Source organism: Glycine soja, chromosome 20, assembly GCF_004193775.1.
Source record: "Glycine soja cultivar W05 chromosome 20, ASM419377v2, whole genome shotgun sequence".
Classification (NCBI taxonomy): domain Eukaryota; kingdom Viridiplantae; phylum Streptophyta; class Magnoliopsida; order Fabales; family Fabaceae; genus Glycine; species Glycine soja.
In genome coordinates, this window is record NC_041021.1 from 4,383,184 (window position 1) to 4,455,272 (window position 72,089).

A 72,089-nucleotide genomic window follows, 5' to 3' on the forward strand; every position below is an offset into this window, starting at 1 on the left:
TAACTTAATAATTCAATTAATTATAATGATTTATTAATAGTGTATTAGAAGGATCAAAATTCTCAATTTATAAGACTAGGAGGATCAAATATTACAATTAAAATATAAGAAAATCAAAATCATAAATTTTAAAAAATAAGGGACTAAAATCGTAATTTAACTTTATAATAATTCATACTTATTCATTAATTTTCTGATTCAGAAAAAAAATCCACTACTTTTCTCTTTTGATATAAGATTAGTATTAATTATATGTTAATTTTATATTAGTTTGATATACTGTATTATAATTGTATCATAATCTGTACCTTTTAATTTTTTTTTTTTTTATTTGTGTGTGCATGCATGTCGTATTATAACTGTATTCTTTAGTGTATATTTTGCACAATTGAAACCAAATTAGTATTTGTTCGCCAAGGATAATTTTCTGACATGTCCTTCCTAATTAATATTTTCTCAATTTAATTATATTTCCCCAGTCCCCACCCTTCAGACATACCCATACGAAGGTTTCTATCGGCATTCATACGTCCCTATCTAAATACCACGTAGTATTAAATTTACTGGTTTAGTATTGTCGGTTCCATTTAACTTGCTTTTTTTTTTTTTTTCATTTTTACTTGGGTGTTAGGTAAGCATAATCTCAAACCTTTGACTTGTTGTAATCGCCACATGTTTGTTTCTTATTTTTTTTAAAGAAAAAAAAAACGCTTGCTAAAAGTAATTTTAATATATTCTGGCACTATAGTTTTTCTTTTCATATCCCTATTAAAAAAATAATAATTAATTTTAATATATAAATATTTTTTAAATTAAAAAAATTGAAAACATCTCTAAACTATTCTATTATTTATTTCAAGTTATAAAATAAAATTTCAATGGAATTGATTAACTTTAAAGTGACATAATTTATATTTAAATATTTTTATTCTAAAAGTAAATTGGTGACAACACTTAGAATAAAAAAATATCCAACGCAAAATTTAATTCTAGTGTGTTTGGAAACTTGCTGAAATGGAGGAATCATGCACCTTACGTATATGGAGGACAAAGGTTTTCGGATATTGTTATTGCATTGTTGAGATGGAGGAATCGCGTTAGGGATGTGGAGGCTATATTATAACTATTAGTTTTTCTGTGTTTGCTTAGATGTTGGAGGAGAGTGACATGCTTCCACTTGATGCAAATATAACAAGCTTTTTAATCGGCGGTACAATTTGGACGTGAAACAACATTGATAAGTGTGTTGTGAATGCGTTTCCAAACACGTGCTTTGAAAATCACATCTAAAATGTAGAAAATTACATTCAAGACTGGAACCAAAGATGGTATTAAGGTTGTTTTAACTTAAAATTAATTTCTCCTCATAAAATCAAATATATTCATGTTTGGTTGTATATCAAATTCAACTTATCAATCCATGTTTGTGGAAAGCAACAATAAATGTGTTTTTAGTTTCACGTTACATTCTACAAAATTATGTTAAAATGTTAGTTAATGTGATATTAGATAAATTTTTATATATTTAATTTCATATTATTAAATTAATTTTATGTTTAAAATTGATTTTAACTTAAAACAATTTTAGACAACTTTTCCATAACTTTCTTTTATTAGCACGTGTTTGAGTGTGCATTTGAGATTCACATATAATCAAATTTTCACGTCAAAAACAGTGAAAGACGCATAACTTACTCTTTGTAATTTTCACATATAGTCCAAGGACACCAGACGTGTTACGTTATACAATAAAATCATCTAAACATAAATAAATAGCATAATTTCAAAATCAATTCTAACTAAAATTAATTTCATTGAAAGTTAATAATATCAACATACTTCATCTAAACAGGCACTATATATGAACTTATCCGTTCATTTTGGCCATTTGGACCATATATGGTAAGAGGGTATTGATCTGCATGATTTAATTTGTTCCAAACATGCACACATAAACATTAATATAAAATCACATTACCTTCTATTTTAAGATGATTTTGGACTTATGTAAGATAATTAATCCAAAGACAATATAACTAATTAGGGCACACGGTCTCTCATCCATCAGTTTTTGTTTTAATTGGTTTTCTGTCTAACATCATTATTTCTTCTGCTCTACTCTGTCCCTGCACCTTTTCTGGACACAAGTCAGCTAGAGCAGACCGTCTATTCAAGCAGTGGGGGTATGCTCGTGGGTGTACTAGCAAGATGCAGCAACTGACAGACAACGAGCATTCAAGGTTTGGAAACAAAGTCAGATTGATGATCAGTTTTTGTACAATCTTAATTTAAATAGAAAACCTCTCTCACTCGTAAAGATAAATTATTAGATGTTTCATGATCAGGTCGTTTAGGATCATAATCAATAATCATGTGATACCACTATCATTCATTATATCTATTTTTTTTTTCTTTTTTTACTAGAATTAATTATATAATTTAAGACTATTATATCATCCATGATCATAATCAATAATCATGTGACATTCATATTACCTTTATAACTATTTTTTTTTTGTTTTCCACTAGAATTAAACCTCAACAATTGTGCACCACTATTTTCTTTTGACTTGCATTACATAATTACTCCATTTGAATTAAGAATATGGTTCTTAAACATTTGTTAATTTCGGGCATGTCTGAATTTTAATATAAAAACCTCCAGTTGCCTGGCTTTAAGATCGGTTTCTAATTCCACAGAACACATATCTGGTAATAGGTTGAAGTGTGATGAAATCTCACAAAAAATTTAGTCTCATTACCGGTTCAAAGGCGTGAAGTCTGTGGAGATACTTTAATATTCCATAAAAAAAGACTCTAATATAGTTATTGAAAAAAGGGACAATGATATTTAGGTACTCTTAATTCTTAAATATTAAACACCTTGTCAACATTCTTAATTTCTTTATATTTTTTTTATCATATCATATCATCTGTTATATCTATATTTTTTCTCTTATCTTTTTTCTGGGTATCATATAGTATTTGAGTATTTATATTTTTTTTTTCTTAAAAAAACTAGGGTTTTTGGAGGAAGATATCATGAAACTATAATTTTCTTATATTAAATTGCTCTGAAGGAGAAGACATGTCGGAAAAAAAATTGCTCAGCTTCGTAAGGTTTTATTAGGCTTAACTATTAAGGATTTATTAATAATTGCATAAATTATTTTCTGACTATCTCCTTGTCTAAGGGATAACTTAATTAAGTTCTATACATACAATTAAGGTTACATTTATTTTGTAGAGATAATTAATTAAGAGGGATCTCTTCAATGTCTATATTTGCAGAATATGAAGAATCCCAAGCAGAAATTGGGTATCTAAATAATTTTTATTTTTATTTGACTTCGATAGAAATTGTTGAGCTAGAAGCATCTTAGCTGTCAAATTGTATTGGTTTTGCACAAACAAATATCCTAAAAACCTAGAAATGTCATCTATGAAGAGCAATAACGAGTTGGCGAGTAGAATAAAAAACAAGAGACCAATAATTAGAAATGTCACGCTCATGATGTCCCGAGATGGCTACATGACCTGCACATGCATTAGCTTCCCTGAATCTTTGGTCGAATAATAGAATAGGAACTTCCTAATGTCTCTAATTTTATCTTTTGCTACTGTAAAGTTTTTCCCCAGAAGTATGCATGTGAGTGTATTATAATTAACAATAACCCAGATGAAACAAATATTTAGCTCTTATAAAAAAAAACAGATACTTAGCTGATAAAGATCTTGGCAGCTTGATTGCAAAAGACCTCTGCATCTTGAACTATTACAAAGTAATGAACGGAAAAGAATAACTGATATACTGTTGGAATTATTAATAAACCTTATAAAATACCAAATGAGCATCAAATCACATTACGTCAGATTATCAAGAGGTTTTAAAGAATACTTGAATTCATAGAGCTTGATCAACACACAGTGAAATTTTACAGCGGTCACGAATAATTGGTTTAATAACCTTCCTCAACCAAATCACCTTCTTCCTTACGGGCCTTCATTTTCTCTTTTGATGGGGAGAGGAGAAACTGTTTCTTGATTTGGTGTCTTAGGGACCATAATCATTCCTTAGGTTTTAACCTATTAGGGTTTCCATTATCCCCTAATATGCCAAACTGGTTTCCGCTTATTAAGTCCATATCAATTTTCTGTTGGTAGTCTAATGGGCGCGCTCGTTGAACTAGATCACTTTATATTGAACCCATCTAAATGTAAATAATTAATATAAATGTTATAATATAATATGTAGCCCATATTAATTAATTAGGAATTATAAAATTCCTAACAATCTCCCACTTGGGCATCATATTAACCTTAGACATTTATATCACAAAATTCTTTAGGCGCGCAACCGTATGTTATTTACTTTTAGACTCCTTTTATACAATCTGATCCATCTCATATAGCAACAGGAAACCACTGCAGTTTTTCATCACAATTCTGCGTGACTAAATCACAATGATCACCATTGTTACTCATACTCGATGACATAGATCAAATATGGATAAGCGACATGAAAATTACATACAATGTGATCTTAATCATGTTTATTTCCAACTAGTCCAAACTTTATTCTTTATAGAGATCAATCCAAAGTGCAATACAAATATTGCACACAAACAAGCTCAAAATAGAATGATAAACATCAACTTTATTTTTGCAGAAAATCCAAACAATACAAATATATGGAAAACATAAGATATAAAACATAAATGGGACTCCCACTAAACTAAGGTACTATTAGGAACTACACCCATATGAGTAGTATGCTCATGAAAAACTCTAGGTAACAAACCTTTAGTAAGTGGGTCAGCTAGCATGGAATCAGTCCCTATATGTTCTATGGAAATCTGTCTATTCTAAACTCTTTCCTTCACAACCAAAAACTTGATGTCGATGAATTTTGACTTGGTTGTACTCCTATTATTGTTGGAGTAAAAAACTGCAGAGTTATTGTCACTATAAATTTTCAATGGTCTTTCAATGCCATCGACCACACGCGAACTAGTGACAAAGTTTCACAGCCATATCCAGTGATTAGATGCCTCAAAACAAGCAAAGAACTCCGTAGCCATGGTTGAAGAAGCTACAAGAGTCTGTTTAGCAGACTTCCAAGAGATAGCTCCTCCAGCCAACATATATATGTATCCAGAAGTGGAGCGTTTGCTGTCTTGACATCCAGCAAAATCAGAGTCTGAGTACCTGATGATCTCCAAATTTTCAGACTTATGATAAGTGAGCATGTAGTCTTTTATTCTCTTCAAGTAACGCATTACGCGTTTCACTGCCTTCCAATATTGCAATCAAGGATTACTCAAGTATCTGCCCAAAACTCCTACGACAAATGCTATGTCGGGACGAGTACAAACTTGAGCATACATCAGACTTCCTACTGTTGACGCATAGGGAATCTTCTGCATCTCAGTTCTTTCAAGGTCATTATTGGGGCATTGTTTGAGACTGAATTTGTCTCCTTTAGCTATTGGGGTATCTCCTGGTTTACTATTTTTCATGCCGAATCTATCAAGTACTTTATTGATATAGCTCTCTTGTGACAACCTTAGGATACCTTGAGAGCAATCTCGTAGTATCTTAATACCTAAGACAAAAGAAGTTTCCCCAAGATCTTTCATTTCAAAAATTTTCATTAGAAATCTCTTGGTCTCCTATAAGAAGCCTATATCTCTGCTAACAAGCAGTATATCATTGACATATAACACAAAGAATATGTATTTACTCCCACTGAACTTATGATATACACAATCATCAACTACATTTGCCTCGAAACTATATGAGGTAATGACTTGATGGAACTTGTAATACCATTGACAGGAAGCCTATTTGAGACCATAGATGTATTTCTTTAGTTTGCATACCATGGACTTTGAGTCACCTAACACAGTTTTCTGGTTGCACCATATAAATCGTTTCTTCAATGTCACCATTTAGAAACACAGTCTTGACATCCATCTGATGTAGCTCTAAGTCAAAATGAGCTACTAGTGCCATTATAGTTCTAAAAGAATCCTTTGAAGATACTGGAGAAAAGGTTTCTTTATAGTCAATGCCTTCCTTTTGAGTAAAGCCTTTAGCAACTAGACGAGCCTTATATCTTTCGATATTACCCTTTGAATCCTTCTTGGTTTTAAATATCCATTTACAACCAATAGGTTTCACACCTTCATGAAATTCGACTAGATCTCAAACTTCATTGTATTTCATAGACATTATCTCATCCTTCATGGTGTCAATCCATTTTTGAGACTTAGAACTACGCATAGCTTGACAAAAGTTGATTGGATCATCCTCTGTTAAACCAACGCCATCCTTATGTTCTTGGAGAAATATAATATAATCATTTGAGATTGCACTCTTCTTCTCTCTAATGGATCTCCTAAACGATACTTCTTGAGGTTGTTGAGGTTGCTCTAAAGGTATTTGAGGGAGAACCTCATTGTTGTCTTGTTCTAGAACAATGTCAATAGTTTGAACATTGTCTTCTATTACTGGAGTTGTGTCTTGAATAGTAATAGGGACGAGGACTTGATCACTGTAAATAACAGGTTCTTCCTCAAAGACAACATTCCTTATGTTCTCTTCCTTCCCAAACTTAACTTCCTCAAGAAATCTCGCATTTCCCGTCTCGAAAAAAGATCTTAAGGTGGGATTGTAAAATTTATAGCCCTGAGAACATTCAACATAGCCAACAAAAAAAAAGACAAATTTTTCTTGAGTCTAGCTTTCTTTCATGTGGCCTATAAGGCCGTGCCTCAGCCGGACAACCCCAAATGTGCAAATGTTTAATGCTTGGCCTTTTACCAGTCCAAAGTTCATAAGGGGTTTTGTTAAATTCTTTACTTGGCACCCTATTAAGGATGTAAACTGCGGTCTTTAAGGCTTCTCCCTAAAGTGACTCTGGCAAAGAAGAATGACTAATCATACTTCTCACCATATCCTTAAGAGTTCGGTTTCTTCGTTCTACTACACCATTCATGCTAGGTTTGCCCGGCATAGTGTATTGCGGAACAATTCCACATTCTTTGAGGAAAAGCGCAAAAGGTCATGGATGTTGTTCTCCTAATCCATCATATCTGCCATAGTACTGACCACCACGGTCAGATTTGACAACCTTAATTTTCTTCCGAAGTTGAAGTTCAACCTCAGCCTTGAAAGTCTTAAAAATGTCTAGGGATTGAGACTTCTCATGTATCAAATATAGGTAACCGTATCTAGAGTAGTCATCTATGAACGTAATGAAATATTGTTGTCCATTCCAAGAAGTTGTAGGAACATGACCACAAATGTCTATATGCACTAGTTCTAAGACGTCTTTAGCTCTTTCGGCACCTAATTTCCTTATATTTGTTCGTTTTCCCTTTATGCATTCAACACAGACCTCAAAGTCCAATTAAATCCAAAGGGTCAAGAATTTCATCCAACAGAAGTCTCTGAATTCTCTGTTTAGAGATATGGCCTAAACATGTATGCCATAAGGTGGCTAAATTCTCATTCAACTTTCATTTTGTACCACGTGAACTTATTTGTAGTATTTCATTATAGGAACTAACAACATCAAGCATGTAAAGATTATCAATTAAAGAACCAGAACCAACCATATTTGAATTTTGGTAGAGACTAACTTTATTATCTCCAAATTTGTCCAAACTAGAAATAGAAATCAAATTTCATCTAAAAGACGATACAACAAAAGTCTCAAATAAATTCAAATAAAATCCAAATTTTAACTATAATCTAAAAGTTCCAATAGCTTCCATTGCAACCTTCTTGCCATCACCCACAAAGATGAATCTTTCGTCATCACTTGGTAGTCGACTCCATAGGCAACCCTGCATTGTCATACTTATGTGAGTAGTAGTACCAAAAGCTATCCATCAAGTATCTTTAGGTACAAAATCCAAATTAACTTCTGAACAAACTAGAGTAAGAAATTTAGCTTTCTTCACACACCATGCATCATACTTGGGACATTCTTTCTTCATGTGTCCCGACTTCTTGCAGAAGTAACAGGTAAATTCCTCATCCTCCTTTTCTTTCTTTTGCTGAGAAGTCCCTTCCGCAACACCCTTAGTCTTCTTCCTTTTCTTATTCTGAGAGGTCGAAGTCAAGTGAGCACTTTCAGTCCTATCTCTCTGCAGCCTCTCCTCCTCTTGCACACAGTGAGATATAAGCTCATTGAGGGACCATTTGTCCTTTTGAGTGTTATAGCTCACTTTGAATTGCCCAAAGTGTGTAGGAAGCAAGATCAAAACCAAGTGCACGAGCAGGTCTTCACCAAGCTCTAACTTAAGTGACTTGAGTTTTGATGCGAGATTGGACATCTCTATAATGTACTCCTTTATGTTCCCTTTGCCTTTATACATCAAGGAGATGATTTTAGCCAAAAGGTTACTTGTCTCCACTTTTTCATTTCTGGCAAAGTATTGCTCAATTTCCTTAAGGAATTTCTTTGCACTTTGACCCTCAGAAATAGAGCCCTGAAACACCTCTGGAATAGAGCGCTTCATGATCATAAGGCACATTCGGTTGGACCGATCTCACTTCTCAATTTTTACCTCATTAGAGGTTTTTGGAGTGGAAATGGGTCGTCTCGTCCTCAGTGCCAAGTCCAAATCCATACAGCCAAGAACAATTTCTACGGCTTCCTTCCAGATCTTAAAATTTGTCCCATTTGGCATTGGGATAGAATTCACTTGGGCAGTAACATTTGCAGCACTGACAATATTAACTAAAGAGAGAACATAAATTAATAACATGTTCACAAATAATCAAGCAAGTCATATAAAGTATATATAACAAGACATGCAAATATTTCCCATAACAGATCCATCACAAGATACCCAACACAACATTAATTCTAGTCTTTGGACAAAGAAATTAATTTGTAATTGGTACTTTCAACGCAACGATCAAATATTAGCAATTAGTTATGTCAAATAATAGCCTTTCTTTGGACCGACTATTATTCACATGAAAAAACTTTATAATTGTCACATATTTATCATCGTAGGTATGTTATTATTTGGCCAAATTGTGTCTTCCTTTGGGTCGAGCACAATTTGCATAAATAATTTCATACTAACATCCATGCAATTTAATTAAATCAATTTACACAATAGAGGTTACTTTGGAAACATAATGGTTCAATCAATTTAATTAAAATTACCAGACACGCAAATATATGGAAAGGATCCGTAAGGGTTAAATTTGCACCCAATTATGATAGCAGTAAATATTTGAAAACAACATCATGGTAAACTAATTACGCATCCAAAACGAACATACCACGATACTATCACAAATTTATACTAACCACATGAATATCATAAACTATTAGCCTATCACTGATTCATGAAGGAAAAATAGTTGGCAAAAAAACAATAAATTATTCATATAAGACAAAAGACCATTGTCTTATTACTGATTCATATAAACAGTATATATAAAGAGTTTTCGAAAAACTTATATGTATAAAACAAAAATACTTTTTTGCTGACAAAATATATATTGTTCAAGAAAACCAACACTGGATACGTAGAACCTTTATCCCAAATAGAATAATACGTAAGTACACGCGACACAAACAAAAACTGTGTACAAACCCATAAATCAAATGCAAAGGCCTTTTATTCATTTGAAAAAAAAAACTTTACGACCATAACACAAAAATTTACGGGATTTAAAATTTTATTGATTGAAATGGTTTCTCCCCAAAATAAAATTAGGGTTCATATAACTAAAATGATCCAGGTATAATACATATCAAACAACTTTAAATCTCAATAATCTAACAGTCATGGTGGCTTTGATACCACTTGTTGGGATTTTTAATAAACCTTATAAAATACCAAATGAGCACCCAATCACATTACGTCAGATTATCAAGAGGTTTTAAGGAATACCTGCATCCATAGAGCTTGATCAACACGCAACGGAATCTTACAGCGGTCACGAACAATTGGTTTAATGACCTTCCTCAACCAAATCACATTCTTTCTTATGGGACATTCGTTTTCTCTTCAGATGGGGAGAGGAGAAACTGCTTCTTGATTTGGTGTCTAGGGAACCATAACCATTCCTTAGGTTTTAACCTATTAGGGTTTCCATTATCCCCTAATGGGTCAAACTGGTTTCCGCTTATTAAGCCCATATCAATTTTCTGTTGGCAGTCTAATGGGCTCGTTGAATTAGATCACTTTATATTGAACCCATCTAAATGTAAATAGCTAATATAAATATTATAATATAATATGTAGCCCATATTAATTAATTAGGAATTATAAAATTCCTAACATATACTAGTAGAAATGGAAAATAATAAACAAAAGATAAATTTCTAAGAGAATATGAGAATTATAATTTATTTGTTTTTGTTTAAATTTTTTAGTGATAATATTTAACTTAATATTGTGAATTTTTAATTTTCATTTATAATAAATAATTTAACTATTTAATTTTTAAATGCCCAGATGGGTGAGTGGTAAAAACAGGTTTAACTAATTAATGATATATTTATAAGAGACTAAATAATACTTGTGTTGAAAGTGAAATTTTTTTACATTGTCATCCCATTGTAGATTATTAAATATGATAAAATAATTTGTTTTTGCAATAATTATTAAAAATATCATATTTACAATGATTTTTATTTGATTGAAAGTATACAAATCTTTACACTAATAGTATATGGCAAAATAGTTTATGCATAGATAGTATAAGAGTTTTTGTATTATTATCCAATAAATATTGTCACATATAGTAATTTTATTAATTTTCACAAAATTTACTTAAAAATTATGTCTATCATAATTTTTTATTGATTGATAATATATATAAAAAAATTTAAACAATGTGTGCATAAAAATTAAACTCGTAATATATATGAAAATTAAACTCTTATATAAGACTTTTTTTAACAATGAATATTGAATGGTTTTAATAAACAGTCAAAGCTAAACAAAAAGAGGTGTGAAAAGTAGTTTTGTCTAGTTTAGAAAATATTAAAGATAAACAATTAAGAATTTTTTAGGTAGTTCCTCATTTTATTTCTAATGTTGTTAAACTAACTACTGCATTTTCAAGTGGATTAATTTTGATGTTCAATTCCGGAGTTTCTTCCTATATTTTTAAAAAAATACCTTACTTAAATAGACCAGGTACCAATCTTCTTGCAACACTTCGAATGAGTTTTTGTTGTCTTATGGATGGAAAAGAAATATTTGTAAGAGACACTTTAAGACTTAAGTAAGATTTAAGCCTAAAGTAATAAATGAGATAATAAATGTGAATGAACAATGACCTACTTCAAAGTTCTAGTACTTATTTATAATACTTTTATGGACCTTAAACCTTATGAGTCTTTGAACATGATTACCTTTTTAGGTAATGCTGCTTTTAGCATAACCATGCTCCTTAATCATGTCTTTTTGTTACTTTGTTATATGAGTTGATGTGACATTATCCTTATTGATTAACCGAATACGTATTCGAATGGTCGAGTACCTCAGTTGAATACATATTCAGTATATATAGAAAAGAAAATGGAATATATTTTCCCCTCATTTAACTAAAAACTATGAGGAATGAGCTCAAGCTATGAAGACTTCTTTGAGAGCAAGAAGAAAATGGGGTTTCGTTATGGTTCCGTCAATGAAACCCCATTTTCTTCTTGCTCTCAAAGAAAGAGTAAATAAGCATTTTGGTCTTTGACTTTTGACCCATTTTGCAAATTAGTCCCTATCTTTTTGAAATGTAAATAAATAGTCTCTACCTTTGCATAAGTTTTGCAAAATAGTCATTGCTATTAAATTTAAAAGTAACGCCGTTAGTGAGGTGCATTGTTAACAGGCAATTTTAGTGCCACATAGACTATCCAACGTGGCAAATTGTCCCAGATTGTGACACGTAGACTAGACTTTGATGCAAAATTTATATAAGCTAGTTAGTCAGGCTTATATAAAGTTGTAAAATATTTTCTTCTTCACTTGCTTCTTCTTCCTCAAATTAGGGTTTCTAAAGCTTCTCTCCTTTCAATTCCAACATGGTGGAGTCTTAAGTGTGTGTGTTTCTCCCTAGTCTTATTTTTCCCCCTCGCTCCATCTTTTTCCTCCCCTCACTCCATCTTCTTCCTAGTGGGCTTGGATTTCTCCATGTCTGCAAGTGGCAGTTCTTCTGCATTTTCTGGTAGAACCATTCGCCAATGCCACCATGGAAGACGTGCAACTATTCAAACTGCAAGAACAAGGAGGAACCCAGGAAGGTTATTCTATACTTGTGCATTGCCCCAAACAGACCCAGATAACTGTTAATTTTTTCAATGGGTTGAAGAAGAAAACCTAGTTTCTAATCCTTCTTCTACGACAAGAGAATCAATGATAGTGGCTGATTTGAACCTACAAATTGAAGCATTGCAGAAGAAAATAATAAATTTAACAAACATTGTGTTGTTAGGTTTTTCAATTTTAATTATAATGTTAGTTTTAGGGGGGATATATTTTAGGAAAAATTTGTAGTAGCATCTTCTGATATTATAAGTGTTGTTTTGCTGAAGAAATATTGTGAATGAAGTTCCTTAAGTTTTTGTTGCTACTGTCAAAGTATTGACAGAAAAATTTGTAAGAAGAAATTTTTGTTGCTGAAGAAATTTGTAGTAGAATCTTCTGATATTATATGTGCGTCTCATTGGCCTGCTATGCATTGACAGAAAAATATAAAGATTAAGTTAGGATTAAGACCAATGATATTGTATTAAACTGTTAATTGTTGGTGTCTACTGCTGTCAGATGTGGTGCAACAGAGTAATTGCCATATTTTCTGCTTATAATGCTTCTTGGCATTTTTTATTGACAACCAGTAGAAATTTGAGTTAATTTGGCCTCTTCAGCATTTTTCTTGTTGTTGTTCCCTAGTCCTTTGGCTATCCATTAACCCAATTTATCATAAGTGTTCCAGTAATAAAACACATAATTCCAGCTGTATAGCTTCTTGAAGTTAGTGAAGTAGCAAATGTTTGAGAAATTGAAAAACCAATCAGGGGGAAAAAAGCACTAAAAGTAATGGTCATTTCTTGTTCTCTCTCTAATTCGAAGTTCAAATACATGAAGCTCCAGCTCCAAAACAATGTGTAAATTATAAGAGAAAGAGAAGAAATAGGACATTAAATCATGTGATTATTTTTCAAACTCTACAAGCTGCTGTAAGGTTTAGCAGTGGTCCTAGTCCATATCAATAGTTCCTTACTATCATGGAAATTGTATAGATGCAGAGGAAATTGCTAGTAGAAATTGCTCCAAAGCCTGCATAAAAGCTCCAACACCTGAGCAGAAAACTGCTAGCAAATTTTATCCATAGATAAACCTTCACTTTTTTCATTCATTCCTACCCCATACTTGCCCTTTATTTAGGCACTTAGCTTTCATTCATTATTTTGCAGCATACACACTTATTAATTTCATTTGTACGTACAGTTTTTTAACACAAAACATTATATACATAAATAGTGTGTGTATACTATTTTCTTTGACCATTTCAATCCTTACCCAGTGCCTCCCCCGAATTTGGGACAAATTTACCTTGATAATAACTCCCCCAAATTTGGGACAAATTTTCTTTGAACCCAGCTTCTGTGGATGATGCTCTCTTACAACCTAAGATAAGGTAGCAGAAGATATAACTGAATAGGCTCCAGGTTCAACCAATCAATAAATTCATTCAGCTCAAACTGGGTGCAAGAGATAATTCATTCAAACATATGGTCAGCTTTTTGGCTAAGTGGCTATTCATAATCAAACATGGCCTTTATCATCCTCAAATTCATGCATCCAGTCCATACTTTAAAGATTCACGCAAAAATCAGTACTAAATGATAGTCGTTTCTCTCAAAATTTAAGGATCACACTCTCACCGGGATATGGTTAATGCATTCCTTCACAATCAATCTGACAACCAACTAAATTTTCAAACATACTTCCAATCACATGCTCATTCTCTTCTAAAGTGTTTAGAATGCAAAAATTTAAACGTCTTGCTCCTCTTGTGGCTGGTCTTCATTAAGATCCTGTGTTGGAGCTGTTGATGAATCTTGTATAAGCTGCTCAGGCTCCGCAATTGGTGTAGATGGTTGGGTCTCCTCAGGAGCAGGTGCAGAGGATGGAGATGGTTTTGGGGTCTGATTTGGAGTAGTCTGCTCCTCTACTGCTATTGGTGGCTCCTCAGTCATGGGCTTCTAGGCTGCAGAGGCCCCAGCCCCTCCAGAAGAAGAGGGTTGGTCTCCTGGTCAGGCCACCTGAGCCTTAAACTCCTCCATGCTCATAATGGAGGGCAAGCAAAAGCCCTGAAGGTTCTGCATGATGATGAACTGCCCCCTGTGGATGCTCTGGAGCATGGAGTGCAACATCTGTGGTGTAAGAATAAAATTTGATGGACCTGCAGATAATGGAGCTGGAAGTGGTATATGTAGAGGTGTTGGAGGAATAACTGGAATCTGAGTGGATGAAGAGGGGGGTACTGGAGAAGAAGAAGGTGTTGGTGCCTCTGATGGTGCTAAAGTGGAATGGGCCTCAGATCTCTTACCCCTGGCCTTCCTGGGTCCTCTGAAAGTTACTGTTGGATCATCAAGATTCCAACAGTTCCTCTTAATATATGCCAAATTAATGGTAGGACTCAGGCTCTCTAGGGACCTTGAATCTGACTAAACTCCCCTAGCCTTACATAAAGCTGTGATCAAAGCAGGGAATCTTAGTCTGGATGTGTCATGTGGTGCTATGAGGGAGATCTAGTGGGAGATGAGGTACCTCATATTCATGTCCATCTTCATGATGATGCCATAAATGAGTTTGTCTCTGTCAAGAGTGACATCAAAAGTGTGGGAAGTGGGGATGAGGTTAGAAAAGGAAAGAACGCTCCAAGTCTGAGTAAGAGTGATCATGTTCTTCCTCAGAATATTCAAGGGTTGCCCATCAGCATTAAGCTCGAATCCCCTCCCTGGGATACAGAGCTTAGCAGCTAACTCCTGAGGATCAGGCCTCAGGAGTTCAAATCTAGAGTAAGCACAAAGTGTTTCCCCCTCTTCCACAACAACAGGGGTCTTCAAGAATGTGTTAAGAGTATCCTCATCAAACTTAATCAGATGAACTCTCACCCTCACCTGTTTAGGTGATTTTTCCTCGAGGTCATAGAGGTTTGCATAGAATTCTTTTATAATGGCAACATCAATGTTGCCATCCAGAAAGTCAGTCAACTCCTCATCCCAATAGCGTCTCTCGAGTTCCTCCTTGAACTCATCGAACTCTGTATAGTAGACTACCACATTTCTTTCTGGTAAAAGCTTACGAGGCACCACAATGTCAGTGTATCTCTCCCAAGCCTCTTGGGAAGTGAATCTGGATCTATCAAATCTGGCTTGGGTAGGTGTAGAGGGTGCCTTTCTTTTCCTAGAAGCCATCTGCAAAATTATAAGACAAAACACAAGAGATTAGTACATGTTATTTTCACAAAAACAAAAAAATAAAACTGAAATCAGAGCTGGGCGCTTAGCGCAGCATGCTAAGCTTAGCGCGCTTTATGAAATTAACTCAAGCGCTAAGCCCAGCAAGCTGGCACTTAGCTGGAAGACACAAACAACATTTTTTTTCTGCAGAATAGGCTTAGTGCACAGCTGCGCTTAGCCTAAGCCTACAATTTTGAAATAGTAGAGGACTGGAGCTTAGCGCAGCATGCTGGCGCTTAGCTCAGCCTCAACAGAAAGACACTCAGGCTTAGCGCATAGGGCGCGCTTAGCCTTATTACAAAGGTAAAGAAACAAAACCTAAGTGGCGCTTAGCTCAGCAAGTTGGGCTTAGCACCTGAACTACACTGAGTATCTCAGTATACTATTGACGCTTAGTGCACAGGCGTCTGCATCATTTTGGTTCAACAACAACGATGAATGCGCTTAGCGCAACATGGTCCGCTTAGCGCGATCATCAGAAATACTAAAAAATTTAACAGTTGCGATGAACAGGCTAAGTGCAGCAGGTGCGCTTAGCGCGTTCATCGCAATTCCCAAAAATACACACAGGGGTTTTCACCCCTTTCAGCCACATTGCCCCTAATGGGCTTCTAAACTACCTAAAGTCCTAAAATACCTAACCCTAAAACTAAGTAACTTACCTAACAGCAACTAACTACGAAAACCATAAATCAACTATCCTAAGGTTTGAAGCATGAAAAGTAAAAATAGAAATGTGCTAACTTACTTGGATTGTCTTTGAAATGAAGCAAGAATGATGCAGAGAAGTAGTACACACGTAGCAGAAGGTAAAAGAGTGCTCAAAGAAGAGAGGTTGCAGCGGTTTGGGTGCCAAGGTAGCAACCCAAGTGCCTCTGCCTTAGCCTTTCTTTAAAAACTAAAATTTGTATGGCGCTCTTAGCTCGCAGCTGTGCTTAGCGAGCCAACGTGACGTTTGAGTTTAAAACACTAGCGCTTAGCCTAGCCTCACGCTAAGCCCAACTTGAAGTTGTAAAATCCTGTAAGCATTTGGGGCTTAGCGCGGTAGGCTGTGCTTAGCGCTTTCAGCAACACCAAAAATCTTTCTGCAATATACGCTTAGCGTAAGATGCGAGGCTTAGCGTAACATCAGGCTTAGCGCCACTACTTGCGTTAAGTGCACTTCCAATGATTTCAAAACAGAATGATGTTGCCGCTTAGCGCATCCTTTCCTGCTAAGCTCAGCTTGAAAGCTCAACTTACAGAATGAATCTGGGGCTTAGCGTAGAATGGCGCGCTTAGCGCAACTATAATAAATTTTCACAGAGAGGAAGTGGTGCTTAGCGCATCATCCACACTAAGCCTACTGCTTAAGTTGCAACTTACAGTGAAGATGTTGGGATTAGCGTAGCGATGTGTGCTTAGCTGAACCATTCAACCAATCAATCAAAGGTCTTTGCGCTTAGCGCGAGCAAGCTCGGCTTAGCGCGTGAAGAGATGGCGCTTAGCGAAACGATGTGCACTTAGCAGATAAGCAATCTGAAAAATTTTTCTAAGTCATTTTCTGCTTATCTCTTCACACATGACTTAAAAACCCTTTTTGCTCATTACTAAACAAGCTGAAATACATCACAATCATAAGCAAGATGTCCTAAATACATGTAGGAAATAAAAATGAAGATAAAGAAGGGAAAGAAAAGCTGGGTTGCCTCCCAGTAAGTGCTTCTTTAACGTCACTAGGTTGACGCATCATCTTGTTATCCAGGATCCAATAAAGTTCCCACTTCAAGGACCTTCTTCTCAGGTCTTCTTTCCTCTATCACATGAACTTTAAAACAGACATTCCGATCAGGTGGCTCTTTATCTTCATGAAATAGATCAAAGCTGATTTTCTGATCTTCTATGCCCATTTGCAACATCTTTTTCCCCATATCTACTACACAGCTTGCAGTAGACATGAATGGGCGACCAATAATGAGAGGAATATCGACATCCTCTTCTATGTCTATCACCACAAAATCAGCTGGAAATATAAGGTGTTTCACCTTCACCAAAACATCTTCAATCACTCCATATGGTCTTGTGATGGAGTGATCAACTAACTGAAGGGTCATGCGTGTAGGCATTATCTCAAGCTCTCCAAGTCGCCGGCACATGGAGAGAGGCATTAAGTTGATACTAGCTCCCAAGTCTATGAGAGCTTTTCCTACAGCAACTTTACCAATGGAACACAGTATCGTGACAACTCTAGGATCTTTGTGCTTAGGTGGAAGAATGCATTGAATCACAACACTACAATTGCCTTCCACCACAATTATGTCACTGTGGATGTACCGGTTCTTCTTTGTCAGTATATCTTTTAAAATTTAGGCATAGAGGGGCATTTGTTGAAGTGCTTCTCCAAATGTACTTCCTTGCCTTCATTTGGAGTAGTAATCTTCTTCTTTTCAGTGTTTGCCTCACTCTCGCCTCTCCTCATCTCATCATCAACAACTTTCTCTTTTTGTTTTTCATTTTTCAACTTTTTTTCTTTTTTCTTTTTCTTCTTCGTTTATTCTTTCTTTTTCTTTCTCTTTTATTGGTGTCTCTTCTTCCTTATCATCTTCAGCCTCCTCATTAATCTCTTCAAGTTCTACAAAATCAGAAATGGGTTCAAGTGCTGGCTTAGGTGCCAGTTGTTGTTTATGGTCCTCCATCTTCTTCTTGGCTTCACTCTCATCTACATGGATTGCCATTCTGCTTCTAGTCATCACATCTTTACACTCCTCCTTGGGATTTTTCTCTGTATTAGCTGTAAAACTGCTTGATGATCTATCCGCCAATTGCTTTGCAAGCTGTCCCACTTGGACCTCTAGATTTTTAATGGCAGACTCTGTGCTCTTCTGGTTGTACATAGAAACCTGCATGAACTAAGCTAGAGTCTCTTCCAGCTTCGTTGTGCGATCATAGAGACTAGGCCCTTGTTACTGTGGCCTTGTGGATGGTCCACCTTGATCTCTATTGAATTGATTTCCAAGGTGGTTCCTCCATTGTCCCTGATGTTGATTGTATTGCTGGCCATGTTGGAATCCAGAAAATCCTCCTGCATTAAAATTGTTTCTGGGCTGATTTCTCATGTAATTGACTTCATAAGTGGTTTGTTCTTCAATAAGGATACAACATCCAGATTCATGAGCTCCCCCACAGATGGTACATCCTGCAACTTGCAAAACAGAAGCATGTGAAGTATGTGCAGAATGAATTTGAGTTGGCAACTTACTTAGTGTTTCAGTCAATGCCTTAAGTTGCTTAGACAACAACTTATTTTGTGCCAACAATGCATCTTGGGAGGTCAGCTCCAATAAACTCTTTTTAGTAGGAATGTGAGCTCTATCTCTCAAAATAGCAATGTAACTTGCAGCCATATTTTCAATGAGATCCATGGCTTCTTCAGGGGTCTTCAATTTGATTTTTCCACCTGCAAAAATGTCCAATAGCTGCTTGGACTGTGGTCTTAACCCATCTATAAAAATGTTGAGCTGTATCGGTTTTGAGAATCCATGAGTGGGAGTCTTTCTCAATAAACCACGGAATCTTTCCAAGGCCTCACTCAAAGATTTATCGGGCAATTGGTGAAAAGAAGAGATGACGACTTTTCCTTCTGCAGTCTTAGACTCAGGAAAATATTTCTTGAGAAATTTCTCCACAACCTCATCCCATGTCTTAAGACTATTGCCTTTAAATGAATGAAGCCACCTCTTAGCTTCTCTTGAAAATGAAAATGAAAACAAGCTCAATCAGATTGCATCTTCAAGCACTCCAGCCAACCTAATAGTATTGCATATTTCTATGTAGGTGGCTAAGTGTGCATATGGGTCTTCATTTGGTACTCCATGAAATAAATTATTTTGAATCAACTGAATCAATGATGGTGGATATGTAATGGTTTGTGCTTGAACTTTTGGTTGAGCAATGCTGGTGAAAAATTGTGGCACATTAGAACCTGAATAATCTTCCAGGGTGACTCTTCTTGGCTCTTCAGCCATGATGTGGTCTTCGATAGGATCTAGATGAGAATGTCTTGCAATAGGAAAACTAGAAGATGCCTCAGAAGATTGAGGTTCTTCCTTTGGAATTGCTGCTGCTTCTAAATCCTGCAAAAATTTTCTAATTCTCTCTTGATTATGTCTTCTACAAGTGGCGTTAATCTCCAAATCAATGGGGATCAAATCACCTGCAATAGATCTTCTTTGCATACAAGAAAACAGAACAGCAGTTATCCAGTTCAAAAGAACAATGAATGTGCTATAACTACTATATTAGTCAAAAGAATCAATAAATCAAAGAAAGCAAAAATAAAGCAATGCTGCACAACTAAACTAAACTCTACTAACAGCTTAGTTCCCCTACAATGGTGCCATAAATACTTTGCTTGGATTTCCCCTGTAGTTGCTTTTTGTTTCACCTTTTTTTTTCTTCATTCAGATATATTCAAGGGAAATCCGGTTTGCCAGAAAGTGCACCAGATCGTCAAGTATTTAAAAATTAAAACAGATGAATCCAAGTATCGAACACAGGGAACTAATGTTAGCCTGAGTTAAGTTCAGAAATGAAGCATTGTTGAGAGAACATGTATGATTGATAATTTCAAACAGAATTTAAACTAAACCTTTATGCTAAAAACTATAAAATGCAAAGTAAAAGTGACAGCAGTAGGTAGAAATGTTGGGTCTTTCTAACAAACAAGCTGATGCATAAAAATATATTTCTCTAATCAATCATGCTCTTGTGTTCTATGTTGTAGCCTAAATTACTGAACCTCGATCCCTCGTCAGACTGAATCAATCCAAGCTTCATCCTCAGATCCCTCTTGTTGGACTAGGCCCAATTGAGACAACCCTCTTAGGTTTAGACTAACTTAAACTGAGTTTCGTCCGCAGATCCCTCTTGTAAGACTAGACTCAGCTCAAGCAGCTTACGAAAGTTTAGCCTAATTTAGCCTAAGCTTCGTCCACAGATCCCTCTTGTAAGACTAGGCCTAGACTAAACAACATTATTGTAACAACATAATTAAAACCAAAACTTAATCCGCAGATCCCTCTTGTAAGACTAAGTTTCGATTCTACTTCAATCAAGTTCTAAGGCAACAATACATTTCCCAATGCTAAAGTCACCTAACTATGCACACAATTGGATGATCAAACCAAAAGCATACAAACATTAAGCATTGAAGGAAGCATTGAACACAGAAAACATAATCAATTAGATATTAGGTATTTACATCAGTTGTTCATCAGAAATCCCCAACTAGGGTGTTTAGCCAGCCATTACAAAGAAACCCTAACAGTAATAATCTTTCAAAACCAAGGCTTCAATGCACAAGCTGCTCCTCTTGCTGCTTCTAGGGCTCTTTTCCCGAAATAGGCATTGTGGTGTGCTCTGGAATCTATGCCCTGGCCTTGTCAAAGTTCTGTTACCCAAATTCTGCACAAGACAGACTTTAAATAGGCTCTAAATTTGCGACGTTGCACTTAGCGCCACCCTCACGCTTAGCACGAGTAAGTGGATTCGGGCTTAGCGCCAGTCTGTGCTGAGCCTGACTGAAGACATCTGCTACGCTTAGCGCACTGATCTCGCGCTTAGCGCGCGGCCTTGATGCTGATGCCCTACCAGATTCTTCTATCTCACTAAGCGCGCTGAAGCTGCGCTTAGCGGTGGATGCGCGCTTAGCCCACTGATGAGCTAAGTTCAACTGTCACTTTTTGCACTTCAAAACTTAGTCTCTTTTTCACCTGAAAATGCACATATTTCATCATTAAATCCAATGGAAATGTTCTGGAGACAGCTTTATCCATAAAACAAAATTTATTTACAAAAATCACTAAAAAATAACCATAAATTGGGGAACAATACAAGTTTTGGAAAATGATTTCTATACAAAATTTAGTCGTATAAGGCGACTAACAATAAGCAATAACAAATATGTGGTTATTGGCATCAACCCCAACAGCAGAGAGCAAGTTTCCTCCAAATGCACTTTTTAGGAAACATCCATCTAGACATATGAATGGTCTACATCCAGCAACAAACCCTTTTTTACAGCCAGCAAGACAAATATATAGCCTCTAAAATTATGGTGGACCTTCTGGACTTGGCATTGTGTTGATCTTAACTATTGACCCAGGATTGCTCCTCAACAACTCATGTGCATAGTTAAATACTTTGGCTTATTGTTTCCTCTCACTCCCTTCTACTAGTTGCCTTGCTTCATTCATGGCTCTCCACATATCTGTAACTTCAATGTGAACTCCAAACTCTTGCTTGAAATAATCCAAAGCTTCAACACATTTAAGGCTTGGCTGGATTCTGAGTTTGGCCTCAAGTTTCCTGACCACCCACTTTCTATTTGCTTGTTTGTTCTTGATTTCTTTGTAGCATTTATGCTCATGCTTAAATGACTTGATTTGAAAATAGCTTATGTGTTCATTCTTTACACAGTAGATCTCCCAATGACAACATGCCTTCTTGCATTTTACTCTAGCCCTCTGTTTATCATTCTTCTTCCACTTGAACTCCCTGCCCATGAATATGCTATACTTCCTCAAGGCAGATTTAAATTCAGCCAAAGTACCAAACTCCATCCCTACTTCCAACTTCATTTCACCAAATCGACTACTTTCATTATATTGAGGATAAACTTTGTGAACATTCTCATCTTCATCATCACTAATAATGGGGTTTTTGAGCTCCTCTAAATGATAACCATCTGTTTCAAATTCAACTTCAACTTCCTTCCTCAAACAAGAGAAGTCTATAAACCACTCATCCTCATCATCGTCATCTTCATCATCAGGATTACCAACCTTTTCCTCCTCATCACCACCAACATCTTTCTCTTCACCACCACCAACATCTCTCTCTTCACCACCACTAACGTCCACATTAATACCTTTCTCTCCACCATCAACATCTGCATCAATGGTGACCAAGTACAAATAAATTATATTAATCAATTATAAACATTAAATTCCAAAATTATTCAAAATTATGCTAACCTTGTTGGACCAAGTAGAGATCAATTAAAATTTACCTTCCTCATGGCCAGCAATAGGTACATCATCTAAATCATCCTCATTACTAGCTTTTGGAATTGGATGACATTTCAAGTCCAACATCAGTGGGACTTCTTCTGGAATTGGATCTACTTCATGATGAAAATAAACGTTTATCTCATTCTCATTTTCCAAAGCATCCTTCACTAAGTATAATATATCTCCATCTGCTGCACAACTCCTTAACCCATGATTAAAATCTAAGTCCTTATCAATCAACCAAAAACAATCTCCTATCCTGTTATACTTCTAACATGCTTGCACCAGATCATATAGGATAAATGTGTTCATGTAATCTGCAAATATATCCTCCCAAACGTCAAATTCTCCACCTATATATTCAACCTTTCCATCACTGGCACGTGGAGTGAATCTTCCTCCATGGTGCAATATTAAAGTTATATTGGCATCCATTCTACACAATCAGAAACCACAAACAATGCCATATATTAGGAAATAAAAAACCTAACTCAAACATAGGCACATCACACAACAAAATGCAATGTCATGTATAAAAATAGAGCATAATAAATCAAAATAATAAAGGACCATAAAACATAGTAACAATGAATCCATGCTATATCAAAACCCTTCAACATATAAAAGCCCAAAAATACAAGAGAATATAAATCATTCTTCATCAAATCTTAATCAACACATCACAATGATTTATATGAATAAAGAGCAAAACGACGAACTGGTTCACCAAAACACAGACCAAAAAGAAAAACAAAAATGCGAAAACGCAAAAAAACCATGAAACAAAACCCTTCACGCAACAGGGCGATGAACAAGAAAACAATAATGACAACGTAAACGACTGCAAATGAAAATGTACATGACGCGAACCTAAGTCAAGAGTGAAGCACGAAGAGTGGCAATGACCAACGAATGTCGACGAACGTTCGCTACTGGCGGATGGAAGGGTTGATGATGAGACCGACGGAGACCACGACTGGAAAATGGAGGGAATGCAAAGAGACGTTCTTGGACCATAGTGAAAAAACCCAATGCAATCGCAGTCTAAGGCAGTGAAACCATTTTGGGGAAAGTGGGTTTACTTAATTTTTGAATGGTTTTTATCCTAACTTATCATAATTTTTCAATTCAGTCCAAAGACTTGCCACATGGGTTTGCTTACATGGACAAAGACTTGCCACTTAGACATATGACTAACAGTGGAAATTGGATTTTAACAGTAGGGACTTATTTGCATAATGGATGTAAAGATAGAGACTATTTTTTACATTTCAAAAAGATAGGGACTAATTTGCAAAAGGGGACAAAAGTTAGGGACCAAAATGCGTATTCGTATGGTGTCAACATTTTGGGACTGCCAATTTATCATGGTGTCAACATTATTAGTCGACCGCTATGGAAAAAATTAACATTGAAACTTTTAGCAAGTATTACTCTTTAAACCATATGAGGCAATAACACATGAAAATTGAAGCTCTGCAAGTTTTCAAATAGAACTAAAAATTAATTGTACAAAAAAATGATTAAGTTAGTGATAACAGGGTTCAAAGCAACATCACATCCCAATATTCAACCTAAAGGAAATATTTTTCAACTTACTTGGGCAATCTCAAATCCACGTCCTTCGCCAAGTATGATGTTTTTTGCGGGCACACAAACATTTTAAAATGTTACTTTTGCATGCCCATGCGAAGCATCATCAAAGCCAAACACTGTCATTGGTCTCTTTATGTGGATTCCAAGAGTGTTGACATCCACTAAGATCATAGATTGTTGTTTATGCTTTGCTGCGTTGAAGTCAGTTTTCCCCTTTGAAAAAAACATAGTAACACTGAAAACTAATAAAAGAATTTAAAAAATAATCATAGATGACAAATGTTTAATATTTCAATAGGCCATCTAGCTCTTCAGGCTGAATATTTTCTTAGTTGTCCAGTTGAGTTATATTTTCTACCAATGCCCATCCCTCTAGCACCCATGAATTCTTTTGCAATTCATGTTTCATGGACCCTTTGTATTTATGTTATTTTCTTCTTTAAGTATCCTTTTTTAAAAAGCTTAGATTTTATCAAGTTTTATTTTGAGAGGGGGAGGAAGTAGGATATCTACAAAATATCTCATATTTGTGTTGTATTTTTGAATATTTAGAATAGCTTACATTATCTTTATTATAATATATGGCAAAATCAAGAAGACATCTAATTGAGGAGGCAATCTTAAGAGTTATTTCCTATTACTTATATGTCTTGATTTATTTCCTTATTTAATTTAATTAGGCTTAGTAGTCTTATTCATGAGCTTAGGTTGACTGGTAATGCAACACAAGTATTTGACCTAATTATTAGTACAAATAAGAAAATTCATTTACTAATTAGTATTGTATTATTAGATAATCCAAATAATTTCAACATATAATTCCCCAAATTTTGAAACTTCTACATTGGCATTTTAATATTTCAATGTACAACTCACAAAGTTTGAGCTAAGGTGTATATGTAATCATTTTTCTAAACAAATCTTAAAAGCATTAATTTTGTATAAGGTTGAGTGCTTCTCATCAAAAGCCTTAAATTTAACTTATCCGATGACTAGTATTCACTAAAAGAGATTATGGAATATCTAGTAAAATAGTGTGAACTTTGACAATAAAAAGTAGAAAATAGTGAAAATACTAATATACCAATAATCAAGGTCTATAAGACTATAACAAATAAGTTCATGCCTATTATAGAATATCAGGAGGAAGCAACAATATATCAAACCTGATAGATGGATAAGAAAAGCTTCTGAAATCATAAAATACAAATAAAATAAAGTAAAGAAGAGAAAAATTAAGATGCATATAGGATTCCATAAGTTCCACAAGCCTTCTTTCTTTGCCATTTCCTTTAACTTTTCCTTAGCCGGGTGAATAGTCCAACGTGAGTCTGATTAAGCAAGTTTATAAAATTCATTTTTCATGGGGTAAATATGTTCCTCCATGAACTTAATTAATTTGTTCCTCAGCACCAAAACCTTTTGACTAGGAACAAACACTACTAAACAAATGATTTTTTATGACGCACCTTCTAAGACGGTTCCCATAAAACCGTCTTAGAATGTGAGGTGGTGACAATTTTGTAAATAACAAGAGATGTACGACGATGGTTTTTTGAAAACCGTCATAGATATTGAGTGTTCAAAGACGGTTTTATTATAACCGTCTTAAAAATCAAGTATTCAAAGATTGTTTTGTTAAAACCGTCTTTTAAATTAATATCCTTGTTCAGTCTATATCCTCAGCCTATCATTCAGTCTACGTGCCCTTCTCCTCATACCCCCTTTATTTGTGCCCAAGCCTTACTCAAAATATCTCCTTCCACGAGGAACACCATTTTCGTTTCCGTCTTCTCCTTCCACCTGCGATAATGACGAAGACGAGCTTCTCCAGAGCAGTAGCGAGATGTCAATGCTCTCATTTCCTAAACCTCAGGTTGGTTGTTGTTGTTTGTGTTCTCGTTTTTCGCTTTTTCTCTCTCTTTCTTTCAATCTCAAATCGCAGCTATGATCCTTTGTACGTCTCAATCTTAGTCTTTACTTCACTTCATCGATTTTTTTACTCTCTCAATAATGGTAACACGCTTTCAATCTGCATATATAAGTTCTTCATTTTTTCTCATTCTCTCTCTCTCCATTGAGTAATTTGTAATAATATTTGGTTCTGGCTTTTAAGGTCACTGTTTCTTTCTGCAGTTGCTGCATTGGCATCTTGGGACCATTTTTTTTCTTTACCGCTACTTTTTCACTAGTTTTATTGTTGTATTGTACTCTTCCTTGTGCTAGATCTGAAGCTGGAACCTTCCCCTTCTGGTTCTAGTTTATGCCCTGCTTGATTTGGTTTCTCTTAACCCTTTTCAGAAATAAAAAACACTTGCAAGTTCCATTCTTTCAGTTTTATTGTTAATATTATTATTTCCAGGTTTTAGTCTATATTTGTTGTTGTGATATGTCGTTGATTATGTTATGTATATGCTCCTCATTTCTGATTTTGCTTCATTTATTTGTGACCATGAAGATATTTGCACTGAAATTAACAATCTTTTTGGGCCTTTTGCTTCTAGGAAGTGTTTGGAACATCTTGTAAAATTGAGGGGTTGCAAAGTGATTTGGGCTCAAAGTGCCCTTGGCATTTTAGGTTACCATATCTCACATAAAGTTTGTTATGATTTTCTTTTTGTTGTAATTTGAAAACCTTTTTCATGTAAAGTAAGTAAGAGAGAGATAGATGTTCATTGATTACTAACATTGATCGGTGAAGTTAAATTGAATACTAAATTTGCCTAACATGTATGCAAGCCAGCAGAGTCTATATCAATATGTAAGGTGTTTTGATTTTCCCCGTTAAAAATAGTGCATTCATCAAATCTAAAGGTATCTTTAATTAGATTTTCTTGTATCAATTTATCTAATATGCCTACGTTGTTTAACTTTTAAAATGAGCGAATGAGTTGCCTATCTTTAATTGGATTTGTATGTTGGTGTTCCCTATAGGGAATGATGAAATTCAAGTCTAAGAAAGGATGGAAATCTATTGTACCACTTCATTTGAAAGGAAAATCGGCAACCCGTTTTTCTTTATTTCGCAAAGTCAATTTAGCTAGATGTGCACATGGAAAAACACTCGTTTATCTAAATGTGTATGACTTGACACCCATGAATGGTTATGTGTATTGGGTTGGTCTTGTTATCCATCACTCTAGTGTATAAGGAGCAGTATTAATCTATTATGTTGAATTATGATTTTACTTTGTCTCTTAATCCAAGCATGTTATGACTTGTAATAATCTGGCTTTTATTTTATACGTATTAGTACTAAATCCTGTGTTGGAGGGATACAAAACACTTTTGTTTAGTATGAATTGCATTTCCTGCATAACTAGACAATCGGGTAAGGGAGTAGACCTAAATTTTAATCCTTGTATTATATAATACCATTTCAAGCTAGCCAAGTTTTGCTAGGTCATATGCTGTCTAAGTAACTTCATGACTAGAGAAGGCTATTTTTCTGGAGTGTGAGATAATGGTGATTTATCAAGCCTAATGTGTATGTGTGTGTGTCTTTTCTAATTGAACTTTTTGTTTTACACTGATAACTTGAGGGCAGTTTGAGTGAGCACACTAGAAAATATCAATTTGTAACTTCCATAAAGTATTTGTTCCTATAATTTTCTGACTTCTATCTATCCTTGTTTTCAAGTTCCCCAAATCTTCTGTGCAATCCAAACTCATCTAAAAACCAAGAAGCTAGTAATTATTTTTCTCCCATTATATGCAAGTGGATACAAGATATAAATTAGGGACTTTATGTGTACTTAGGGTGGCTCCCTTGTTCTGTAGTAAGTTGCTGCTTGGATCAACTTCTCTTTAAATGTAGCTATTTAGTTTTGAATTAGCACTTACCATAGTCAATTATGTAATGTATGTTCCTGGGATTTATGATCATTTGCTGGTTGAAATCCAAAGGATTTCTTAGATTCTCTATCTCTCAAACACATACACACGTGCACATGTATATAGGTATAAAATTTGGTATCAAACTTTGCGAATATACACTTTGAATAATTTTGTACAAATCTTAAGTTTTATGAACTTAATTTTTCACAAAATTTAAAAATGGACTGTCACACCACTATATTTTATTTCAACATATAAATATGTATATAAAATATAAGTGATTTTATATGATTTCTAACATAGACATGATAGTTGTTTTTGTGTATAAAATATAGCAATGTACCATAGTCAATTACTTGAGGTCTACATTTTATTATTGTTTTTCTACAGAAATTTTATTGCAACTTATGATATTTCTTGCTTAAGTCTTTATACATCAAGTTATTTTGAACAAGATGCTACCATTATCATTGAAAACTCATTTTAATTTGTAGCTTGCTAACATCATGGGTTGTTCTCAGTGGCTGACGCGTCCAAGGAAGGTAGCTCTGTAACATATATTTTATTATTGCAGAAGGGGAGGAAGATATCAATGCCTATGATGGTTATATAGGTAAAATTGTTTTTATTGTTTTAACAGTCCTTTTCTCAAATATTTCGAGAACAATATCTACATGGCTTTTTATCCCAACAAGTGCTATATATATGTGTGTGTGTGTGTGTGTGTGTGTGTGTGTGTGTGATATGATCTATTAGAATCACATGGATGTCATCCAAATAATTTGTATAGTGATCGATATTCGAGGTCTCTACTGCTTGGGGAGTAGGTTTATGTTGAAGATTTACTTTTGTAACTGCATAATATTTTATTTTTCAGTTTTTAAAATAGGATTTAATAAATAAGTTGATTTCCTATATTTTAGGAGTAAGTCAATTTTAATGGATTAGCCTAGTCAATAAGTGGTTCCTCTTATCTTTAAGGAGCAAGTTAGTTTTAATATTCTGTTTTGCTAATATCTTGTTATCGAATTAGTTTATCTTTTGTTATTTATTGTATCGCTGCTGAGAACAATTTGAATTAGAATAGAATAATTCTATTTCCTCTGCATACGTATTGTCTCTCTTCTCTCCTCTGTTTTTTATAATTTCCTCCATAAAACCAACAATTGGTATCAGAGCCTTATTCTTACGGGACCTCTACCATGGAAGGTGAAGCAAGTTTTTCCCACATAACTCTTCCAATCTTTGATGGAGAGAATTATGATCTTTGGGAAGTGAAAATGCAATCCTACATGGAGTCTTTGGATTTATGGGATGCTGTGGAAGAGGATTATGAAATATATCCGCTGCCTGAAAATCCCACCATGGCCCAAATTAAAAATCACACTGGTGTTTCACAAATGATATTCATCAGAATCATGACTTTTAAATCACCCAAAGCAATTTGGGATTATCTGAAAGAGGAATACGCTGGAGATGATAGAATACGAAGCATGCAAGTGTTGAATTTAAGGAGGGAATTTGAGCTTCAAAGGATGCAAGAGTCAGAGGCAATCAAAGAATACTCAAACAAATTGTTGGGTATTGCCAACAAGATAAAGTTGTTGGGAAGTGATTTGCTTATTCGAGAATTGTAGAGAAAATTTAGGTAACGGTGCCGGAGAGGTATGAAGCATCTATAGCTTCATTGGAGAACACAAAGGATCTATCGAAAATCACATTGGCAGAAGTGCTACATGCCCTGCAAGCTCAAGAGCAGCGAAGGTTGATGAGGCAAGATCTTGTTGTCGAAGGTGCTTTTCCCACCAAACATCATGAAGTTGATGAAAGCAAAAATGATTTTTTCAAGAAGAATCAACCAGCAAGCAGCGAAAACAGTGCAAACAACCAAGGTAAAGATAAAAAGAAAAATTATCCACCTTGTCAGCATTGTGGCAAAAAAGGTCATGCACCTTTCAGATGTTGGAGGAGACCAGATGCAAAATGTAACAAGTGCAACCAGATAGGGCATGAAGCGGTGATCTGCGTCAACAAAAATCACCATGATGAGGGAGCTCAGATTGCTAATCAAGAAGAAGAGGACCAACTGCTTGTAGCCACATGCTTCTTGAGTAGTGAATCAAGTGAAAGTTGGTTGATTGATAGTAGTTGTACGAACCATATGACATATGATAAGACTTTATTCAAAGATTTGAAGCCAACTAGTGTCTCAAAGGTTAGAATTAGGAATGGTGGCTATATTCCTGTAAAAGGAAAAGGAACTGTTGCAATTTCAACGTGTTCAGGTATCAAATTAATATCAGATGTTCTTTATGTACCTAACATTGACCAAAACTTGCTAAGCGTAGGTCAGTTGATTAAAAAGGGATTTAAAGTGTCCTTTGAACATCAACATTGCTTTATCTATGACAATTTTGGCCGGGAAGTTCTAAGGGTTAAAATGAAAGGTAAAAGCTTTTCATTTGATCCAGCAGAGGAGGAGCATACAACCTATTTCACTCAAGTCACACCCACGGAATTCAAGCACAAGAGACTTGATCATTGCCATCTTGAAAGAATGCTAAACATGAAAAAAAGGAAATATGCAAAAGAAAATTTGAAGAAGTTTCAAATGGAGGAATGCAAATCTGCTATCACACTAATGAATCAAAAGGAGAAGTTCAGAAAAGAAGAAGGTGTTGATAACATTGATGAAGGATATTATGGGAGCTTGATTGGATGTCTAATGTATCTCACTACAATAAGGCCAAACATTCTATTTGCTCAAAAGAACAAAACTGGAATTTTTGTTGACAATCAAGTAGCCACTGTTATTGCAAACAATCCCGTGTGTCATAGGAAGACTAAACATTTCAACATCAAGTTCTATTATTTGATAAAGATGCAACAAAGTGGTGAAGTGAACTTAATTTATTGTAAGTCTAAAGATCAACTGGTTGACATGTTTACAAAGTCACTACCTATCAACAAACTTGAACTCAAAGAATTGGAGTTTGCAGTTCCAAAAGCAAGGAGGAGTGTTGAAGATTTACTTTTATAACTGCATAATATTTTATTTTTCAGTTTTTAAAATAGGATTTAGTAAATAAGTTGATTTCCTATATTTTAGGAGTAAGTTAGTTTTAATGGATTAGCCTAGTCAATAAGTGGTTCCTCTTATCTTTAAGGAGCAAGTTAGTTTTAATATTCTGTTTTGCTAATATCTTGTTATCTAATTAGTTTATCTTTTGTTATTTATTGTATCGCTGCTGAGAACAATTTGAATTAGAATAGAATAATTCTATTTCCTCTGCATACGTATTGTCTCTCTTCTCTCCTCTGTTTTTTATAATTTCCTCCATAAAACCAACAGTTTAGCACTTGGCCCGACGAATGGTACGAATGATGATAAAAAAATTAAGGGAAAAAAGAAGGAATCTGGGTTTTAGTTACTTATCTCGTTAAAATTAACAGGGAATTGATAGTTATCTAGTCAAAATAAAAAAAATTAAAAAAGGTTAAGGAGGGAAAAGAAGAAAAGGGGAAAATTAAAGCCTAAGCTTTATGTTACATTGTTCATGGGTTCTCTTGACAACATTATCGAATAATAAGTAACAATTGAGTTGTTGGTATGTGATAACTGACAATTGAGTTGCAACTTAGAAGTACTCAAGATCTTCTCTAGACTAACATGGCGTATTGGTATCCGACAATATAGAATGGAATTTGAACTTAGGTGTATAAATAGGAATTCAATAGAAGTGTTACTAGTGCTCTATGATTCAATTGTGTTATTCTTTTTACTGGAAATCTGCTAGAGTGTTTGGCTTGAGAATCCCACAGTTCAATACCATGGCATAATGGTTAATCCCTTCATTTAAACAATACAACTAGTGCTTTTGGGATCCTAATGTATTGGGAGAATTGTGAGTGAGAATGTTGAAAAAAAATTTGTTACTGATCTTTGTGAGTTTTTTTAGGTATGATAACCTTTGCTGGAGGAAAGTCAAATGTTGCAGGCTACAAGGATGGGCCTAGTGAGGATGCTAAATTCTCAAATGATTATCAGTCTAATTTAATTTCCAGTACAAGTTTATAGTCTGATCTTGTTGATGACAGGGATGGATCAAACCTTTTTATATATAGGAGGATTGTTTTCCTCTTTTCATGCTTGTTTCACATTCTCTTTAACCTTTCTCTCTTGGGGTTGTTGCAGATGTTGGCGGGTCAAGTGGCCTAGAAAATCGAGGTCAGACAATTGCAAAGATGCAAATGAGGTCAAATATCAATTTGCACGCACAAGTCCCCCATCACCTACAACTTAGGACTGTTAACTCAAGGTTATAATTATGCATTTATTATTCATCAATGCATGGCTTGTTATTCTTAATGTTTATATTAGTAGGCTAGATTGGAAAGTTGGAAACTTAGGACTTGTTATGAACTAGTTATTTATTACTTAATATAAATGGCATTATACTAGAAGTAAAACAAATTAATTCCTTATTGTTGGTTTAGTATGGCAATAAATAGTGTTTCGTTATCTTTCAGGGTATCTTGTTTTTATTTATCTTATTTTGTCTACTTGGATTCCTTGTAAAAACCATTACTGCAACATAATAATTACCCGCAAAATGATTTTTCTATTGGTATTCTTTGTTGGCCCATCAAGACTACTGAAAATAACTAGTTTGTGGTTTTATTGGGACTTGCCGGATAGTAAAGTATCTGCCATGAATAAAAAGGGTGATTTTCTTCTGGCAATTGGATCTCCTTTTGGAGTCTTGTCACCTATGCACTTTTTTAACAGGTATTATAATTATTATTGTGTTGAGTTGCAAAAGAAATTATTTTGTCTCTATTATTGCATATGAAGTATGTTAGAGTCAAAAGTTAAAGCTAGTTGTTTTTGTTGCTTAGTTGTCCACTAGTCCTGGTTACTATTATAAGTTTTGGGGAGGTTTGGTGAAATTTGAAATTTGGTGAGAATTGTTCAAGTTAAAACTAGTTTCTTAAGTCTAAAAATTGAACTAACTTGAACTTGTTATGTTTAAAATTTGATTGGATTAATGACAAATATGAAACTGAAGTTGTACGGAAGAAAAAGGGAGACAAGTTACTTTGATTTAAATTGATGGTAGAGAGCAACTTCATGGGCTTATTTTATGCTAGTTTTTACTATGATATTAAAACCGGTCCTTCAATTTTTAGGTGATAACCAAACCTTAAATTTCAAAACTAATTTACAGCATACCCATTTGTTGGGGTTTTGACCCCCTAGACGTCTTTTTCTTTAGATGATATACTTATTATCTTATGTGGTTATGAGCAATAAATGTTGGCTGCTAGTTGTTGTCATAGTAGTTAATCTTGTGCAATTGCAGTACTATTATGGTGGGCATTGAGTCACAACATTGGCTTCTACAATTTCAAGTTTTTGGGTTTTCTATTTGTGGCTATGATGATTGCTATCATGCCTGAAATAATGAGTTTTCAACTTTTCATGTCATTAGTACTTTAATAGGTGGATGCAACTTGTAAATGGGATGAAAAACTCTGTTTGTCCTTCAAAGCTGTGTCAATTAGGGTTGTTTGGTTGGTGGCCAACATCACCATCCCCTTCCTCACTAATTAAATGAAACTTTTCAAAATGAAAGCCTTGTTTTCAATGAATCTTGTTAGCTCTTTGGCCGAGTGAACCACCCATATCCACTGTTTTATGGTGTTGTCTATGACATTCTTTGGTGACCTTGTCTGGTTTCCTAGCAATCATGACTTCTGTGTAAATGCCCTATTCTCTGTGATAGTGCTCTGTGTCTCTGTTCTATATCCGAGATTGTGACCTGTGATGTCTGCAAGCAGGAAGTCCAAAACCTTCCCGTAACACTCTTCAAAATTTCTAATCCCCAAACTGTTACTCGGCAACCATTGAATGCACTAGAACCACAACAGAGAGAAGTAACTAGCAAGTTTAATTTCTTCAATGTGTGCAACTCATTTTTGTGTTCAATCTCACACTAACATAGGAGAGACCTAAAAGTTCCAACACCAACACTTTTCATTATTTTAGTTTTCTTCTTAAGGCATAATAGTAATATTGCATAGTTCACTTCTTTGGTTGCTAGGTTTCATTAGCTGCAAGTTAATTTACATATTCAACCTTGAAAAACTATTGTAGTTAATCATGATAAATTGCTCCAAATTGTGGAGGAAAACCTGAGATTCACCGAACTAGTCAAAAAGACTAATCCTTATGTAATTGGCTGCTAGCCTATGTTACAAACTTGAAGTTATAGAGTATCAGAGAAAGCTCAGTTGTATGTCTAAATAAGACCATAATAAGATATATTTATACCAGTAAGGTATTATTAGGCAACTGCTTTGTCAGGTATACAAACTTGTGATAATTCACTAGGCAATTGTTGACTTCCTTCCTAATCATAATGTACTATGTAGGATATGGCAGGATGTATCAGTAATTGTCTTGGTCAGCATGCTTGCATACTTTTGTTTTCATGAGGAGCTATTGGTATGCTACTTATCTTGGTCATGCTCTCTCGACTTCTTCATGTGTGTCACCCCAAAAGTACTTTTTTGAATATCTAACTTTATCAGAAAATTCTAGAGAATTGGGAAGTTATGGTCTTATTCTTTATTGCAAGACATATGTATCCATAAACCTTATGATAGTGCACACATGTCTTAGCAGATATACAACTGCAGGTTCTTCTGTTTGTTGAGAAGAATCATGTATCCTAATTATATCATTTGCTCTTTATTTTAAGTTTTAACAATTCTTATATCAAGGGGAAAGTGTAAAACAAATTATGTTTGATAAGTAGTTGTTATGAAGGCTACATAAATAAGTTCTCTACAAGTCCATTATGTCATTACTTATGTAGTTTGGTTTCTCTCTAAGACCTAATTTCAATTATTTCACTTGTAATCATTTAGTGCTTTGGAGTAAAATTATCATCTTTTAGGATCTTTTCCACTTATTCTCATGAAGGAGAAGATGGAATTTACATAAAAGTTAAAACTTGGCCTAAATTTGTATAGTATTCTTTTACCGGGAAGATTTAAAAAAAAAAAAGAACATTTCTACATTTCTACATGTTGAAGAAAAAGTAATTTACATGAGTAAAATATATAAGGGGTTCACTAAGCCTGTGATTGTGTCTTCATTCACTAAGCCTAATGATGTATGCTTCTTTTTGGGATCAAACAAGGTGGACGCATAAGGGGTTCTTATGAGAGACATTTTTCACTATTTAGTTACCAATCTTTATGGTGTGTGAGCCAAAATTTTGTTGTTATGCAGAAGATTAGAAATGATTAAAGTGATTGTAGGTTTGTCCAACATGTTATAACATTTCAGAGCTGGTTGGAACATTAAGTTCAATTCTTCTTTTTTTAGGTGGACTAGTGTAAATTTTGTAGGCATAGGAATAAAGATGCTTCAACTAGTGCATTGTTCCTATAATGTTGATGATGGTCAAAACTCAAAAGCTAGTGTTTTATGCTTATAGTTATCTTTTCAAATAAGAAATGGATTTTTATTTTTTAATTATTGGGTGGTTCAGAATTCAAATTGTAGACTATTATTATTATTATTATTATTATTATGGAATTCTTCTGGTCTCATGGAATAATGTTAGACTCAACCTACAACATGTTCACCAAAGTATGTTACTATTCTAGGTATGTGAGTGAGTACTATAGGGACTTGGTTTCACCTCTTTGTTCAAAGGTTATGAGCCAAGTGAGCAGAGAAACCAATAATTTGTTGACAAATATGATGTCACACTTGTTGTTTGCATTTCCTCAGTGTTATCACAATCCAAAGTTATTGGTCCTCAATCCCAAGTGAGTCTTCTCTTTTGGACCCCCCCCCCTTCTCAGGCTTCTCCAATTTCCATCACATTACTTTCATAAACTAATTTACTTCAGATCAGTGCTTCTCAAGTTTGGCTTGTTCATTAAAATTCTTGCCTTATATCATGGCATGAGAGGAAGCAAAGGAGAGCATACATGTGTGTGAAGATGACAAGGTTACAAACTACTTAAACCGGAGCGATGTACAAGAGGAACTTCATGCAAAGCTAGTTGGTGTTCGCAAGTGGGATGTTTGTAGCAAGTAATTCCTTCATAAATGCCTTGTAGTTTGCCTTTTCTAAGTTAGTCTTGGAAAATGAAAATTAAAAGGATCAAAAGTCATAATCAACTTAGCTTGTCTATGCTGATTGTAGTTTAACTAAACAATGTTATCACTGACCTACATTTGTTGGTAACATACTGGATTATGATATGCTCAACCTGTAAGTGCCTACATTTCTTGTTGTTGGATCACTGATAAAAACTGGAGTTAAGGTCTTAATTTATAGGTAACTCTAACCAAAAAGACCTTTTCTTCTCCTCTTGATTTATTTAGTCACTTGAACTTTAAGGCTTGATGCAATCCTACCCCCCAAGGGTATTGGATAGAAGACTCCAAGAAGATTGGGCCAGAGATACAAGAGAAGGCCTTAGGATTCTCATGAGCCTTAGGGTAGATTTTGGGCTCATGGGCTAAGTATGAGCCCACTTATCTTTGTACATATTAGATTAGGGTTTCATTATTTTTGGGCCTTCTATTTAGGACTCCATAATGTAGGGAGGGTACCCTAGTAATGTAGGATTTTTCATCCCTTGTATTTTAAGGCCTAGACTAGTTTTTGTATTAGGGATAATTTTATAATTTCACATGCATTAAGTGCACTATCTGATGTGTGTGTTGGGAGAGAAATTTAATTGAATTGGGAGAAGCCCAATCCAATTAAATTTTGGGCCTAAGGGGGAGGTGAGCATTTTCTTGCTACACTACATTGCAACATCATATAGTCACACTTTGTGCATGTCCTTCGTGCTTTACATGCCTCATGACACTTAAGCACACTTAGTGGAGAATCTTGGACTTGATCTTGGATTAGTGGGCTGAACCATAGCTGAAATTCACTAATCATAATTAGTGAAATTTTGGCTCAAAATTTGGCTCCACAAATTCAAATTCAAATTCAAGTGAAATTTGAATAGAAATTCAAATTTCCCTCCAATTTTGTGTGGCACTTAGGCTATAAATAGAGGCCTTGTGTGTGCATTTTTTCAACTTTCATCATTTGAGAAATTACACTTCAAATTTCAGACCTCATTTGAGGCATAAATTTTGTGTCTCCCTCTCCCTCCACTCATCTTCTCCTACCTTCAAGCTCTTATTCATGGCTTCCTATGGTGGTGAGCTTGTTCTTGACTCATCTTTTCCTTGAAATGGCGTCTCCAATCACCTTTCCTCATTCCCCATTCCACTACTATTTATTTTCAAGAAGCAAAGGACTCCATTAATGAAGAAGATCCAAGGCCTACAAGCTCTACATGGAGTTACATCATGTGGTATCAAAAGCATCTTCATCTAGGTGATGTTCTTTTGCTTCCTCTATCTTTTTGTTCGGTCAATTCACTTTAATTCCTTCCTCTTCATCTTCTTCTCCATATGTCTCCTCCATTGTCTTGTGGTTTGGTGCTATTTAGAGTAGATTCAAAAAATAAACCGATCAAGTCTTAGATTTACACTTGTTCTTGTATTTCTATGGTTCAAATTTTATAGATCTACTATTGAATCATGTTTTAGTGTTGATTTTAGGTTCTATCATTTTTCAGTCATAATCGTCTTGTGCTGAACCTTTAGATCTAAATTTTCTTGCAAAATATTGATTAGAAAAGAAAATACAAAAATCTAAGTGTAAATCACTTCATTCATGTTGTCTTAGTGTCATGTTTAGTTACAATAATTGTCACATTATGTTCTAAGTTTGTGTTGAATTTTGATTTTGTTGATTGAATTCTAGATACATTTGTTCATTTATTCTTGAAATTCTTAGCCCATCATTTGAATTTTGAGTCTACTTCATGCATGTTATTTAGTTCATAACATGTTCTAAATCAATTCCTAGAAGTAGTCTTGTTGTTGAACTTTTTTTTGTTTTCTAAGTTTCCTATATGATGCCTTTGAAGAAATTGAGTTGTGGTGTTGAGTTTTGGATGGATTTGTGAATCAAAATAAGTCTTAAGCTCTCATGAATTGTGTTATTCAAGACAATTGAGCATAAGCAAACACAAATTATAACTATCCAAGCCTTAAGCAACATAAACACTACTCTTTATTTTTAGGTTGAAAATTTGGTTGTTGTCAGTTTTAACACACTGCCTTCTTAACTCCATCATGGATTGAATACTTGGAGTTTTTAGCTGAAATTTTAACTGGATAAAATAGACATCTGGACAAAAACAATGGAAAAAGAATGAACAAAAATGAAAAAGAAATGAGCAAGAAAATGTGATAAAGATTAACATCAAAATACACGTCCAGAACAAAAAAAAAATGTGTATGCTTGATTTGCTTGAAAATTGTTCACTATTTTGAGTTGTATTGCAAGCCTATTTGACTCCTTGGAGTTTTTCATCTTTTAGATGTGTTGCTAAATTGACATAACTAGAATTTTGCTTTGAGTCTTGTTTTTAATTTGTCAATCTAATCTAGTGCCATTATAGGACTTCCTTTGTGTTCCACCTTGGCTTGTGGTGTTGTCTTTTTGCTTTATTTTTTCTTGAATCTCATTGAATTAATGTCATGTTAAATTTCCTTTTGGTTTAGCTTTCATTTCATCTTTTGGTTTCTTGCTTGTCTTCTTCTTTTTTGTGTGTTTAAGTGTTGCCTACAATAAGGATTGGAAGCGGAAATTGGTGTGTTGCTTGAAGGAATATTTTTAGTCTTGGAGGTTAACCATCCTAGGAGCACCATTGGATTTGAAGCTACCAAAGCCTCACCAAATTTTGAGTGAAACAGTTGAGAAAACAAGCAAGCATTGAAGATAAATTTGAAAACCTTAATTGCTTTGTTAAATTTGTTGTAATAGAACAATTGAGTGCTGATTTTTTTTTTCAATTGCAATTTCTTGTATTTGGACATTCTTCAGGGGTGTATTGGGAGTCTCCCAGAGACCACCCAAACCTCTATTTGTATGTAATAACTTAGTGTAAACTGTGCAGAGCTAATTGGGGCCTTCAAAGGGTCATCCAAGCCTTCACATAGGAAACCGTCTAGCTTGCTTTAAATTTCCTTTACCTTCCATTGTCAAACCACCTAGATAGCTTGCTTTTTACCAATTAGATTTTACCTTATCTTTCACACCTCTTTTAGTATTTATTTCCGCTAGTTTCAACCATAGTTTCTTTTACCTTTTGTTTTCAAACCCCCAACAAGAAAGAACCATAACTTAGGAACCAACATGAGTCTTCATTCTTCATCTAGTGTTAATGGTGAGGGTTCTACTCCTAAGGACCCCTTGTATAAGATATTAAATGAGTTGAGATCCCTTAAATTGTGGATATAAAAAACAAGAGAGAAAAGAAAAAGGAAAAAAAGGGTGGAAGAAATAAGTCAAGATGAAAGAGAGAAAATAAGAGAGGAAGAAAAAAGAAAAATAATGAAAGAAACGAAAAGAGAAAAACATGCCTCCTATAGTAAGCGACTATTATAGGGGGCGCCATAGATCACATACTAAACATCACTCCCGAAGAAGAGAAAAGGATAGAAAGCCTCAAGAGGTTAACATTAGCCTCACATATTTCCATGGAAAAGATATTGTTGAGGCCTACCTAGATTGGAAAATAAAGGTTGAACAACTCTTTGCTTGCCATCATATTAGCAAAGAGAGAAAAGTTTCATTGGCTACCCTTAGCTTTCAAGGGTATGCCCTCTATTGGTAGACTTCCCTTGTTAGGGAAGGAATGATTCATGGGGATCCTCTAGTAGAGTATTGGAATGATCTTAAGAGTGCCTTTAGGAAGAGACATATTCCCTCCTACTATGAAAGGGAGCTTATGGACAAGCTCCAAAGGCTTAGACAAGGGAGTATGAGTGTTGAAGAATATAGACAACAAATGGAACTACTCCTTTTAAGAGTTGGACTTAGGGATGAGGAAAGAACAAGCATAGCTAGGTTCCTTAGTGGGCTTAATATGGAAGTGAGGGACAAGGTTGAAATCCTTCCATATAGGGACCTAAATGAGCTAGTCCAACTTTGTATAAGAGTGGAGCAACAACTTAAAAGAAAGCTTTCTTCAAAATCTTATGGCTTTCACTCTTATACAAGGAAAGACCAAGCCCAAGGAATTTTGGGGGCTACACCTTCAAAACCCAAGGAAGATAAGGGTAAGACCATAGAGAAATCTACCCCTAAGACTAGTTCCCCAGCAAGGACTAGCAACATTAAATGCTTCAAATGTCTTGGGAGAGGTCACATTGTCTCTCAATGCCCCACAAAGAAAACCATGATTATGAGGATCAAGACATATATAGTAGTCAAGAGGAGACTACTTCTTCCTCTTCTTCTAGTGGAAGTGAAGATGAAGTAAAGGGTGAAGAGTCTAGTGAGGAAGTCTACTCCCATGAAGAAGGTGACCTCCTAATGGTTAAAAGGCTCCTTGGAGGTCAATCTTGTGATCTATCTCAATCCCAAAGAGAAAACATCTTTCATACAAGATGCAAAATTTTAGATAAAACTTGTTCTCTCATTGTGGATAGTGGATCTTGATGCAATTGTTGTAGCACAAGATTAGTTTCCAAGTTGAACCTCACTATCATTCCCCACCCAAAACCTTATAAACTTCAATGGCTCAATGAACAAGGGGAAATGATAGTTAACCAACAAGTGAAGGTACCTTTTTTAATTGGGACATATAAGGATGAAGTTAATTGTGATATAGTTCCCATGGAGGCAGGGCATATTCTTTTAAGAAGGCCATGGAAATTTGATAGGAAGATCATTTACAATGGCCTAACTAATGAGATTACCCTCACCTATCTTGGAATTAAATTTATGTTGCATCCTCAAACACCTTCACCAGTAGCTAAGGATCAAATACTAATAAAACTCAAATGGGATGAAGAAAAGAATAGAAAAAGAAAAGAAGAACAACCTTTAATGGTTGATGAGGAGTGCAAGGAGGTAAGTGTCTCTTCTAAGAGGTTAGCTAAGAAGGAAAGTAATTTTGCAATAAAGATAAACATTAAAGAAACTTCCCTTCTTAGACAACCTCCACATCTTCTCCTTTGTAAAAGAACACTTGTTAGCACTATCATAGCTCTTGAGCTTAAGGTTATTCCTCAAGTAAAGGAGTTGTTGGATTAGGGTTTGGTTCGTAAGAGCTTAAATCCTTATGATTTGTTGGTGCCCAAAATAAGTATTATGAGGCACCAAATCCCTAACATAGGTGGTATGATGAATGTGTTAAGTGGTGCAACCCTTTTTTGTAAAATCACCCATGCATCCAACATCTTCATGATTCACATACATAGGGACTCATAGGTAGGTTTGTTGTTATTTTTGGTTTCAATACAAACCTAGGTGCTCATATGGGACACCTTAAGTTTGTTGTACTTTTTGGCAGGAATAATCAATATGAAAATACAGAAAAAGGTATATTTTATTGCATTACTTTCCTTAATTTTTTAAATAGTGATCAAGAGGTTCCCATGGACCCTAAGAGAATAAAGGTCATTCCTGAGTGGCCCACTCCACCAAGTATAAGGGAAATTTGAGGCTCCTATGACTTAACAAACTTTTACAAAAGGTTTGTCCTATATTTTTCTATACTTGTAGCACCACTCATTGAGTTGGTGAGGAACCATGTTCTCTCATAGGAAAATGCCCAAGAAAGAGGTTTTCAGACCTTACCCTACTCTAACATACCCAACACCACTAATATATATGTTTTTATTCTTTTTACATGTGTTGAGGGAAGAAGCCAAGAGTTTCAAGAACCTCTGGATTTGAGGTCAAATCTTTTTCAAGGGGGAGGGGACGATGCAATTCTACCCCCCAAGGGTATTGGATAGAAGGCTCCAAGAAGATTAGACCAAAGATGCAGGAGAGGGCCCTAGAGTTCTCATGAGTCTTAGGGTAGATTTTGGGCTCATGGGCTAAGTATGAGCCCACTTATCTTTGAACATATTAAATTAGGGTTTCATTATTTTTGGGCCTTGCATTTAGGGCTCCATAGTGTAGGGAGGGTACCCTAGTAATGTAGGATTTTTCAGCCCTTATATTTTCGAGCACCTAGACTAGTTTTTGTATTAAAGGTAGTTTTGTAATTTCACATGCATTAAGTGCACTATTTGATGTGTGTGTTGGGAGAGAAATTTAATTGAATTGGGAGAAGCCCAATCCAATTAAATTTTGGTCCAGCCTAAGAGGGAGGTGAGCATTTTCTTGTTACACCCCATTGCCACATCATATAGTCACACTTTGTGCATATCCTTCATGCTTTACATGCCTCATGACACCTAAGTACACTTAGTGAAGAATCTTGGACTTGATCTTAGATTAGTGGGTTGAACCATAGCTAAAATTCACTAATCATAATTAGTGAAATTTTGGCTCCAAATTTGGCTCCACAAATTCAAATTCAAATTCAAGTGAATTCCCCTATAATTTTGTGTGACACTTAGGCTATAAATAGAGGTCTTGTGTGTGCATTTTTTCAACTTTGATCATTTGTGAAATTACACTTTAATGTTCAAACCTCATTTGAGATAAATTTTGTGTCTCCAATCACCTTTTCTTCTTCCCCATTTCGCTATCATTGATCTTCAAGAAGCAAAGGGCCTCATTGATGAAGAAGATCCAAGGCCTACAAGCTCTACATGGAGCTACATCAAGGCTCATACATATGCTTTTTTAGGACTAGTTAACATAATCATGTGCATTATTCTTGCTACATTGGAAATCAAGATTCTGTAATTCTTCTGACTGGAAGTCGTACCTTAGCTCAGAAGTTGGCTAGAAAATTAGGATTGAATTCAACATTCCCTTACAGAGTATGATTTGAAGGCCAATAGGTATGTATATTAATTACTAAGGTAGCTTTTAACGTCGTTCTTTTTTTTTTGTTTCTTTTCTCCTTAATATCCAAATAGTTTCTATGGAGTTATGCTTTTTTAGCTTATTCTTAACAAAAAAAAAGGCTACTCCTATTTTTTAAATATCCTTAAAGTTATGTTTGACATGAGTTCTTTTAAAAAGAAAAGAAAATGAAGAATCTGAGTCAAATGCCACCTGATTAAAATCTTACAAATTTGAATTGGTAAGAAACCATTGTAGAAATATTGGTTTATAAGAGGTCAGAAGTCTTCATTGGACTGATTAGTGACTATATTTTTTGTCCATTATTAGTTAATGTGTATAATTTTTTTTTTCTCAAAACCATATTATGTTTGCATTCACAACAATAGTAGAAAGCAATTTCTTTGGAAGTAGCACCATTTTTTTAACATAATCCAAACTATATGTATTATACATTAGAAACTAATCCCAACTAATGAAACTTGTACTTTGATGTTACATGTGCTTTGAACCACTATAGGTGAAATTAGTAATTTAATTTTAATCAGATCCTTGCTGGTATAAGATGTTCATTTTTTTAATGATAATATTTTATTATTTTAATTTTTTTAAAAAAAATAGATTCTAAGACGGTTCTTAGAAAAACCATCTTAGAACAGTACCCTTCTAAGACGGTTTTTGGGAAAACCGTCTTAGAATCCTCAAATCTTTTAACTTTTTTTCTTTTTTAATAAAGACATTCTAAAAGAACCGTCTTAGAATCATTTAAAAAAATTAAAATTAGTAAAGATTCTAAGACGGTTATCTGAAAAATCGTCTTAACTACTTTCTAAGACGGTTTTTAATCCTTACTAATTTTAACTTTTTTTTAAAATGATTTAGAATTGTCTTAGAATGTGTACTTTCTAAGATAGTTTTTAGCTAACAATTGTCTTAAAAGGGTATCCTTTTCTAAGACGTATTTTTATGGAACCTTCGTTGAAAGTCAAGACTTTCAACGACTTTGGCTTCAAAGACGGTTCAAAACTGTCTTTGAATAAACGTTACAACCATTGCAGAAGGCCTTTTCCAGTAGTGAAACTTCCCCTGATTTGAGAATCCCTGTATATCATTCTCATTCAGTAACTTTTTTAAATAGTCTTAAGTGTTTGCATATGATTTGTTAAGAGTAAAAATGCCTTAGCTATTAGTGCTATACTAATAATCGAGTAATATGATTAACTTCAAGTAGAGTAACAAAGTATCTTTGAGATGTAGTGACAGTAGTGTCCTACATTACCAAACTTTGACAGAACATTGATTGCATCTTCCTTAGTCATTTTGTTTTGATTTATAGCATTCCCAATCTCCTTTTAATCATGTCTCTTTTCAAGCACATACCTTTCAACCACTTACACAAATGCTTATTTCATAAAATAAATTTAAATAAACTATAAATAAGTTCTTACAAATAAAGACCTGGTTTTTTTCAAGTTTATTTAGTGTTTTTAGTAGACATCTTTATATGAGAGGTGAGAAAGACAATATAAAATATGCAAACATATTTAAGTCTTTCTTAAAAAGAAGTATTTAAGCCAAAAAGTAATATTTCAATTTAAATTTCCTACATGAATTATGTATTCTAATCTTAAGCGTCCATGATGCAGATTTATCCATTTCACTATTTAACAATAATTAAAAAAAAGTGATATATCTAGAAAGCATATCAAATAAGAATTTCTACTTATTATTACAAAAAAAATGAACTATACATACAGAGTTGAAATTAAAATTTAGTCGTGACATCATCAAATCATGTACATCTATCTAAATTAATAATACAAAACTATAATTTACATTTTTTACAACAATGTTTCATTTTCATACCTTCCTTACATATGAAGTATGAAGTCAAGGAAAACTTAACAAAGAGAGAACATAATAAACAAGCACCGAACCACCTAATCTTTTCATACTAAAATAAATTAATATTATCGTTCTCAACCTCTACCAAGATTAATCATAATAACTAATCCAAAAAAATCAATTGAATATTATAATTGCTCTTTGTTTCCCCATTCAAACTTAGATAACTAAATCCAAAGTACTAAAATAGAAGTAAACATCATAAGATCATAGCAAAAGCAAACTCTAAGGAAAATAGAAACCCAAAAAATAGGCAAAGAAAGAAAGAGAAGAAGAAAGTGGACTCACAGTATTCCTTCTATGCTCTGCAACAGTGAGAGCAAAAGCAACCAGATCAAGCACAAACACCACCACCAATAATAGAGATGAAGCATGTAACAACTCATCTCGTCGCTACGATATCACCACTCTAAATCGCGAAAATTTCAATTTTTTAATTGAAAACTCCGTTAATTTGCGTATGAAAAATGAAATTAAATTTTTTACGATATACATTCACCAAACAAGGCACCATCACTTAAATGAATACATACATACATATATATATATATATATATATATATATATATATATGTGTGTGTGTGTGTGTGTGTGTGTGTGTGTGTGTGTGTGTGTGTGTATATGTATAATAACTTGTTGGACAAGTGACCTCAATAACTTAAGAGGGGGGGGGTGAATTAAGTTATAAAAATTTTTGACTAACAAGTTTTAATCTCCTCTTTAAATGATATATAATAGATTTAAAATGCAGAATAAGCAGCAATCAATTTAATCGATATTCTTTAAACGTGTAAGACAGAATCAATTGCAATAAAATAAATGAGATAAGGGAAGAGAGAATTGCAAATTCGATTTATACTGGTTCGACCACTTCCCGTGCCTACCTTCAGTCCCCAAGCAATCCACTTGAGATTTTCACTATCTTTGTAAAACTCTTTTACAACTTCTGAACCAATTAGGGATCCCTCTCCCATGTGTTCAAGAGACAAACAGTCTCTTGATCACAACAAATCTTTTTCAGAAAGTACAGATGTTTTTCTCTCTTTTAGAGAAGATAATGCAAGTTGAAGATCTTAGAAGAATACTTAATTGATTTGCAGGTGTTTGGCCAATATTTTGTTTTTGAGAGAATAAGATAATAAGGTTATGGAAAACTCTGAAAATTTTCGTAGACAAGTCACATATTTATAGGCCCTTGATGGCTTTTCAAAAACTTTTGAAGAGATGTGACTTTTTAGAATATATTTCAAAATTATCTTACTGGTAATCGATTACAGTCTCTTGGTAATTGATTACATAGTTACATATTGAGGGATCATGCCTTTTCAATTTGAATTTCTGAAGTTTTGTTACTGGTAATTGATTACAAGAAAGTGGTAATCGATTACAACATTTAAATTTCAAATTTCAAACTTCTTTTTGAAAAGTTTCTATAGTAATTTGTCTCTGGTATTACAGTGCCTGGTAATAATCAATTACTAGTGGGAAAACCCTTATTTTAGCAATGATAAAATATTTTAAAAACTTTTTGTAATCATTTTGAAAATCATATTTTGAGGCCAAACCTTTTCAATCAATAAGAGATTCTTTTAACAATAATAAAGTAAGTCTTATCTTATTTTCTTGATCTTAAATTTTGACTTGAAGTACTCTTGTGTTGATTACATCTTGACATCATCAAAACCTTCATATGCATACATTCACATAACTCAGTACACATCATTCACATAATGGAAAGTAAATTTGTTCATACATATAATTAAATCTGTGATTTTCATCCTTAATTAAAAAAAAGAATTATGGAACCAGCTACGGGGGTGTTGATTAACAAAACACAACTATTTTCCAAAATAATCCCAATGTTATCACGTCGGCTTGGCGGCTCCACAAAAGAATCTCACTTCACGTATTCTACTGCTGTCATTCTGCTCCCACGAACAAAGGTTCACGATCATCACAGGTACCAACCACACAGTACAAAAATTGCGAGGGGTGAGTTTATTATAAAAGAAATTTATACAAAAATCAAATAACCATAATTAGTAAGAAAACATTAACAAATACCATAAGCATACACAAGCATCCATTAGTCCAACATACACTCAACAAGTAGCCATCATCCATCCATAATTCCAATCAATAATGCTCAGTATGATGCATGTACCTGACCTCAACTCTCAAATGCAATGTGGTACCATTCATCAAGGAAATAGCCTAAGTGTGTCCACATGACACTCTCACTTAGGAAAACTAGGCAGTAAGTGTCTAGGTCACCCTGTCGTGCACAGGCAACTCCCCCCCCCCCCCACACGACATGCCCCCAAGTACAAGTATTCCTCCTCAGGAGAAGCTACAAGTACTTACTGACAAAGTTTATACTACTTCCATGCAATATGAAGTATGAAACACGGGCACCATCAATGCACTGACCGTGGATAATTAAAGATTCTAAGCCATCCCCCTCAAAAGATGCTTAAAACTCTTTAACCACTTTATTTCCCCCACCAGGGATATCCAACATGGTCACTGCACCCCCCATGTACATACACAACATACATCATCACAATGACATTTTCAACATCATTAACATCTCATCTCAATGTCATTATCAACATCAACATTATCTCATCTCAATGTCATTCTTAACATCAGCATCATCTCATCTCAATATCATTCTCAACATCATCATCATCATCTCATCTCAATGACATTATCAACAATAACAACATCATCTCATATCAACATAATCATCAATAACAACATCACCTCATATCAATGTTATCATAAATAACAACAAAATCTCATATCAGCATAATCATCAACAACAACATCATCTCATATCAATATTATCATCAATAACAACATCATCTTATATCAACATAATCATCAATAACAACATCATCTCATATCAATATTATCATCAATAACAACATCATCTCATATCAACATAATCATCAATAACAACATCATCTCATATCAATTAATATCAACAATAACAATATCATCAATAAATTCCATTCCTCATATACAGACATATACAATTCATGCCTGAGGTTCACACTCCCCAAGTCTTCAAACAACACAAGTCTAATAAAAATAATAATGTCATTTATCAATAACAAACATATCTCATCCCATTAGTAAGAACATTGTTTTCCTTGAAAATCAACATGCAACAGGGACAGGCATACATGCCCATAGTTAGGTTCTCTAACCCCAACTATGGTATCAAAAACAGTAAATTATAATAAACTCCTCTCACCTATCGTGAGCTCTACGTTAGTTCCTCTTTGCGTCGCTTAGAGACCTCTCTCGTTCACATTCGTCAGTCCAAACGCAAGATTCTATATCCCAAATTGAAGGAAATTTAGTATAGATTTTCAGAAAAAATGTTAATGACAACATTCGGGGTTAATTACCCTTGTCAAAACATAAAGGGCTAAAGGGGTGTTTCGGATTCTACTAAAAGGAGACGTCATTTTGAAATTTCGATCATGTCAATGTGACCGGGGTTCAGTGAAGGTCACGAAAATAACATCAATTTTATAAAAAGATAACTTTTACAACGTCTCATTTTCAAGGATTTTTTAAAGGAAGTGTAAAAACACCCTATTACAATATCCAAAACACAAGAGACACTAAGAGAAACTCAAACTAACTAAGAGAAAGGCTTAGAAGTCAAGATTACCTCAAAGAAGCTATGAAAGAAAGGATTGAGGGATTTTTTCTCCACCGAATCCTTGAGGTGGATTCTGAGGATTCCGCTCTGATTAAAATGTTCCTCTTGGTGTGATGGTTCAACAGCAAGCAACAGTGGCTCATGGTGGCCACCGGTGGTCGTGGGTGGTGGAGAAGAGGGTGTTAGGGTTTAGGTGGGCGTTTAGAGAGGAGGAGAGTGAAAAAATCATGTTTTTCACACTGAAGAACATATTTATAATATGCAGATCTCACTTAGCGAGCTCTTCTCACTAAGAGGGAGTCCACTTTTGGCGCTAAGCGTGACAATTCTCGCTCAGCACAATTCCCTCTCGGGCTGGAATTGTGCTTAGCGCGCTTCTCGCGCTAAGCGAGAGGTCCAAATTTGTTATTTTAAAACTCCCAACGGTTAGACTGTGGGGACATGTGTTATTAACCTGCCATTAAAATTTGAAGACGATCTAACGGTTAACGAATCCAGGATCGTAATTTTACTTGAATAGGTTTATGTAAAATTTGAAATCTCATAATTTCAACTTAGGTCAATAAAACTCCACATGACTCAACATCCATATTAAGCAAATCACACATGACTAATTCACATCATACCTCAACTCATTCAAGTCAATCATATAATCAAATAACATGATAAATACCATTAAATATCAATTTATAATTGGTAATATTTCAGGGTGTTACAAAGCCATAGTAGCTAACCCTCCACTTAAATTTGAATATTTATCCACAAAAACACCCCCCAAAAAAGAAAAAAAAATGTATTAAAGGCTGAAAAATGGAAACATTATATTAAGCTCTTAAGATTATAACAAAAAAAAAAAAGCAACAACAGCAATAGGAACTTATGACTATACTAGGAAGAGGTTTGGATTCTCATATGAGAGTGATTTTTCCTTTGTTTGGAAGCAAATGGAGGAGTAAAGATGGAAAGCAAATTAAAGTATAAAACATAGTAAGGAAGCCAAAAAAAAATTACCTACAATAACGGTCGATATAGTAGAGGCCATCGGTGGAGAATCCAGAGCACTTATCCAGCTTGAGTGCTTGAAGTATGTGTCCACGCGAACGAGCTAGAACTTCAAGATCTGAATCCCTTACAATCATATGTCGAAAGTGAAGTGACTTCAAGCAATTGAAGTATTGAGAGATATCTATGACCCAAGTTGTGATGAAACCTCCCCAATCCTCCGGTATCAGGTTGAACATCGCCTCCTGTGGCTTTCCCTTCAGCTTTAGTGACTCGAGGTGTAGGAACCGCCGTCTTAACCTGTCCAACATGGTGGTGTAACACGGTGCGATTGTCATGTGCTTACGCATGAGCAAGTTGAGCTTGTACAACCAGTGGCACACCTACAACAAGACATCGCGGTCTTGGAGTCGTGTATGTATGGCATCACGCAGTCCAGCACCACATCTGATAACCTCATCGCCATCCGCTTCGTGTCCTGATCCTCCATAACTGCAAAAAGACATGTGAAAAGCAACGCCGCCAACTCGGTTTCGAAATAACAAAAGAGGAAGATTTGGAGCATGTTGAACGAAGATATAAGGAATTTTCAGTAGGAGGAATTTCGCACTGAAGATGAGCCAATCGGTGGGGAACAAACCGTCAAACTAGCCATCAGTGGCGGAAAGGCCAGAGTTGGCGGAAGCGAAGTTTAGGAGGCCGAGGATTTGGGAAGAGGTAGAGAAATTGGGAAGCCTAGCACAAGAAAGTGAGAGGGAGAGTGAAGCACAAGAGTAACAGAGAAATTTAAAAATTAAAAATGCATTCACTTCTAAGACAGTTTTTACAAAACCAAAAACCATCTTAAAAAATGTCAGTCTTTTAGGATGGTTTCTGTAAAACCGTTTTCATTAAAAAATCTTACATTTACAAAATTGTCACCGCCTTATATATTAAGATGGTTCTTCAAGAACCATCATCATTTTGTCATCGTAGAAAACCATTTTTCTAGTAGTGTGCACCTTAACACTCGTTGTGTCACATTCTATTAATTTGGTTGGAGTCACTTCTCCATTTTTTATATGCGCTAAATTCCTGTGTTAATATGAATTTTTTTTCAAAATTAGGTTTCTTACATTGTATTTGAATTAGGTTTCTTTTAAATCATGTTTTTTTTTCAGAATTAGGTTTGATCTACGTTTTTGCTTGATTTGAACAACTTGCATATTTGTATTATGCTTTTACGTGCTTAGTGTTAAGATAGAAAATATATTCATTTTTTTATTATTTAAAGGACTAAAAAATATTTCTATGTTTGTTACAAAATAAATAAATAAAAGTTGAACATAAAACATTTTTAAAAAATAACTTTCATATTCCTATGTTTTTGTTCTCAAGGAAGAAACTATATACGTTGATTCCTACGAAATGAGAATAATTATTTAAATATAAAGACATAACTTAATTATCTTTAAAAATATATTAAGAAATAGTTTTTTAGCTTATAATTTATCATAAAAAAAAATTGGCTTAAATATGTTTTTCATCCCTCAAATTAAAAGTTATTGTTTTTAGTCCTCCAAATACACAAAATATTTTTATAATCCTTCTCCTTATATGCCATTAACATGCAGCAAACAAGCAATATTAAATTTTTAATTTGTGGCGATTTTGGATCTCTAGAATTTGATTTTTAATTTAAATTTTAAAGCATGATTTATGAGAGTTAAAAAATGTCACAAATCGTAAAAAATATATAATAAAATGCAAGTATAGATTCATCATTCTTCGTGAACCGCATAAATTAGTAAATTTAAAACTAATTCTCAAAGATGATATGCATTGAAGTCATAACAAATCTAAATAAATTTTATATTATAAAAACATTACATTCTGTATTTTTTGGTCAATTATAGTTTAACTTGACTTCTCATATTATTGTAATTTTTTTTTGTCTTGCTAACCATTGTCTTATCCTTAGAGTATTGATTAAGAAACCAAAAGGAAAAAATATTTATGGTAAAGATCATAGAAGAACGCAAAAAAAGTTGCGAAATGTTCTAAGGACACTGGTTATCATTTGTCATTTTCTTTTTATGCACCATACATAACAAGAAACGTTACATCATGTTGAAAGGCAAGAGGCGTGAATCTCCTGCATACCCTTTATTATAGGAATGTATACCCAATCTCATTTAAGCAGCGTGCTGGCCACATCCCACCTCCATTTGATTCGTTGTTATTGTTGTCATCATATGCAATTTCATGTATATCCATTTTGTCTATGAAGAGGGCTTCTTTCTATGTTTGCAGACATTACAAGCACCATTGCCACAAAATGGTGTCATTTTGTAGGGCCCACGGGCCACGACGATGCTATTGTAAACGGGATTCTAGCTAGAAGAGCGGCTATAAAACCCTAGACGAATCACACCAAAATGAGAGGGATTCAGAGGCTGTGTAAGTGTGAGACTATACATTTGAAAAAGACTTAAAGGAATTAATTGATACTATCTATACCAACAAGATCATCTACTTATTAATAGACTTAAAGGAAAAGGGTGTCGGGGATTGGGTTCGAAGAGTGAGTTTTGAGATTTTTTTTTTTGTGTGTTCAGATTGCTTATTAGGAAAGGCTAGAGCAAGAAAGGAAGGAACTATGAAAAGAAAACCACCCCAATCTCATCTATGTGTTTATATTTTTTTAACCTTTTTGCAAGTTGTGGCAGTTAAAGGACTAAAAAAATACCGATAAAGAAAACCTTTTCGTCACAAATCATGAACTCTTTATTCCCTATTTGGTTGTATTATTATATTAATGACTTGTGCAAAAAAGGACTAAAAAATATATTTATCAAATTCTAGGGACTAAAAGAACAATTTTAAATTTGGAGGACTAAAATAATAAAGACCTAATTTGAGGGACTGAAAACATATTTAAGCTTAAAAAAATACTGTGAATAGTATTTTTAAGATATTTTTTATTAGAATTAATCATGTTATTTGTATTTTTTTTATAAATTTATCATTAAAAAATAAATATATCAAATATATTGTTTATGATGTAATTTATTGAATACTTCCTTATCAACTATATATCTCACGATTATTAACAATTAAAAAAAGAGAAAAATTACAAAAATAGTCTAGTTCTATAATGATTATGTAGTGATATTTATCCATCGCACTTTGAAGTGAATTGCGGTGAAAATAAGAGAGACATAGAGAGAGAAAAAAAATAGAGACGAGAGAATTGATGACAAAAATGATAGGTGAAGTAATGAAGAAATAAAAGACAAATAGAAATAAAAATGAGGTGGAATTAAAATGGAAAAAATATATGTAAGATAACTATTATCGTTAATCATTGAAGACATGATTCAAGTTTTATAACCCATAATTATAATAATATTGTGAGATATTCAACATTCATATAATCAATATGAAGAAAAAAATGCATGATCAAACATTTCATTTTCATTTTTTGTTTATGATTTTTTAAAATAAAAATAATAAATTAAATTATATATACCCATAGTAAATAAATATACTTTTTTGTATAATTACCAATCTTTGCTTGTTCAAAATGAAAGTTATGGCACTTTAATTATATATCATAGTTAAATTCAATTAATTTTACATAAAAATTAGAAAAAGCAATACTAAACAATGAGAAATGTTACGAATACAATTCAGACACACTCTTTTTTTAACACAAACTTTCTCTTAATTTTATAATTTTTAATAAATTTTAACCAATTAGAGAGTGTCATTAAAAAATATGTTAGTCAATATGTTCTTAGTCTTAGCACTCCTCTTAAACAATTTTATTTTTTTACAATATATTATATCTTTAGACTTATAAATTATTAAAAGTAAAGAAAATATATTATAGAATAATTCTCATAAACATGAGATTTAGTTCTAATAAATAATTGCGCTGAACAATTGAATGGCGAAATAAGTCTCCACCCTAGAGACCCTTTATCATTTTTTTATTATTTCTAATTATATTTTTTTATTAATATTCTTACTCAAAAAACTACAGTATTATGTTACTATTTAATGTCAAAATTAATATTTAAATATTAAAATTCTATAATAAATAACACGAATATGAACAATTTAATTCTTTATCAAATATTAAGTTTGTTAAAATTTATTAGATTCAATCGAATGATTATTATAAAACTCAAGTTTCAATCAATGACCTATATTTATTCAAGTCTCCTCCACTATCAGTGAGTTGCATAGTTTGGGTGTTGAAGTTTGCTATGTTTGATTTTTTGTTTGGGGTATTCTAAACTCACTTTAGAAAGTAAATTCAAAAAATACACCGCGTGCTGAATGTATTTTTGGAAATAAACTCGATTTCTTAACATGTTTAATTATCCTCAAAAGTAGATATATAAATTGAAATTTTATCTAAAAACTCAGTTTGCAAACTGAAGTTTGTTAATATAAAAAATAAAAAACTTTAAATTTACTTACTTTAATTCAAACATGCACTAATTATTTTTTAATTAAAAAAAAACTATAAATTTACATATTTTAATCCAAACATACACAAAGTAATTTTTACAAATTAAGCTTGCAAACTTGAAATTTACACAAATTTAAGTTATGCAAACTTTTATCTAATACATGCATGCATCAAGGTTGGTGACTTCAACTAACAACAATTAAAAAAAATAATAATAGCTTGTGTCTCTTAATTAAATAGTTTAAAATTTAAATATGTATTAATCCTTAAATATAAAATAAATTATATTAAAGAATATCTATTATCTTATGTGCGTTTTCAGTTGGGAGATTTCGTGGATTGGCTGCATGTTGGTAGGACAATGGCACGAGGGCATAATCAAGCACAAGGACCTCTGCTCTGCTCCAACATACTTGCTAGATTTTGATTTTGAGCTTCCTTGCACGCAATTTGGTGTCGTTGTGTGGCTCAAGGACATGACTGGGCCCATATTAATTTATTTATTTTTGTTTCAGGATTCTATTTTTGCAACCTTCTTCTTTCCGTACTCTGTCCATTTTTGTAATTTTATTTTTCTTTTTAAAGATACCATCCAAATTAAATGCATTCCAACTTGCGCCACTGTCACTTGCAATTTCAATGATTTTGTGCTATGAGGGAGAGTTACGTGCAATCTGAAATATACAATGCCAATCACCAATAGGTCCGACATGAAGAGCAAGTAACTGACACCATGTTCAATGTCCAAAAATCTTACACTTACGTGACTTCCCTTTTTTGGTTTCGTGCTTATACATTTCAGACATTTAATTTTTTGAGTGCATTAAATATATTTCAGAAATTAAAATTGCAATTTTTATCTAAAGTTTTACAAGGATGGGGAAGCTGACAAGCAAATAAGTGTGAGAGAAATGAGACAAACAAATACGATTGGCAACAGTTGAAGGACGGAGTGCGAGAAGGAAATAGTAAGGGAGGAAAGAGAGTATCTCAAAAAGATTTTTTTAAAAAATAAAAATAAGGGAATACGAGAGGAAAGGGTATATATAGAATCATATTTTTTTATTTTATTTTGGTTACGTGTGAATTGGTGTATCAGACCACTCACCCTCTTTCACACCAAAAAAAAGAAAAACATATCAGCCCTCATCCATACCATAGGTGACATATCGTAGACCACTCTCACTTACCTAAACGTGGGCAATTATACTCGGGACACCTCCAAATTTTCTAATATCCCCTTTTTTGTCCTTCTTCTAAGCAAAAACCAAACTTTTTCTCTCCCACCACCTCCTCATTGAACCTTCACCGAGCCACCATCACCTTTGTACCCGTGCAACCAAACACAACAACATCATTAACACATTGTGCCATCACCTCCTTACCCCATCATGTATGTGTGACCACCATCACTCACCTTTCTTCCCTAGCTCCCTGTCGCGCTGCCACCTCCTTCCCCCAGATCCACACACGCGCCACCCAACCATGACACCATCCTTAATGGACACCACTTTCTGCTTCAACAGTGCCACCACCTTGGAAAATTATCATTGTGACTTGATCGCAGCTTTCACTACCTAAATCAAGAAGATACACACAAGTTCTGCTTGCAGTGAACAGGAAGGTGGAGAGAAGAAAAGAGTGAAAAGGATTGAGACTTTACAAATTTTGGGAATACCCCAAGCAAATATGGGGTGCGTTGAGTAATTGCACCAAATGCATTTTTGTATGGTTATACCTTGTCTTTAGTATAGACATTGGGCTCAAATAACCCATGTAGCCTTTTCTTTTCTGCTTTCTTTAGGTTTTGCTTTGGGCACTAGCCTAACTACTGATACAACCAACAAATAAGGTGAAATGGCAAAAATGCCCTTCATCTATTTTTTAAAAGCATTTTCCTTTTTCTCTTTTCCCCTACTACAGTACTCATGCCTCTCTTCTCCCTCTGTTTGCGTCTGTTCTCTGTTACACCACCGCCTCCATCGTTCGTGTTGTCATCGCACCACAAGTGGCCGCCACCATAGTCGCCTTGTCATTGTCCATCACTGCCATAAATGCCCTTGCTCTTCTTTGTCGGATTTTATGTGCATTCACGGTGGAGGATTGGGGATCCATATAAGGCATACAAATTGGCAATCTGTATACCTTATAAGGATTGACAATCCGTATAAAGCATACAAATGGTAATCATGAATGAAATTGTCTCAAAAGATGTTGCTTAGCGCCCGTGCAGCACCATCAACAATGTTTACAATGGAATCATGAATGCATGGATGAAATTGATCCAACATTGGCATGCTCCTTCTTTGAATTGGTTGCTTAGATGATTATGCACTACGTTTGACTGAAGAATTACTATTATGCACAGAATGTAATGCATCAACATACTCTCAGTAAGACGGATCACGCTTTATTGATCTTTGTTATTTGGTCATCGGTTTCTTCTGAGCACTTTTTGTTTGTACCTTTTTTAGAGTAGCACACATAGAGTTTAGATCAGGGTAAGCAATTTCTCGAAGTTTACTCTTGAAAGTAACTTTGCCACAAACATCAAGCTCTTCAAATCACTTGGATATAGTTTCCATCTCTTAGGTTATGCTCACTTGGGGCTCAGACAACCCTTGGTCTGAAAAACTTAGCATCTGCCAAAAGATATGGATTGTCTCAAGTGGTATGGTACCTAGAACATATTTAGATAGCTCACATGCACACGAAAGATCGCGAGTAGTTCTCATTACACATCCACAACAAGAAGGGCTTTTGCCAGCATAATGTACACGCTCAAACTCAGCAGCAATACGATTTAAAACATACCTTGATATCATGCCAAGTAGTCTCTTGTATAAGGTAACTTCAAAAAACATGTGCAACCACATGTGTACTTGTCTCAAAAGATGCCTTAATTTCAGTGTGTTGTAGCATGATCATGTTGTTCATGACTTCTCAAACACTACATAGGTCTCTAATGCTATTTTATAGTAGTCTCTTTAAGGCTCAATGAGCAGACTCAATCATGCATATGAAATACACAACCAAGTAAAGAAACACAATTTTTTTAATACATTTAACTGTAAACCATGACAACAACAAAAATTTAGAATCTTTGTACCTGTTAGTTGTTGTGTTTCCCAAGTGCATCACCTTATTCGTCCAGGCTTTAACAAATTTTTCTTTGTGAGAAATCAGTCATGTTTGGTTGACATAGTCAACAAATATTGACCATGGTAAGCAAGCAATTTCAAACTTCTTAAGGCACTCATCAAACTGTTGCTTAGAAGGACAATTCACCAAACTCCCCTAGGCTTCCATGACGTAATCCCATGCATTTTTTTTACCAACCAGGGTTTTACACTTTGCCTTCACGTTCTTATCAATGTGAAACCGACACAACAAATTGGTAGCCTCAGGGACTATAGTTTTCACTGCACTCATCAATGCTAGATCTTTATCGGTAACAATAACTCCAGGGAGTGCATCACGTGTGAGGAAAAGACCTCAAAACCGTGGTAGAACCCAAACAACATTATTTAGACGTTCTCCCTCCAAATAGGCAAAAGCAGCAGAGAATGTCCTCTATGTTGGGGTCAAATCAACAATATCAAGTAGCGGCAGTTTGTACCTATTTTTTTTGTAGGCATTGTCTATCAAAAATACCAAATTGTAGGAATTGCTTAATTTGATTGCATTAGGATGACTCCAAAATATGTCACGTACAACATCTTCATCCTTTAATCTATGCTAATGAATATACTGATCCCATTCAAGAAGCTTCATTAGTTGTTGAATTTTAGTATTACTGCCTCTTATGGAAAAACGGCAAGCATTTCTTGCATTTTATATTTGCTTGATTGTTGTATAACTATTGACATTGTGCTCCTTCTACATTAGAAGAATATTTCTTAGTTTCACCATTGACTTTGTCATATCAGCGACAATGATCTCCTTATCCTTAGTCAGTCGACCAACATATGGATGTCCTACTAAAGTCTTCACCAATTCATGATTGTGACTCCTACAAATTAAATTCACCATCCATCATTCGTCTCCCACAATTGGTTTTGCACACAACTTAAAGGGACACCCACATTTTCTACCACTAGCACATGTTCTTACCAAATCCTTCTTCTTGGACCTATACAAACCACTCTTTTTACAACCAATTAAAATAAATGAGGTCTTTCCTCTAATACCATTATTTGTGCCTGACCTGAAAATCACCGCCACAAATCTAATTTCATAAGCAATAGATCGAGCCCAATGCAGAACATCATCACGGGTTTAGTCTTCAACGAACATTCATTTAATTACTTTAATAACAATAAATCATATTAATACCTGAAAAGTATTGAACGCATAAGAACAATCAACATGTTCTTCATTCACACCACCTTCGTTTTCATTTTGGTCATTCATATAAACTTCTTTAGACATTACACTATTATACATCCACTAATCTTCGTCTATCTTAACAAAACATTCAAAAATTTCAATGACAAAGAAAAAACCCCTAACCACACCATAATTATACTATCATATATTTTTCACATTTTTTACTATATTTATTAATATAATACATTAAATTGAATTAAAAACAAAAAAAAATTATGTATAAATTTTTTAACCCTAAATATCACTTTCTTACTATACAAACTATAACTATCAAATGAATATTCTAACTATATCTATTTAAAAGTTTTTTAATTATCAATTCTATTTTTTTCTAATTAAACAATTAAATAAATTTTAAAAAATAACATATAAATCAAAAACAAAATTACGGATTGGTAATCCATATGAAGCATTCATATGATTCATATGGATTAATAATTTATAAGAAGCATACGGATTGACAATCCATAAGCTTCATACGGATTACTAATCCGTATGAATCATATGGATTACTAATCTGTATGAATCATACGAATTCTCAATCCGTAAGTTATATTAAATTTAAGGATTATCAATCCGTAAATTTAATTTCACTTACGGATTACCAAATCGTAAGTATTACGGAACAACAAAAAAAACAAATGACCTACTTACCTCCACCGTTAATGACCAAACCAGTCACCGCCACAACCACCACTTACCACCATAAACAATGTAGTTCGATCAAAGAGGACACAAGAACGAACGAAAAACTCTCACGGATAACCTCTCATGAAATGAATGACGGTGAAGGAAAAATAAAAACAAGCTCGGACGAAAAAGAAGAAGGAAATCACTACTTATAACACAAGGGTATAATGGACATTTTAAAATTTTGCTGGGTGTACTAGCATATATGCTGGTGCCCGAAGCAAAAGCCGCTTTATTTTTCTTTATTGGGCCAATAAAATGAATATAGTTAATTAATGATATAAAAGTGAAAGTAGGATGACGTTGGATGTTAATATTTGGAGAGTTGTGCAGGCCATTCTAGCTCAATCCGTTTTGAATAGGATTAGTTTTGGTAGAAGATAGGTGTGATTTCTAAAACAAAAAGGGTAAAATTGGGTGTAAATAAATAAATATATTTTCTTTTTTTTACTATAAACCTCTTATGCCTTTTCTTATTCGGTATTGTTAACCTTATTTATACCTTATTTTTATTTGATTTAATTACAGTTTTAGACCTATCAACCATAGTTTTAATCATAATTATAATGTTGTTCACTATAATATTAGGGTGGTTTAATGATAGATAAAAAAGAGATATAGGTTGTAAGTCGAGAAAATACAAAAGCTACGAGTAGACTATAGTTTTATTTCATTTAACTATTTTATTTTATTTCTTTTCATTTTCTATTAAATATTCAAACAATGTCCTTTTTTGTCAAATAATAACAAGGAATCCAATTAAGTAAACACTTTACAGCACATAACGAAAGATTTAAAAACATAATTAATCCATTTCTACTATTATTAATAACAAATAATAATATTAAGTTTCCACCTTATAAACTTTTTTCTATTTTGTCTATAACAGATAAAGGCATATAACACGATCGAAACTTTTGAATATGTAGAACTTATACGGTAGACGCATAGTTTGATAAGGAGGTAGAATTACATTGCCAGCACCATTTTCAAAACATGTATTAATGGTAAATCTTAAGGGATTTCGAGATTAATAATTATAGGAAATTATTATGATTTTGAAATATATGATTCTCATAAATAATACATAATAGTGCGTACTTTTCTCCACAATGAGACTTTTTTTCCGATGCACTTTGATTCATTGGAAGATGAGAGAAACAAGATTTCACTTTCTTAACTATTCTTTTTGTCTCTTTATGTTTGTAATGACTAGGGGTTAGAGAGAATATTTTTTGTTGAGAAGAGGACTTTGTTTCAGGTTAATGGGTATTCACCCCTTTATAACCACTACTCTAGTCAAGTAGCAGTTATCTCTAGAAACTTCTCCTATTTAACCCAATTACAATTTAGTCCTTAATTATTAATTATTTATTTATTAGTCCCCACATAAGTCACATATCTCTCACATGATACATTAATTCTAACATTCTCCCACTTGACTCATGTGGCATTACCAAACATTATGGACTAAATAAATAAATAGATTAAACTAACATAACGCACATTAAAATAACTAAATCGTTCTATACATTGGATATATCATAATTTCATGATTAATAGTAGGAATCAATTCGAGTCATGGCGGTTGTACATCATTTAATCGACATAGTCTCTTCCATGTACTACAAATTAGTCTTCTCCTTAAAATGACCATTAGTTAGGATTACATAATTGGTCCAACGTAATATCTTTATTCAAGACAAAACCTGTTAACATTACTCTAATACAAATATGCATACAAACCTAGAGAATAGGTAATCAGAAACATATCATAAATGAGCTCAAAGTGTCAGTAAAATGCATAAGGTAAATTACACTTAATGATCATCAATAACAATAAGGTTCATACTTATAACATGTTCCATAAATGTCTTGGGCAGTCATCTCTTGGTCAAAGGGTCAAGTGCTAATATGTTTTATTGACACTCTTTGTTTTTGAACTTCTTCCTTCACGACAAAGTAATTCAATTTCATATGTTTAATACCCTTAGAGTACTTGTCGTTCTTAGAGAAAAACACTACTGCAGAGTTATCATAATACATTTTTAGCAGCCTAGCAATATTGTCGACAATTCCTAGCCCTAAAATAAAGTTCCGCAACCAATTAGCCTAAATTGTAGCCTCAAAACATGCTACAAATTTCTACTTCCATGGTAGATGCAACAACAATTGATGCATACGAAATTGCTTCCATTTGTTCTCGTTTCTGATCATTTTTAGGACATTGTGCGAGACTAAATTTGTCTCTTTTCTAAATTGGAACAGGTGATGCTGAGCACTTTTTCATCCTGAATCTCTCTAGTACTTTATTCATATATGTTTTTTGAGATAAGCCTAACAATCCTTGTGATTTATTTCAGAATATTTCTATCCCTATCACATAGCTTGCCTCAACCATATCTTTCATTTCAAAGTTGTTAGAGAGAAACTTCTTAGTCTCATGAAGAAGACCAAGATCATTAGTTGCAAGCAAAATATCATCAACATACAAAATTAGAAAATAACCTTACTCCCACTGACCTTCAGATATATACACCAATCAATAGTATTTTTCTTTAATCCAAAGGAAACAATGGTATCATTAAACTTCAAATACCATTGGCGGGAAGCTTGCTTAGGACTGTATATTGATTTCTTTAATTTGCACACTAGTATTCCTTTCCTTTAACTAAGAACACCATTGGTTGGTCCATATAAACATTCTCCTCTAAATCTATGTTAAGAAAGGTAGTTTTCACATCCATATGATGTATCCCCAAGTCATAATGAGCTAGTAATGTCATGATAATCCTGAAAGAATCCTTTCATGAGACCGGTGAAAATGTCTCTTTATAATCAATGTCGTCTTTTCTGAGTAAATCTCTTAACAACAAGTCTAGCCTTGTAATGTTCAAGGTTGCCATGAGAGTTAAGTTTAGTCTTGAAGATCCACTTACAACCAACTCTCTTACAACCCTTTGGCAATTCTTTGAGGTCCCAAACACCATTATGTTCCATGGAATTTATCTCTTCTTTCATGACATCTAACCACTTCTCAAAATTATCACAGCTTACAGCTTGTAAAAACGAGACTGGATCATAATCATTAATGCTTAAGTTTGTTCTTGTTTCATGTAGGTATACCACATAGTCATTGTTAACTCCTTGGCAAGTGTACCAAATTGTCATAAGTAGTAAAGTTTACTCGGAAGTCCGAGTGTCAAATCCATAGGGACTTTGTTTGTACTTGAGTTGACGTATACCCAATTTGTAAGCAAGAGATAACAAATTATACTAAAAGATAGAAAATAATGAATTAAAGAGTAAAAGACAAGAAGAGTAGAAAAGTTTGAATGCAAAGATGACTTCAAAATTTAAATATGTTGGGGCCTAGCATGCTTAACTACCCTTGATGCAATGTTAATGTGTTTCTCTATTTAATATTATTCCAATTTCCACCCACATCTACTAAGATACTCAACCCTGATCCCTTATGTTGAAGAGCCTAATTTATCTATTCTCTCTCCCAAATCCCTTTGCAGAGATAAAACAGTAAATTGAATGAAATTTAGAGATGTATGCATAGGCTAAACAAGACCACTCTATCCCTAACAATGATTTTTTTAGATGCCCTTTCCTGGTTCTTTAGAAATTAAACACTTTCCAATGCTTAATCCCTAAACAGATGCATGAATGATCAAACCATAGAAATGAAAATAAAGCACAAGAAAGAAATAATAAAAATTGACATTGCATTCAATAGATAGTAAGGAAAGATTACATTACAAGGGCTTTGGCTGCTAGGATCCCAACAATGGGGGTTTGGCCTCTCATAGTCATGAGAGGTTTTACACTTTAGGGGCTGATGTAGATGAAAGAAGAAGAGGGATGGATAAAGGAAGAGGGAAGAATGGCTAAAGAGAGAGGGTTTCCCCTATGAGAGATGCTCAAGCTTTGGGTGTATTCAATAGAGAGCTCCGAGTCTTGATGCCTTTCTCATTTGCTTCCTACTCCTTTTATAGGCCTAAGGTAGCTTAAAATTCATGCGACCTCACACTAAGCATGACCTTTTGGGCTTAGCGAGGTGAGCATGCACTGAGCGCGGTAGTGCCTGGGCTTGGCGAGGTGATTACGCGCTTAGCGCAGGATTTCATGCTAAGTGCACCTTTAGGCTTCCTCGCCGGCCTTCGTCGCGTTAAGCTTGAGCTTGACCGCTAAGTAGGGAGGTGCGCTTAGCCTAGCTTGTGTGCTAAGCAAGCAGTCCCCATCTTCAACTTTTTCTTCAAGGTTTTTTCTTCAAGTTTTTGCATCAATTTTTCTCCAAAGCACTTGTAATTTTCTTCTTTTGAATCATGTTGGTAAAAAGTTAACATGATATTAAATTCCTCATTATTTCATTAAAAACAACAATAAAGTAAAGGAATTCTACTCATTCTTAGTCAAAATTAACTATCAATTAAACCTAATTTTCACAGTTATCAGTCATTCAAAATAGCTGGCCTCCTTTCTCTTTGAGACCTCTTTAATGCCACTCCTTATGGTTCTTCCACAATAGGTTCATTATGTATCATGGGTTCATTATTGTGTTGCTCTTCTTCATTGTTGTTTGGAGCAAAAACTAAATGAGAAATTACCTTACTGCTAGAGGCACAAGCTAAAGGGACTTGGATTCTAACTTCTTTAATTTCTACATCTCGCGGAACTGTACTCCCACTGATTTCACCATTTTCAATGAACATTGCATTTCTAGTTTCGACAATTCTCATACTATGATTAGGATAATAAAACATATACCCCTTTGATTTTTTTGGATAACCAATGAAACATCCACTGATTATTCTTGCATCCAATTTTCCTTCTTGTGGATTATAAATCCTTATTTTTGCCTAGCAACCCCAACACATGCAGGTGCCTTATATTGGGTGTCCTATTCATCCATAGTTCAAAAGGTGTCTTTGGAACTGCCTTACTAGGAATTCTATTCAACAAATATATGATAGTTTTCAAGGCGTACATCCACAAAGATACGGGTAAAGTTGAATTGCTTAACATGCTCCTAACCATATCCATTAAAGTTCTATTACGCCTTTCTGATACACCATTTTGTTATGGTGTACTAGACATGATGTATTGTGCACAAATGCCACATTTATGAAGGAGTTTAGAAAATGAGCTTGGGTTTTGTCCAGTTTCATTGTATCTTCCGTAATAGTCACCACCTCTATAAGACTTAACAACTTTCACCTTTCTGTCTAATTGTCTTTCTACCTCATTCAAGTAAATTTCTAAGGCATCCACTGCCTGAGATTTCTCATGCAGTAAGTAGACATAACCATAGCGTGAATAGTCATTAATGAAGGTGATAAAGTATCTTTCCTATCCGAAAGAATTAACATAAAAAACCCACAAATATTTAGATCCGTAAAATCTAGATCAGGAAGAATTTCATTCTTGATTAATCTTTTCATCCTTTCTCTAGAAATGTGACCTAAACGTTTATGCCACAAGAAAACAGATCGTTCATTCACTAAGCTACATTTAGTGCCAACATTATGATGCAGAGTTAAAATGGTTTCGACATACAAATCATCTAATTTAAATTTATATAAACCATCACAAAGAACACCAGTACCAATGAGATGATTATGCTTAAATAAACAAAAACATCCATTACCAAAATTAAAAGAGTATCCAGTAACATCAAGTTTAGATCATGTAACTAAATTCATAGATAAACTAGGTACATAAAGAGGTTCCAGTAAATCTAAATGATGTCCAATGTCAAGTTTTAACGATAAGTCCCGACTGCTTCCATTGGAGCTTTCACTCTATTTTCCATGAAGACAAACTTCTCATTTGGGCTTATGGTTTGGATTGTAAGGAATCTCTACATAGTATTAGAAACATGAGACGTACATCCAGAATCAATCCACCATGTATTATGAGGAAATTCAATTAAGTTTGATTCAAAACATACATGAGCATTAAGCTCACTTTTCTTTCCGAACCAAGACTTGCACTTTGGGCAATCCTTTTGGAAGTGGCCAGATTTCCCACAGAAATGGCAATTATTGCCCTTGGATACCTTCTTCTGGATTTGCAAAGAGCTGTCATTGATCTTTAATGGATTTTTGCTTTTATCATGTTTCTTCACAAATTTCCTTCCAGCTCCTTGATTCCCTTGGTGACTTACATAATGGACTGAGTGACTTCTTTGATTCTTAAGCCTCGTTTTTTCTTGAACTATCATATTGTGCAATTCATGCACATTCCATTTATCTTTCATGGTATTATAGCTCATTTGGAATGGGTCATACTAAGACGGTAATGAGTTCAAAATAAACTAAACAAGGAAGTTCTCATTCACAGCCATTATGAAGGTCTTAAGTCTTGTTATAATGTTTGTCATTTCAATGACATGCTTATGCATAGTACGTGAACCATCAAACAAACTTCATGGTGGTCAGTATACTCATTAATGTTCCTGCAAGAGACTTATCAGCTGTTTGAGAGCGCTCTCCCACTAACCCCATAAACTCTTTAGCTCTATCGATCTTAGGGAGAGTTGTCTTAATACCATCTACAACAATCATTCTCATGAACATTAAGTTGAATCTGTTAGATCTTTCGCGAACTTTATAATGAGTTTTCTCTTTATTGCTACTAGCATCAGTAATAGTAACAGACTTCTTTTCCAATATAACAAGATCAAGATCCAATACACTGAGGTGAAATTGGACTTGCTAATTCAATCAGAGAAGTTAAGCCCATTAAAAATTGACACAGATTGGGAGAGCTTAATTTTATTATGCAATACATGAGAATTCAGTGAATTGGGAACATGTATTGCATAATAAAATTCACATAAGTGTTTTGAGTCATAAAACACATGTCATACGTATAATTCATTCAAATAACAATCAGTTTATATTGATGTTATCCTTTAGGTGATACACCAACACACAACATACAAACATAATGCTAGTAAAATTCTTAACATTATTTGACAATTAAATATGTACCAATTACCTTTGAGTATATAAATAAAATCAATGATACACACAAATCACCTACAATTACATTCATTAATTATAAGAATAATTAATCATCCTTTGGACGATCCATAAATGTCTTATAATAATAATAAATTGTAATGTACCCATAAAGCAATAATCATATAATTTAGCATCCATTATTTTATGGTAATTGAAATAATTATTAATTTAAAATTTGAAACCCAACACATAAGCCACTTTTTCGTACAAATTGTTTGTTTCATTCTAATAATAATTTTGGAACGGAAAATTAAAATTCTTAAATTTCATAATTAGAATTCATGTATATTTGAGAGAAAATAAATCATTTTTAGAAAATAATAAATTTCATAATCTATACTTTGATTTCACATGTAAATCTTAAGGGTTTTTGAGATTAACAGGAAATCAATAAGATCTTAAAATATATAATTTTTACAAATAATAGATAAACATTGCATACATTTCTTCAAAGTGAGACTTATCTTCTGTGCACTTTAATTCATTGGAAAAGGAGTGAAATAAAATTTCATTTTCTTGATTATTTTTTTTGTCTCTTTATGTTCGTGATGACTATGACATTAGAGATAACACTTTTTGTCAGGAATGTGAATGTATGTATACATGATTTTGATGATGTCAAAGAAGAATCTAACAAGGCTGCTTCAAATGATAAGCATTTGCTTTAAGAATAATTCAAGATTGCTTCAACAAACAAAGCCTTGTTTCAAGATTCACTAAAGACCAAGCCTTGCCTTAAAACAATGTGCTTTCAAGACATGCAAGGCTCTGGTAATCGATTAGCAGGAAGTGTAATCGATTACCAGAAGACAGGGTTAAGAAATAGCTGTTGAAAAAGGTTTTGAATTTAAATTTTCAACATGTAATCGATTACCATATGTTTGTAATCGATTACCAGCAACGGAACTTTGGAAATTCAAATTCAAAAGTCATAACCCTTCAAATTATAACTGTGTAATCGATTACACAAACATTATAATCGATTACCAGTGGAAAGTTTTTAGAAAATCTGTCAACAGTCACATCTTTTCATTAGATTTGTGAATGGCCATCAAAGGCCTATAAATAGGTGACTTGGGCATGAATTTTATGGAGAGAGTTTTGCTTGGCAAAAATGTCTTATCCTCTCAAAAGACAATGAGAGAGATTCCAAAAGAATTTCATTGTCAAATGCTCTCTCAAAAGAAATCCTTGGCCAAACACTTGCAAAATCTATAAGGATTTTTACATGATCTTCATTGTAATATTCTTCTCTTGAAGAGAATTAGGCCTTTTAGATGTTAGTAATTTAGAAAAATAAGGATTGATTGATTAATTTACTTTTATGATTGATTGTTTATAGATTATTTTGATTGATCTTGTTTAAATTCTTGTTATTATGATAGAATTTATAATTTCCTTTGTATTTAATAGTTGAATGATTGAATTAAGTGCATTAGTAGTTAGAACTAATCATATTGGATGTGTTTTAGCATAAACATAGATACTCTCTTAAGAAACTAGCCTAGGATAGGCTCTGGTAATCGATTATCATCCAGTGTAATCGATTACACATGAACAGGCAACCTGTAATCGATTACAACATCCTGTAATCGATTACCAGAAGGCTTATTGCTCCTGTAATCAATTACCAATCCCTGTAATCGATTACAACTCGTTCTCGTCTATAAATACTCACGAAATCAGCATTGTTGCGCAGCCACAGCCTCCCCTCACGTCTCCTCCATACCTAAATCTTCCAAGCTTCGTATTTTACTCAAATCTTCACCAAATCGCGTCCCGTAAAGCCCAATCTTCCTCTTTTTCACTCCTCTTTCACTTCCACCGATTGAAATCCACTCAAACTTCATCAAAATGGCAGAACCATCAAAGAAGAGAAAGGGAACATCCTCCACCACCGCTGCTGCTGCCCATCGCCGCCACGGACCATCCGAAGCACCCACAGCACCTATTCATCCCTCTTTGTCATCTCCAAGATCATCCACACTGTTTTCATCCGATGATCAGTGTCTATGGTACTTTTCTCAGTTTTCTTCTAGAATCATCTTAGACCCTAAGTACCTAGACGTAGAATTCTTTAATGATGAAATGTTTGATTGCTATCAAGTGTTTCAAAATTATGGCCTTGTTGATTTCATGTCATTAAAATTGCCATATTATCCTGAACTTGTAAAGGTCTTCTACTGCAATGTAAAAATTCAGGATGGCATTATTATTTTTGAGGTGCATGGTACTCCTATGGTCATTGATCAATCACTGTTCTTTTCTTTAACTAATTTACCCAGTCAAGGTGCACCTTTTGAGGGCACCATTGTTGATGACTGGAAATTTGATTATTCGAGTCATGATGCTCGTCGTATGGTATGCAATGATCAAGCTGAAATGACCGGTAGATTGCTGGCCGGGTCATTAACATTTGATAATCGCATCATGCACTATATAATTGTTAAAATTTTGCTTCCTCGGTCTTCAAATTTAGCACAAGCGTCTGAGGAGGATTTGATTCTTATGTGGGCTTTTCTTACCGGTCGTCAGATCGACTGGGCCCATTTGGTTCGGTACCAAATGCATAAGGCATTACGGGCCAATGCACCTCTCCCTTATCCACATTTGATTACTCTGTTTCTGCGTCATTTTCAAATTCCGCTTGATGATGAACCATTTGTTCAAGTCAAGCGTTCCTTTGCAATTGGTGCTGGTGCCGTGACTTCCTTTGGGTATCGTAAAGATCGAAATGGTCAATGGCTGAAGAAGGATGCACTCCCTCCTCAAGATGAGCATACTCCTTCACCTCCTCCTCAGCGCGATGATTCAGCACTCATGAATGAAGTCCTGTCCGAATTACGGGGTCTTCGTTTTTATGTTGGTGACCGTTTCGACTCATTAGATACACGCTTTGCCGGCATGGACATTCGCCTCACACAGCTCGAAGAGGATGTAGGATACATTCGTCAGAGTTTCGATCTTCCACCACCACCTCCACCTTCTTAGAATTTAGTTTCTAATTATATGTCTCTTATAAGCCGTGTATTTTGGCTGTTTAGTTTCTTAGAGTTTAAATTATTATGTTAAGTACTCTATTTATCTTGTAGAATTTGAATTTCCAACTTTTATGCTTTGATACTCTGTGGTTTGGTTTTAAATTATTTGGATTATGGTTTGGTTATTTCTCATTTGTGAGTTGAGTTGCTTATGCCTTACACTTTGATGTTCATCTGTTTCTATTCCATTATTATCTCTGGTTTACTTCTTAAGAACTTTGGCTTTTTGATGTTGCCAAAGGGGGAGAAAAATGGGGTGTAGAAAAGCTTAACAAACTTTGAAATCAAGTGATCTCAAGTGATCATAAATTCCAAAACATAGGGGGAGTAAACGTAAATTTTATATATATACAAATGTTTGTTGCTTGCTCTTGAATCTTGATTTCAGGACTTGTATTGTCATCATCAAAAAGGGGGAGATTGTAGATGCAAATGCCTTTGGTGTTTTGATGATGATCATGATGATATGATGCAATTGATGCAAATGGGCTTTTCAATTTTAAATTCAAGACAATACTTCAAGAATACAAGTCACAACATCAAGAAGATCACTAGTATATTAGGAAGGGAATTCCTAATTGAATTAGCAAAAGGTTTGGCCAAGTAATTTAAATTAAAAAGTGTTTTTCAAAGGATTTATTCTCTGGTAATCGATTACCATGGTAATCGATTACCAGAGGATGTAATCGATTACCAGTGGCCAAATATGCTTTACAACAGCTACTAAAAATTTGAATTCAAATTTTAGACTATGTAATCGATTACACAATTTTGGTAATCGATTACCAGCAGTTAATAAACGTTTTAAATTCAAAATTTTAAAAGCTGTAATCGATTACACAAATCCTGTAATCGATTACCAGACAAGACTTTCAGAAAAATAAGTCTAAGAGTCACAACTTCTCAAAAGGTTTTTTCATGACCACCAATGGTCTATATATATGTGATTTACAACACGAATTTTCGAAGAGTTTTTCAGAACAACAAGTGGAGAATACTTCCTTGGGGAGAGGTTTTGTTAAAATATTAGCGAGTTGATTCTTAGTATCAACAAACTCTATTACACAATCTCCCTATAGGACATGATCTCTAAGAAAATGGTGTCTAATCTCTATATGTTTAGTTCTAGAGTGTTGAACTGGGTTTTTGGATAGATTTATGGCACTAGTATTATCACACCTAATAGGTATGCGATCAAGAAGGATGCCATAGTCAGATAATTGTTGCTTCATCCATAAAATCTGTGCACAACAACTTCCAGCAGAGATATACTCCGCTTCAGCAGTGGATAAAGCAACATTGTTTTGTTTCTTACTATGCCATGAGACAAGAGCCGATCCAATGAATTGACAAGTTCCACTTGTGCTCTTTCTATCAGTTTTAGATCCGGCAAAATCAGAATCAGAATATCCTATTAAGTTACATGTTGAATTCTTAGGATACCATAATCCTAAATTGATTGTACCTAATAGATATCTCATGATTCTCTTTACTGCACTCAAATATGATTGTTTGGGGTTGGATTGAAACCTAGCACACATGCATACACTAAACATAATATTAGGTCTACTAGCAGATAAATAGAGAAGAGATCCGATCATACCTCGATATTGTTTTATGTCTATAGACTGACCAGATTCGTCTTTATCTAAGTAACAGCTAGTGCTCATTGGTGTAGACATGTGTTTTTCACTTTCCATCCCAAATCTTTTGATCAATTCCCTGCAGTACTTGGATTGATTGATGAATATACCTTCTTGAGTTTGCTTGATTTGTAATCCCATAAAGTACTTTAGTTCTCCCATCATTGACATTTCAAATTCACTTTGCATATCAAGGGAAAACTCCTTGCACAATGAATCATTAGTGGATCCAAAAATTATATCATCAACATATATTTGAACCAACAAAATATCATTGTGCTTTCTCTTTATGAATAATGTGGTATCCACTTTACCTCTAGAGAATTCTTTTTCTAGAAGAAAATTGCTTAAGCGTTCATACCACGCCCTAGGGGCTTGTTTCAAACCATAAAGAGCCTTTTGTAATTTATAAACATGATTTGGTTTATCCGGAATTTCAAAACCAGGGGGTTGTTCAACATATACCTCTTCTTGAATTAAGCCATTTAGAAAAGCACTCTTAACATCCATTTGATAAAGTTTAAAATCCATTATGGATGCATATGCTAAGAGAGAATTCTTCTTCCATTCTTCTTATTCAATGAGATTGGTTAAGAGACTGTGAGTCTCTTGTTGTAAAGCATATGAACACAAGGGATGGGTTGTCCCTGTGTGGTTCAGACTTTGTAAAGGATTTTACAAAGATAGTGGAAATCTCAAGTGGGTTGCTTGAGTACTGGACGTAGGCACGGGTTGTGGCTGAACCAGTATAAAACTGTGTTTGCATTCTCTCTTCCCTTATCTTATTTATTTTGTTGCAATCAATTGTGTCTAGCATGTTTAAAGAACCTTGTTAAATTGATTGTTGTTGCTTCTTCTACATTCTAAGCCTATCCCTCTTAAGATTATTGAGGCCACAAGGTTTAACAAGGAAGAGAATCTTGTTTTACATTAGTGGGTATTCACTCCTCTATAACCACTATTCTAATCAAGTAACAAATAACAATTATCTCTAGATATTTTCATTATTTAATCTAATTATAATTTAATTCTTAATTTTTAATTATTTATTAATTTCTACATAATCTCTCATATGAGACATTAGTTGTAACACTGATTTCTTCCAATTTGTACACTGAATGAGTCCCAAAAAGGGAATAATCCAACATAGGAAAGAAGTGCACTGAAGGAGGATGGAAGGTTTGCGTATCAGAACCAAAACCAAGTTCTACTGAATCCTTATTAGTCAAATTTGCCACTTCTACTGAATCCATAGTAGTTGAATGTCATTTTTTTTAATTAAGAGTGAGTTTGTTTAAATTAAGAAAAAATAAATTTAAAATAAATGTTT

The 72,089-nt window shown here is 34.1% G+C and overlaps 1 protein-coding gene and 1 pseudogene across 1 annotated transcript; both read left to right on the forward strand.

The window, feature by feature from the left end:
• Nucleotides 1-29,411: 29,411 nt before the first annotated feature.
• LOC114401795 lies at nt 29,412-32,212 on the forward strand. Its single transcript, XM_028364383.1, has 3 exons — nt 29,412-29,543; nt 29,642-30,208; nt 32,189-32,212. The coding sequence occupies exons 1-3, from the start codon at nt 29,412-29,414 to the stop codon at nt 32,210-32,212; spliced, it is 723 nt and encodes a 240-aa protein (XP_028220184.1).
• A 3,393-nt stretch (nt 32,213-35,605) lies between these two features.
• LOC114403166 lies at nt 35,606-42,907 on the forward strand (annotated as a pseudogene).
• The last annotated feature ends 29,182 nt before the right edge of the window (nt 42,908-72,089 follow it).

Bases quoted from the DNA above. Each gene is read 5' to 3' on its own strand.
- LOC114401795 (XM_028364383.1), top strand. From the start codon at position 29,412: ATGACTTTTAAATCACCCAAAGCAATTTGGGATTATCTGAAAGAGGAA. The intron at 29,544-29,641 runs GCAATCAAAGAA...GAGAAAATTTAG, and splicing joins AAAGGATGCAAGAGTCAGAG to GTAACGGTGCCGGAGAGGTA. The intron at 30,209-32,188 runs GTTAGAATTAGG...GGGTTGTTGCAG, and splicing joins AGCCAACTAGTGTCTCAAAG to ATGTTGGCGGGTCAAGTGGC.